Consider the following 72,089-nt stretch of genomic DNA (forward strand, 5'->3'; position numbering starts at 1 on the left):
TCTCTACCCATTCGGAGCATCTTTCAAAAAAATTAGCATACTGCAACTAAATCATTCATATGGAAGGAGAACTCTTGAATCAAAAGAAGAGAGTATTTTTAGTTAGATAACATTATGAATGCAAGAAGGGAGTGGAGTTTGCTCTCTGTATATAAACAGAAAGCAAATCCCACTCCCTAATAGCACTGATAATGTTACCTAGTTGGGTAATGATACATTTGCAAGAAAATAACAAAACTCAACCATAAGCTACAAATATTCTCTTTTTTTTTTATTCAAGTGTTTGGTAAGGCATTAAGAAACTACACATTCAGTACTTGTCACATTCAGTACTTTGGGTGTTATGAGCTTTTTAGTTGGACTCTCTGTCCTTTTATCCAAATAGCTTCTTCAGATACATCAGAACTATTAAGCTGTTTGTTGTGATCTTTTTCAGAGACATGGGCCATCCAACACTTTGTATCACCTTGTCAGAGATGTCAAAAAGGTAAGAGTCCGAAGGTGGACAGTAATATGAAGGTAATATTGTAGCTGCTTCTTGTCATTAGAGACAGCCTCTGTTTTGCATGGGCTACCAACAAGAGCTTTCTTCCACCTTCTGCCATTGCAGTTGTGCAGTCTGTGTTCGTAATGATTCTCAGCCTTGTGTACAATACAGCTAACTAGTGGCTGCTAGTGGTTACTTTAGACGCTTTAGGTATACTGCTTCTGCTAGCGGACTGTAGGTGTTTTTCATGTGATGTGGATTTATGCAATAGATTTTTTTTTAATAGCCATCAGTGTTATGAATGCTGATTTCCATATTGTGGCCCAGTGTTGGACATTGCAATATATATTACTGCTGTGCTGGATCTTGAATCATTGCATTATTTTCAGCTTCGTTAAGTGCTATTTTTTTATATAGCCCCTTATCTTTTTGAAGTAGCAAGTTTAAAAAGAAAACAGTTTAGATATAACTCAGTTTATGTGACTTGAAGCTACTTAAAGGAACTGGTGGAAAGAGATTGTGCTTTTTATAGCAATATGTCTTGGATCCTATTCAATCATATTCCATCTCTTGCATGATTACCAAGAGAGTGAAGAAGAGAGTGAAAGAAACTTGTTGACCCTACAGGCTTTGGTTACAATTCTTACAGCTTCTTCATGCCTTTATATTGGGCACTGATTTTCTTCATGGAGATACAATGATATAAATTAAGCCCCAACTTTAAAGTCTCACGTCTATCTGTCCATAAGAATAATTGTGGAGAGAACCAGAGTATAACATTAGCTAAATAAATCCTCATCCCCCAAATTTTCTTTTCGTTGGCAAAACTATAAATTGATTATTTATAAATGGGGAGGAGGGTGGAAATAGGTACTAAAACAGGTGAACTTAATATCTATTGCCTAGTGGATGCCTTTGTATTGATCACAATCTTATAATCCTCTGGGGCTTGAAACCCATGCATAAAATACAAAAATCATCAGCTATAAATTTACATATTTGTAGATTTCAGTTTTAAGGCAATTTCACCTTAAAACATAAATGTCCAGAGAATGAGAAAAATATATATATTTAAAATAGGTTGCCCTTTAAACTCTTGTAAAACAAAAACACAGAGACATAGTATCCAACGAAATGTTTAAAGAATTTTAAATCATAAGTAACTCAGAAGTTTGAGGGAAAAATTGAAATCTTTCAAAACTTTCAATATACTTGGAAGCAGGGGAAAAACTTTTTGAGAACTTATTTTACATTTGTTACTTCATTTATGAAATACTAATCTTGCAGAACCAGGCCAAAATGTGTAACATTTTTTTCAATTACAGAGCCAAATGTCTATTGGGACAATTACAAAACTTTTTACAACAAAAATGTTATGAATATGCAGCACAGTACTGCCTAATTCAAAATCAGGGATTAAGTTAATTTAACTTGTTTGCTTCCCTGTTCTCTTTTTCTTGTTGATGACGATGACGATGATGATGTATGTTTGTGTGTGTGTGTAAGGGCAACAGATTCCAAATTGAGGCCAACAGAATTTTACACACACACATACACGACACACACACACACACAAATATACATACATACATACATACATACATACATACATATTGTTGGTCTCAATTTGAAATCTGTTACATTAGACAGCAATTGTTCTTCACTTCATAAATAATGAAGAAGTAACATGTTATGATATTAGATTATTCCTGTAGACCTATAGCTGAGTGTGATAATATTTCTTTCTCTTCAGTTTCTGAATCTAGCAACAAATCTGACATCAATTTAAATGAAATGACATTCTAGAAAATAACCTCTTAATGCAACATATCATTATGTTGTCAGCACAATGTTTCACTGCCCATGACAGAGACAGATGAATGTCTAAAGCAACTTATCTCAATCTGATGATTTTTTATTTCTAGTACCTTAACAACAGTTTATTGTAACCCTTTAAGATCAAATAAATATTTGTTAAAATGAAGCACTTTGTAAGTATTACCCAGAGAACTAAATTATATTCATTTTATTCTTCTGAAGGGCAGTTTAATATCAAGACTGAAAAATAATTTTAGTATGTACATTCCTGGCACCTTTATGACACTTGAAAATTAAACAGCTAAACGGGGAGGAGGAGCTGACTTCGCAACAACACAACATGTGATCTTGGAGCTCTAAGATCGCAGTCAATACTTTTGCCACTGGATGGTCCTTTTAGACCTAAACCGTCCTGAAGAGATGGTGATAGGGAAGAGTCCTGCTGATCTCAGGGACACCACAAAGTCCCTGATTGATCCAGGAGAATCTCTTTTTGCCGGCAACAGAAGTGCAGCCATTGAAGCTGCTGAAGTTGGGACAGCTCCGGAACAGGAGGAAAACGGAAAGAAAAAATGTGTTCATCTGGTGAGGAAATCTTATTATTATAAAAGAAGCTACCCCCAAAAAATTAAAGCTAAATTAAATTTGAAAACAGAAGTGAACAGGCGGCGAAATTAAGCTACATTAGACAGTGTGTTATCCTTTTTTATTTTCTTTCACGGATGGAACTTTTGCAAATGTCTCCTTTTTTTAAATTGAACGGATTAGTTTTTCTTTTACTACTTTTTATATTCTTTTTTTTAATACCTATGGATTAAAATCTTTTTCCTTATTTTTATAATGCTGGATTGGATGTTGTTGATGTTTTTTTTTGCTCCATTTAAGAATTTTGTTTTTTTTTAAGCCTGGAATATAAAGAAGATATAAAAGGAATACAAAGAGGGCTGTAATAACACAGAGAAAGGAAGTAACACTGCCACTTGGAGGCTGGAGGCTTGGAAAGCTTGGAAATATTGTCTATTCTTTTTTCTCTTTGATCATTTGATTTTGCATTTCACGGTTCCTCAGCTTGTTTACAGAGAGTGATAGTGAGAAGAGCATGGGTTGTTTATACAGGTGTTTTTCAGGAGCTTCATTGGCAGCTGGAATGGAGTGAAAACAAAGCCTTGTCTTGAAAGATTATAAATGAACTTGCTTTAAATTGAATAAAAAGTTTTGAATGCCAGAGTGACAGTGTTTTCAAGTTGGAAGAATAACGCAACATGAAAAAGAAACCTCAACATTGCAAAAGATTATGTTTGAAATTCAAAAATTATTAGAAGTAGCAGAGAGAATTGAGAAGAGATTGGAGAACATAGATCCTAGAACAGCAAAATTTGATGGAAAAATTGAGGATGTTCATCAAATGAAGAAAGTGGAGATCAGAGTTCTAAAAACCGAAGGGAAAAATAAACAAAAAGATAAGAAAATTGTTGATACTGATAGTGAACTGAGCACGGTTGGAAATGGAAAGAGTGAAATATGAAAAGAGGAGATAGATGGACTGGAGCTCTACCCCAGATCTCAAAGTATAGAAGAAGAAAAGAGAGAAGAATTGATGGAACTAAGGAGAGAAATTTTGTCAGAAGCACTAGTGATAACCAAAGATAAACTGATCGAAGAAGCAGATAGAAGGTTTCGAGCTTATACAAGATATACAATAAGCAATAAGTTGCGAAGAGAAGTCCATACAAAACTTACTAAGGAAATAACCAGAATACTAATGCCACAAATGGCAGGAGACATAAGACTGCACTATTACTGGAAAGACACAGGTTGATGTAATGAAAGCTTATAATAAAAAATTAAGTCAAATTTAGTTAAATTTAGAGCATTATATATAAAATGAAATGATAATGGATACAGTTAAATAATTGATTGATAATGATAATATACATATACAATATACATATACATATGCATATGCATATGCATATGCATATACATATACATATACATTTATACATATATACATATATACATATATACATATATATATGTATATATGTATATATATATACATATAATAAGAGGAGATTTGATATAAATTGCAAATGGTGACTACGAAAGGAGGTTTAGAAACTGTTATTAAATATAACCAATTTCTAATTATAATATGTTATAAAGATGTAATGTAATTAAGTCAAATTTAGTTAAATTTAGAGCATTATGTATAAAATGAAGTGATAATGGATACAGTTAAATAATTGATTGATAAGGATAATAATGCATAGATATATATTGGTTTAATAAGAGGAAATTTGATATAAATTGCAAATGGTGTCTATGAAAGGAGGTTTAGAAACTCTGTTATTAAATATAACGAATTTTTATATAGAACATGTTATAAAGATGTAATGTTACTGGATGATATTGGGAAGAGCTAATGGAATGCCATTATGTGGTTTTGCTTTAAATTTGGAATATTTTATATAAAAGGCGTAAAACAATTATAGTCAAATGAAGGTTGAGGTATGATGATAGTAATATATATAAATATACTTCATTTAAAATATATGATTTGATATGAATTGTAGGTGATGACTGTGGAAGGGGATGCACAGAAGTTTTTGTAACCAATCGACACACTTTCTACAATTTGTAATGGAAGATGGTTTTGTGGGGGGAGTTGCATGTTGTGTCATTTTGTGTTTATTCAAAAATTTAAAAAAATCTTTTAAAAAAAGAAAATTAAACAGCTAAATATAAATGTGCTCTCAGAATGTGAGCACATTTAAAGTTGCATATGAAAAATTCCAAAAAAAGCTCTTGTGTATGTAGCAGTTATATATTTAAGCAACAAAATCCAGTTTTTTCAATACTATAATAGTGCAGTGTGAGCAGAACCTAATATTGGAGATAGTGATTGCCCCAATTATGTTAAGGAAAATTGTTTCTTTCTAATTGTAAAGGATGCAAAGAGAACACCATTCAAGTAACCATAAAAATAATTTTGTTTGCATGCAAGGAAAGGAAAGTTAGCAAAAATGGCAAAATTTTGCACTTTTCCTTATATTAAAAGACTTTAAAAGTGATAACAATGAAAGATCATGGATAACTCTTGAATTCCAGTTTTAAACAAATGCATGCTCTAATGAGTTATGGAAAAGAATGGACAATATGGCCCTTTCACCTCTTTTATTTGGTTAATAAAGGCCATTTCTCTTATATTTGAATATCAAGGTCATTAGTCAGAAAAGTTTGACCTATAATGACTACATTTTTTGCCAAATTTGATGTTTAATAATTACTCAAATAACAAAAGGAAAATGACACACTTTGGGAACTTTGATGGCTAAAGAGTGCCCTCTAATGTTCATATAATAAACATTTCTACCCTTTTTTTGCCTCTCTCTTACTAGGTATACATTTAGTAAGATACCTTTCTGAGTAATTCATGACCAGTAAGCTGTATCTATGCATTATGATGATACTCAAAATTAAGCATCTGTAGAAAAGGTGTCACTTTCTGTATTTCTAACAATTTATTCTTTAGTCCTAAGCATGTCAATTTAAAAGGAGAGAGCCATTTGATTATAAATTGCTTTTCAAACAAGCAGTACAGTTCTTAAATAATGAAATGTTATTACAATCAACATAATCAGGCTATACTTTGAAAGCTTTTAGAAGAAGGAATTATTCTTGGCTTTGTCTAGAAGAAACAAAACTACGACTTACAATCTGAGTCATAAAAAGTATCATAGAAATATTTCACTTTTATTGGGTATTCAGACATTATTCGAATAGATTTGGATGCCTTCTAATCTAGAAAAAAATCAGAATAAAGATTCTCAGTTTTAGCAGATTGATACCTGAGTAGAATAAAATTTAGTAAAAATATCAATAGATTGTATAATTATTTAAAATATTTGGAATCAAAAACTTTGTTTTATGTTCATATTATTTTAGTTGGCAATAGACGAGATTATATAAATTTGATCTGCTCAAAAGTCTTTAGAACCACTAAGATTAATAGCTCATAATATAAATCCTAGACAGGTAATATAGGCATGATTACAGTAATAATCTCAAAATGGCATTTTGTGTTTATTTACTAGGCATATAAAGTGCGGGCTACATCAACTATACTATCATTCTTAAAGCAATATATTTATTTAGATAGGACAAATAAGCAAGTGCAAGATTTTGTATATACAGCAATAGGCCTATGCTTTCTATACATGGGGGTGGGTGGGTTGTAAACTGTTTTTGCATTGCAGTAATAACATAGAAACATGTCCTTTTTGATATTAGGAGAATTGAAAGTCAGTGGAGCAAGATCTGAGAAATGGCTTATGAGGTAAATTCATTATTTGGCCCACTCAGTGCTAAGTAATGAGGTAACAGATGAATTTTGGCACTAAATGATAGATGGTGTATGAAAATAAGTAAATATAACTAAAATCAACTTTTATTTAAATGAGAACACATTGGAATCTCCTCCAAAAATTGAGGACAAATTCACTGTCATATAGATTTGTCTCTAAAAAGTGAAAATACATTCTTCTGCACACACTTTTCCTAGATATCAGATATTATTTCACTATCATTACAGACAAATGTATTTCCTTTTTGGAAGATGCAGGACCACATAGCAAAAAAATCAGTAACCAAAACTTCAAGTGAAAGAATTTTCATTTGTGCAGGCGGGTAGCTATAAGAATTTTTCACTTTTTAACTGTCAGCCATATGTATGAAGGTACAGTTTTGGGGTTTTAGGGAATAAAAGTGATAGTATTAATTAAAGAATCACAAGAAGGAGACTTCTGCTAAATATTTAATATTCAGTGTTTAATATTTATTTAATATCAATTAATTAATATTAATAACTATTTAATATTCAGCAAAAGAGCAAAACTTGTGATTAAAGCATTCAGCATCTGTTTATGATAAAGTTGCCTTCCTGTTCCAGGACAAAGTTTGGAAAAGACATTCTTAGAAGTGTGATAGAAAATGCCCAACCACAAGACATTTGCCAGAGCATAAATATATTCCTCAGAATATCAGACTGTTGTATGGGTTATTTGGGACACCACCAGGTTCCAGCAAATACATAGAGTTTCTGTAAAATGCTTTGCCTTCATGCTTTCCTTGTTCTGCAGTAGTGTATCCTGTTTTTCTTCTCAGAATAGCCTAAATGCTGTTCTGAAACTTATTATCTTCTGTTGCAACTATCTTTTAACACATTTTCTTACTTAACTTATGTCTTTTTTCCAAGCGCGAATATCCAGGTTTCGGTTGGATCTATTTTAAGGTGAATTAATTAATAAGCATAATAATGTTTTCTTATGTTTCATTTAAAACTCTCATAATTATAGAAAAAAATGTGTGCAATAGACTTAATAATCAGTTGTATCTTCCCCCCCTCCCTTGTTTTGTGTCTCTTTTATTCTATTGGAAAAAAATAGGGAAACCTACCACCAGACTATAGGATAAGTCTAATTGATATTGGCCTGGTGATTGAGTACCTGATGGGAGGAGCTTATCGCTGTAATTATACTCGAAAACGCTTCAGAACACTCTATCACAACTTATTTGGCCCCAAGAGAGTAAGGATTGTTATTATTAAGTTTTTTAAACCTATTTCATAAAAAGTAAATTTAAGAAGTTGGTTTGACAGGTGATCAGGTCAAAGGTGACTTAGTTACATAACATTACTAGGCCTTTGGATACATCTTGAACTTTGAAAAACTGTTACAGGCACTTCTGTATAATGATTCTGGGCTGAGCCAGTTACTTCAGTACAAGAAAATGGTGTGTTCTGAACTCATTCTGTAAACAAATTCCTTCCTTTGAATAAACTTACTCAAAGGTCATTCCTTTCCTAAATTCTAAACCTTTAGATTCTAAAGTCATCATCCACTCCCCTGCTCTCACATACACCTAAATTATTTACTTCTGTTACATACGCTGTTTCATTCTAAACCCATAGTACATACCAAAAACACAGTCTGTGACAAAAATATATTTATTTCCTGTCCTCTCTTTATTTGTGTGTTGATTGATATATCTCCTTTCACTCAGGAACACAAGTATACATGTGTTTTTCTCCATAACAACAATCCTGTGAAGTAGGCTGATCTGAGATTCAAATTCAGTTCTTCCGTGCTCCACCTCTCATGTCAAGAAATCCCTCAGCTTGTTCCTTGTCCCTGCTTCCTCTATTCTTTTCATAAATTAGCCTCAGAGGAGTGCAAAAATAACCTTGAGACAATATGCACCAATCACTGTGAAAACATCACTTTAGGCATAGGAGAAATAAATTCCCAGGAATGGGAGGAGGAAGTGAGAAATAAACTCAAAGATGATCTGCCTTGAGTTTTTTGGGTGTAATAGGGAGGGAAAATTTAGTAGGCTTTAAGTTTCTCCTTTATCTCCTATAAAGCAGAGTTACAGTAGTTCCTATGCTGTCTGTTTCCTGCCCTGGACTCCCTCAAAGGATTGATATAGCTCTTAGGCTAATTAGTCCCAGATTTCTGCCAGCTTTCCCACTCCATCCTCAAGTCTGTTTCGTCCTGGATAAAAACAATGGGATATTATCATTCTTTCCTTTCATTTTCCAGTGCATTTCTCACAGTAAATAATTATGAACTACTGAATTCTGGCCCTAGCCCAACATATATCTATTTCATAAACATCTAAGAAAATAAAATGGCAATTGAAAGAAATCATTCTCCGCTCTAAAATATGTCCAATCACCTCTTTTTAAAATTAAAGTAATTGAAACACATAACATTATGACACTTTACAAATGCGGAGATATTAATCAATAATATCATCCCACCCCACTACAGCAGGGCTGTCAAATTCACGGCCCACGGGCCAGATGCGTCACACACTGACCACGCCCATGCCCTGTTTAGCAAAGGGGGAGAAAGTCGTGATCCGTCATGTGATGCCGCCGTGACAATGCGAGTTTGACACCCCTGTCCTACTGCAACTGGGCTTGTACCTGACTGCCTCTTTTCAGTTACAGGTGCATCCAACAAACTTTAATTATAGCTGCAAAATGCTGAAGAGATGCAAGGGGCTAAGCATTAGATGCAAGATATTGCTCAGCCTGAGACAAAGTGGAAAAGGATGTTACTGACATTTTATCCAATTCCTAACATATAGAAAACTTAGAATATCCTTTCAGGATTTTCTGGGGAGTTGAGGGAACAACATCTGATTTTTTTTCTCCAAAAGTTTAAAATGCTTAAATAAATCTGGGTGCCGGGGAGGGGGGACTTAAGAATCCACATTATTAAAGGAAAGTTTACTTTTCTTTAAAGAACTTTGGAATTTTTGTGCAATAATACAGATCTTTCAGAAACAATAGGGATATGAAAAACAGTTAAATAGTAGAAAGTGATTGCACTAACATCAAGAAGGTTGCAAAGTATGTATGCTGAATCCAAAAATGATGAATGAACAGGATAGGTTTTATTAGTCCCTGTGCTTTTTGAAAAGTTATATATAGAATTATTCTTTTCTTTTTTTATCCACAGCCCAAGGCCTTAAAACTTCTGGGAATGGAGGTAGGTGGCAGGTCACTCATTTTAATGACATTTTAGAAACTTTTACAGCAGAACAAAATATATTCAGGACTGTGAATTCATGTGAACACATGACTTACATGATTTTTAAAAATCCAGTAACAACTACCATGTATTCAAGAACATTTGCAATTTAAGATTTCAAATGGAGCTTCTTTTCCCACCATAGAGGAGGGAAGCAGAACAAGAAGAAAAGGAAGGAAGAAATGATGGAAAAGAAATCAAACATCCCACTGAACATGCCTAGAGGATCAGGCATACCTAAAATGTATCTTTAGATCCTGGCAGGAAAATAATACATGTTTTCAAGATAGTTCATGAAGAAAGTCCATTTTAATCTCTCACACTGTCCACATATTCATATGTATAACTATGGAAAAGAGGCAGGGAAGTTTATTTAAAGACTTCTAATAAAATTTCACAGTTTTAATGAATAATGCATTAAAATATCTGTATTTGGAAACAACCATAAACGTTAGAAGTATTAGGTAAGAGTCAGTATAGAAAATTATAATATTATTACAAGCTTTCTTGTGGGGGGAAACACCTCTTCAAAAATGATCAGAAAACTAATTCTGAAATAAATATTATTAATATTTCTATATTTAGATGAAAATGCATGAGGATGTTGAAAGTGATTTTCCCAGGAGAATTAAATCAGCACAGGGCATACCAGACAAGTATTTTTGGAATGCTTAATTGGTGATTGTTAAGTACTGTATATCTCTAAATTATTGCTGTTAAATAAATTAAGGGTAATTTATACAGTTTTGAAAGCTATTGCAAGGAGGGAAAGAGAAAGAGAGACAGAGAGAGAGATCTTTCTGAATAATTAGATCCAGGTAAGCTCCTGTGCAACTATAGAAAAGAAAGAAGTTCAATGTCTTTTTAAGAATGGTGTTATAGTCCTAAAGTTACCTTTAGACTAACAATATCTTTCTATGCTCATCAGGATGATGTTCCACTACGGAGGGGAAGAAAGACCACTAAGAAACGAGAAGAGGAAGTGGATATAGACCTAGATGACCCTGAGATTAACCATTTCCCTTTCCCCTTCCATGAACTGATGGTATGGGCTGTGCTGATGAAGCGCCAAAAGATGGCTCTTTTCTTCTGGCAACATGGAGAGGAAGCCATGGCTAAGGCTCTGGTAGCCTGTAAACTTTGCAAAGCAATGGCCCATGAAGCATCTGAAAATGATATGGTGGATGACATATCTCAGGAACTTAATCACAACTCCAGGTTGAGCTATTCATGAATGTTACATTGATGTCCTTTGTTTTGTATGGCACAGAATCTAGATAGAACAATACCACTTCTTTTTATTACTGAGCTGATTAAACTAGAAGTCTCATAATGCTTTCCAAATCCTAGGAGAAAAACCAGGCAGTGTAAACTGTGTTGGCATGAGGGCTCCCTCTTGGAATGTTTGCAAATACTCTCACAGATGACTGAGAGGTTTGCAAGAGAAATAAACATTTCACTCTAAGCCAAGGGCTCAATGGGCTGGCCTTGCAGAACAGAACAATGCTTCTAAACCAAACCATTTCAAACAGCCATTGAGAGTATTGGCTTATAAGACTTCACTGTTAGAATTGAGGGTTAGCCATGCAAAAGGGAAAACAGCTATAACAAAGATAGTTGTTAGGAACCATGGGAAATCAATTTTCCAGATCCATAAAAATCCAGGGTTTTATTGGTCAAAAACAGTACTTTACAGTCTGCTCAGAAAACGATGCAGCCGCTGGAACTCCAATCTAAAGCCCAAGTAGCTTTATCTGGCAGTTTCTATTACATGTCAGTCCTTTAAAGAGCTACCCTATAAAAAGTATACTGCAATAGCAGGGGTGTCAAATTCACAGTGTAACAGTGGCGTCACATGATGTATTGGGATATTTCCCCTTCGTTAAACCGGGCGTAACTAGGGTGTGATGCATTCCAGGCCACAGGCCAGGAGTTTGACAGATGTGTGCAATAGTTTAACCTTCAGATAAGTGCCTGCTGGTAACATTTATGAACTGATTAACTATGGCATGTTAAATGCCTTTATGAGTATTCTTAATACAGAAATGTACAAATCTGAGTAATAAAATTCTTCTTGCTGAAGAAGCTTCTTGGATGAGCTGAAGAAGCTTCTTGGATGAGAAGCCAAATGCATTCAAAGAAAAACCAGAAAGTCCACTTTCCTCTTGAAAAAGCATCTTTTGGAAACTCAGTCTGTTTAGCCAAATCCAGACCCTCATTATGTCCACAATTACCAGAGCATCAGACAGAAATTGAATAGAAAAAGAGGGTGCTAAAGTTTAATTCATAGAACTACATAGAATAACAGAGTTGGAAGGGACCTTGGAAGTCATCTAGTACCACCCCCTGTTCAAATAGAAAAGTCTATACCATTTTAGACAAATAGTTCCCCAGTCGCTTCTTAAAAGCCTCCAGTGATGGGGCACTCACAACTTCTAAATGCAAGCCATTCACTGGTTGATTGTTCTCACCATTAGGAAATTTCTCCTTAGTTCTAGGTTGCTTGTCTCCTTGATTAGTTTCTATCCATTGGTTTTTGTCTTGCCTTCTGGTGCTTTGGAAAATAGTTACTAACCCCTTATTTTTATGGCAGCACCTCAAATACTGCAACACTACCATCATATCTCCCTTAGTCCTTTTTTCACTAGACTTAGATATACTCAGTTCCTGCAACTATTCTTCATATATTCCAGACTTTCCTTTAATCATAAAGACTATAGTCCAGGAGTGTCAAACTCAAGGCCTATGGGCTGGATGCAGACTGCGGGGTGCTTAGATCTTGCCTGCAGGGCCATCCTAGAAATATCAGAGGACCAGCCCACGGTTCCTCTGCTGGCCAAAATGGGCCATGGGGGGAATACATGAAGGCCCCCACGACACATTTTCAGCCAGCAGAGTGCTGCAGGAAGCTGTAGAGACCAAAAATGGGCTGTAGGAAGAAATCCAGTTTGATACCCCTGCTATAGTCAGTCAAGACTTCCTGTAGTCATAAAGTTTGGTTAAATTATACTATACTTTTATTATTGAAAATCTGATTCTCTCACAGAGTTCTATACAAATGAGATCAGAGCAACCAGATTAGCAATAAGGAAAGAATAGCAGACAAGTGGAAGCTAAGGTTTCCTAGCAAAATTGAAACGAAGTGATTTAATATGGGGTCTGATCTGAAGCACAATATCTGCAAGTGCTCTCAGGATCTTAGCCAAACATGCCAGGCTGTGATGCATTCCCTGCATAAGTAGCTGTTAACAATTGTTTAGATGCCACAAACAGTAACAGATTCACAAGCTTTAAAAAAAATGCCTTTTCTTGCAGAGATTTTGGCCAGCTGGCAGTGGAGCTGCTGGACCAATCCTACAAGCAGGATGAACAGCTGGCTATGAAACTGCTGACATATGAGTTGAAGAACTGGAGCAATGCCACTTGCCTGCAACTTGCAGTGGCAGCCAAGCATCGAGATTTCATTGCACACACCTGTAGCCAAATGCTACTCACAGATATGTGGATGGGGAGGCTTCGGATGCGCAAAAACTCAAGTCTAAAGGTCAGGATTATTTTAAGAGTGAAACTTATGGAAAAGTTTATATGTTAAATCAGCATATAAATATAAAGAATTGACTGTTTCTAAAAATGGAGAACAGCCATATCTCTTTGCATTTCAGAAAGGTGGATGGCCAACTCATTTTAAATCTTTAAGGACCAAAACTTTATAGAGTATTAAATCAATTAGTGATTTCATTCTTACCATTGCCTACAAAATAGTTGCACAATGTTAAAACTAATATGCACAAATGTCTCATTCCTAGATGCATAAAGTGCATGTGTAATAATAAACAAAAAGAGAAACTGGCAATAACCATAATTGTGATGATTGTGATGATTGTTATCATTATTATTGATTTAGGTAATTCTAGGAATTCTACTTCCTCCTTCAATTCTCAGCTTGGAGTTCAAAAACAAAGATGATATGCCTTACATGTCTCAGGCTCAAGAGATCCAATTGCAAGAAAAAGAGCCGGAAGAGCCAGAAAAAACAGTAAAAGAAAAAGAAGAGGAAGATATGGAACTCACAGTAAGGAGAAAACACTGCTGGAAGTGATCTGCATAATTATTATTTCTTTGATCGTTGTCATCTGTGTCAAGGCACACAGTGTAATTCAATATACATTCCTTTAAGCATCCATTTTTAAACAAACTATGCCCAAGTATTCACAATAACCAGGGATAATTCCTAATTTGAATGTACAGTATATTTATTAGGAGAAAACATATTGAGATGAATAACCATCCTTCCCAAATTGCACTAGTAATTTTGTATTTTATACATTGAGGTTTTATCATACAGTTATTTATAATACTTTTTTGAAGAACATATCTTAAGTTACCTTGTATACAACTATAGGAGGTTCCCAATCATCCAATTTTTATTTTAAAAAATGTTAAGAGAATTAACAAACTAAGAAAGATGGTTGTTAGTTGATATTAAGTTCAAATTCCAATAATATTTTAATGAATAAAACTCATTCTATACAATGCCTATTAAACCTGCTGGAATACAACAACAGCATCAACAGCAATCTCTCTGCAAGTTGTTTAAACAAAATAAAACAAAAACTAACCAAAAATATTTCCACTGAAAGCTATAATGCTTAGCATACAGTTCCTTATTATTTATGTTCATTATATTTTGTATCTATTTTCCATTTATCATTAGGAAAATATACTCCAGAAATGTGCCTAAAACAATATGCTCAATATTTAACACTGTCCATCCCCTAGACCCCTCCACCCCCTCTTTAAAAAATGTAGGAATATTGAACACTTTACCAACATGCTTGTGTATGATGCAAGGAAGTTTTCTAAAATACTGTGTGGGGGTAGATGCAATATACTAAGGCAAAACACTTCATTTTAGGGTGATTCCAGTTGTAAAATTATTAATAAAATATATTTGAAAGCTTGAAATTAGGCAAAGCAAAGATAATGGCTTCACAAATAGGTGAAAGGCTAATTTTTATAGAAAAGCTTTAAGCTATTTGGGGTTTTGGTTAAAACATTGTAAAATAGGACGTTTGGAAATCATTTCACATTTGAACTACAGAAAGTAGTTTGCTTTTAAAAATCTATTTCTCTAAAGATTAATGTAAAAAAATGTAGGTTGGCCTTTTCTGATACCACTGATACCAATCTTTGGCCTAAGTTTTCATTCATTTTATTTTTGTTATTTTATTTGCTTTTCTTGAAATCATTATAAACATGCATTAGATAGCACGTTTATTATGACAAACACTGACAGTTCTAGCAATTTGTTGTACATAAAACAGAAAATCGAAGCCCCAAATATAATTAAGGTGACCAGACATCCCGCTTTGGGCGGGACAGTCACGATTTTTAATAATTTGTCCCATGTCCCGCAGCGTGTTCAAAAAGTCCCGATTTTCCAAAAGAAAGAAAATCAATTTTAAAAAGGACGTTGTTAAAAAAAAAGTTTTTATTTCTCTGAAGTGCCGTTCCCGATGTGGCCTTTAGAGGGCAGTGGCTTCCCTCTCTTCGCTTGGCTCGCTCGCAGGGCCCGACGAGGGGCTAGGCTCCCTCCCCTCCTGTGCGTGCGCGCACCAACGCGCGCTGTTTTTCTGCAGGGAGAGTGACAGCTTTCTGGCGGTGGCAGCGCGGTGAGGAGGGCCAAGCGGCTCAGCCGTCAGAAGGTTGTGGTTTTTTTTGCCCGCTTCTCTTGGGCACCGCTCTTCCTGCAGCCATTTCTCCCTCTTTCTCCTTTTTGTCCTTTCGCCTCCTTCCCCCCCCAAAAAAGAACGAGAGGTGGAGGGAATAGTGGGATCCTTGCTGCTTTCTGAGCTTGGTGCAGCAAGGATCCCACTATCCCCCCACCTCCTCTTTCTCCTTTTTGTCCTTTCTCCTCCTTCCCCCCAAAAAGAGAATGAGAGGGAGAAAGAGGAGGTGGGGGAGATAGTGGGATCCTTGCTGCTTTCTGAGCTTGGTGCAGCAAGGAACCCACTATCCCACCCCACCTCCTCTTTCAGAAAGAGGAGGTGTGGGGGGAGTGGGATCCTTGCTGCTTTCTGAGCTTGGTGCAGCAAGGATCCCACTATCCCCCACCCCACCTCCCCTTTCAGAAAGAGGAGGTGTGGGGGAGAGTGGGATCCTTGCTGCTTTCTGAGCTTGGTGCAGGAAGGATCCCACTATCCTACTATTTTATTTTTCTTTATGTACACTGAGAGCATATTCACCAAAGACAAATTCCTTGTGTGTCCAATCACACTTGGCTAATAAACTACTCTATTCTATTCTACTCTACTCTACTCTACTCTACTCTACTCTACTCTACTCTACTCTACTCTACTCTACTCTACTCTACTTTACTCATTTCTATTTCAATTCTAACAAGGAATTTAGCTTGTCTCTCTTGAAAATGTAAGCTAGCATAAGGCATTATAATGCAAGCTAGCCTTAGCTTTCAAACACTTCATTTAGTGACCAAAGTTACAATGGCATTGAAAAAAGTGACTGATGACCATTTTTCACACTTAGCGACCATTTTCACACTTAGCGACCATTGCAGCATCCTCATGGTCACGTGATCAAAATTTTGATGTTTGGCAACATTTGTATTTATGATGGTTTCAGTGTCCTGGGGTCATGTAATTGCCTTTTGTGACCTTTTGACAAAATATAAAATTTTTAATCAAGCCGCCCCCCCCCCCCCCGGTCAATGGTGTCCCTCTTTACCAATCTGAAAATCTGATCACCTTAAATATAATCCAAATAATAAGTTCACTGCTGGCATAAGATTTTATAAGCATTTATTTGTATTGTTACATCTACTGACTTTCTTTCAGTCCCCTATTCAGTTTAGAGAATCTATTAAAAACTGGATTGCTTGTTAAAAATGAGGCTATTTTCTTCAGGCCACCAGCAAGAACTATCCCCAGGATCTTATACGCAGGCAGGCAGATGGCTCTGCCTACAAGAACCACAATTCAGGGAAGGAGACGACCATAGGCACAAGATCAACCTACAGGACCCCTATTCAGGCAAGATCCCGGACCCTGGAAAAAGAGGAAAAGGTCATAAGCCAGCATAAGATTGACAGGTTGCTTTCCTATGATATGAACCTATTCTGCTTTAATAGTAGCTAATTCTTGCTGGCTTCTGATCAATAGATGATGTGCTGATTCAAATCCAAAAAGCACAGATTGTTTAATGGGTCTACATCATAGTGAATAGCAATTGGTCTCTTGTCATGCGCCAGACCTATGATTTCCTCCAGTACCGTGTTTTGTTTGAGCAAAATTCCGGCATGCAAAATACCAAAACAGATGTAGCATGGTTTTCCTTTCCCTCCTCTTATTGTGACTTCAATCCTTTACCTGTATTTCCCCATGTCTAATATTAAATTAGTGAACCTATAGTATAATGTATATGGAAGGATCATGAGTGTAATCAGACTTTCTTCAATCAACTGCAGAGTGGTTGTTTTGAAGGAGTCTGATATGGTGGTTTTCTTTTTCAGAGTCTTTAAAATGTGTCATTGTGTTAAATGAACAAAAAGTTCACATGGTTGGGTTAAATGCTGTTGACAGGAAAAAAGGAGAGATTGAAAGACTGCCCGGGTGAGCGGTCATGAATATTAAACAAGTATGCCTGGAAAAGAAGCAGGATACAATAGTTTGAAAAATAGGAATGAGGCAGCAATGTGTAGTAAGACATGGAGAATATCAAATATTGTATTATATCCAACCAACTCTGAGTGGAGTAACTCAAGGCCCAGGGGCCAGATCCTGCCCACGGGGTGCTTAGATCGGGTCCATGGGGCCGCTCTGAAAACAGCAAAGGACCGTCTGTGGTGCATCTGCCAGCAAAAAGAGAGCTCAAGAGGGCCACCCACAACCCTCCTGAGCTCTGTTTTCACTGACACAGGGTTGCAGGATGCTGTCACAGCTGAAAACAAAGCTCAGGAGCCCGTTTTCGCTGGCAGAGGATTCAGGCCACCACATGCGCCCCCGACCTGAGTGACGTTGAGCTAGCCATGCCAACCCTGGCCACGCCCACCCTGACTCTCCAAAGTCAAACACAACCCTGATGTGGCCCTCAATGAAATCGAGTTTGACACTCCTGGATTAGAATCACTATACCACACATTTGAAGAAAAGCATGTGGTAACTAGACAAGATGGATCATTCCCTTTTTAAAGAAAAACCATAATGTTCTCCTCATTGAAACTGAAGGGTAAAGGGAAATTTTAAAAAAACCTAGTAGCTATAACATGATAACATCAAAATGTCTGAAGGCTATTCTTACATTACTCATGTTTATGTTTTTGTTTTTATAACTTCATTTTTAATTTTTTTTTACTTTGCTTTTTTATTTAAAAAATATCAGAAATCAGAAATCCAAACTTTATGCTGACAAAAAGCTACAATGACCCTTTTTATAAATATAATTATACATTATAATACTTTTTCATGCTTATCTTAGCATAATATATATCATTTAATGATATTTGCACTTTTTGGACAATCAGGTTTTAAACTATTGATTGATATCCATATTTCTTTCATGTAATTGACAAAAGGATCATTTTATTGCAGACAATTTTTCATTGAAGATTTTCTTTATTTGTTGTATGTAAAATAATCGAACAAAATCTTGAAATTTAAGTATGTCTGGAAGGTTCACAAGAATATCCTTTTAAATTTCAGATAAGGTGACTTCACATAGCTTGCAGTCTTGGATTTATAACAGTAATAATTAGCTATTCATTGTTAATATTTTAATTATTTGACATAAATAATACTTAATCAACTTATGTATTACTATGCTATGTTATAAATTCATGCAAAGAAAAACAAACCAATAATACAATTTAAAATACAAATTCCATAATTAGATACTAAAATTAATTTACAACACCTTTAAAGATACATTCTGCCAACATTCCTGAAAACAGAGTGGGTTCCAATCTTAATGTCACCCCTTTTCTATGTGCAAAACTGTCATGGCCTTTAAAAAGTCTCTTCCATCTTTATAGGAGAAATTAACTTTGGGGGAGGGGGGGTTGAGTGAATTAGCAAAATGTTTTCCAATAAATAAATACTTAAAGATTAAGATTAGAAAACTATCATATTTCCTTTTAGCAAATATATTTAGTTTCAAGCCAATCCATGAGCATTTTCTCCTTCCAACAGATCAAACATTATCTTCCTAGATTGCCTCAATCCAGCTTGATAAATCTACCATTGACTATAATTTATTATTAATCATAAGTATTTGTTATAATTATATTTCTTTAATTTTACATCCTAAGTCACTAAATCAATGAAGGATACCAATAATACTATTTTGTGATCTCTTGAAAGAAAGCCAATTTCTTTTGTTTCATCACATTATTCTCTTTGTTTGTTAAAGAAAATACTTCGGAATTTCCTGTGAAACATTAATGAATGGCACTCCGTTTTATCAAAAAATTAGGACAAAATTCAATATCATCTAATTAGTTAAAGCTATCATACCCGGTGTATAAAAATAAGGATCACCACTAAATGATAGGAATTTGAGTTAGACTAAGCTTCTACAAAAAAATTCTTCTAGTCTTTCTTCCATCCCTTTTAACATGCGCTAAATCTGTTTCAGGCTATTCTCCCATGCATGGCTATTGTATCTGGGTTGCAAAAGTACAGATAGGCGGTAGGTAGCAATAAAGAGATTTTGAAAACTCTTAGTTCTTTGCTGTCACTAAAAGGTTCTCCAAATTCTGGGAGATCAGATATAGTTGCCTTACTCCACATTTTTGGGGGATATATGAAAAGGGGGAGATAGGATTGGTTTGATTGGCACATACAGTGGTGGGATTCAAATCATTTAACAATCAGTTCTCTGCCCTAATGATTTCTTCCAACACCAGTTCACCAAATTGCTCAGGACGTTAACAACCGGTTCTCCTGAAGTGGTGCAAACTGGCTGAATCCCACCACTTTGCTTACTGTTCCTATAGCTAACAACATTGGATCCAAATGTGAAGTAGGAAATAAGTATCTTTCACAATAACTCAGATCCTATTATGTTGCTATTCCAACATTACAATTGTCAGCCCTATGGTCCTTCCACTCACTGTTGTATGTTTCATTTTACCTGATTCAAACACACTAATCAAGAGAATGACAAATCACACAAATAGAAGCAAATCTTTTTGTGTATTCCAAGAGATTTGTGAATTGCGGTTAGATTTTGTTTGTTGATGTGGTTCTGGTTTACCATTTGAAAATGCAGTCAGTATTTCAATATATTATAATGCTGAATATCAAATTATATTTATTTCTATTCGGCTTCCTCTCATGCATTTATCCAATGTTTTCTTATTTTATAGGCAATGTTGGGACGTACCAATGGAGAGTCATCAGTAAGAAAAAAGGAAGAGGAGGAAGTTCAGAATAGACATAGATTGATCCCCCTTGGACGTAAAATCTATGAGTTCTACAATGCACCAATTGTTAAATTTTGGTTCTATACTGTAAGGAACAATTATAATTTTATTTTAGTAACACTAATTTATAAAGACTTCATTCTTCTGTATATACTTTTACTAAGTTTATAAAAATCCACTGAATTGGGTTTAAATTGTTAAAGTTAAACGTTTGTATTAACAATCTTTCAGCATTAACTGATTTGCTTCTTAGAATCATTTAAAGAGACTAGGCAATGATGTATTTGCTTCACTTGCAGTCAAGGAATTGTATACTCTTAAAATAAATTCATAAAATCTAAGTATAGGATTCAATATATGGAAAGTCTTATATTCCTAAAGAATTCTTTAACTAAAATTAGTCTTCTTGTAGGAGAATTTTTTTATTTCTAGAAATAATGTGATTTCAGTAACATATCAGCTAAACATTTAGCTCATATATGCAGGTAAACTGGGTTTTTCTCTTTGCAGATGTTTTACGTTGGGTACCTGATGCTGTTTAATTATATAGTTTTGGTGAAAATGGAACGTTGGCCTTCCATGCAAGAGTGGATAGTTATCTCATACATATTTACAATGGGAATAGAAAAGATGAGAGAGGTAATACTATTCTAAAGACAGTTGTTCCTTGTGCTTTTTCCCAAACATAAATCTTACTGTAAACAAAATAGGATACGGTCATCATCAGAAAATGTGGGTTTTTTCTGACTTTGGCTGGTTTTCTGTATGTGCTGTGAAGAACCGAGATACTTAAAAATAATGGAAATTACACCAGGAAGGGAAAACAGAAAAAAAATGCCACATTGTTTCTGTTTGCATGAAGTTCCAATGGAATAAAAGACCCTTGGAATTGACACTTAGAGTCCAATCCAGTGTCCACAGTACTTTCTCTTTCCTTTTAAGCAAACTATAACCTTTAAGAATTTATGATATCTATGGGCACCTATAGTTATTGTGACAAAATTGTATATACAAATTAATTTTATTTAACTGACAGCTGATTGCTAATTTAGTTTCTATTTTTGTAAAACCACCGTAAATCATAAGATTTAATGCAGCGGTGGGATTCAGTTTACCTTCCCTACCAGTTTACAAATGTGAGCGCACCTCCTTCTGCATATAGCAATAGCAATAGCAGTTAGACTTATATACCGCTTCATAGGGCTTTCAGCCCTCTCTAAGCGGTTTACAGAGTCAGCATATTGCCCCCAACAACAATCCGGGTCCTCATTTTACCCACCTCAGAAGGATGGAAGGCTGAGTCAACCCTGAGCCGGTGAGATTAGAACCGCTGAACTGCAAATAGCAGTCAGCTGAAGTAGCCTGCAGTACTACACCCTAACCACTGCGCCACCTCGGCTATGCGCAGTGCTCACGCATTATGTCTAGAGGGGTGGGCGTAGACTCCTACAGCTGCTGTTACCAGTTCGCCGGAACCGGAGAGAACCGGCTGAATACCACCTCTGATTTGATAGTATATCAATGAGTAAAATTTAACAGTGAACTTTAATGCGTTTATGTGTAAAGCAATATTTTCCCCCTGCATATAATTTGTATTTTTCCCAATAGGGAAAAGTATATTTATTCCAGAAAATGCCTCAGAGTGGCATTTATTACATCCAACACTTTCAGAAAACACCAGATTGGGAAAAGCCATAACAAAAGCAATGTTAGGGCACGCCTAGCTTGAGGAACTTACCAATGTTTGTATCTTTCAGTCACACTTTTTAATTATGACACTCACCTTGTACTTCAAAAAAGAAAGTCACTATTACTTCAGGAACACTATCTGATAGAGATAGCTTGCAGGGACATAAATAGACAAAGCATTCTTGTCTTCATGCAATGGTGATTGTATGCTATGTTTGTTTTCATAAAGCATTCAGAAATCTTGATTCTAGCTGAAAATTGTCTGGCTTATAAGGAGACACAATGCAAAAAGATCCTGAAATATTTTGTTTCTACTGTAATGATACTGTACATGGTATCCAGGATACATACAGACAGAGCGAGAGTATATGTATATGTCAGAGTCTGCACTGATGGTACAAATAGACCTCAAGTACAGATCATGTAAGTGGAATCACAAGAGGTGCAAGAAAGAGAGTTTTGTCTGTATTCTAAAACTCTATTACAAAACCAAGGAGGCTATTTCACATTGCCTTACTTAGCTGGCTCTTAATGTCGATATTCCATAAGGCTTGCGGTAGCCCTGTGAATAGATTGTGAAATTATAATCCAGGACATAGTTGTCAAATCATTCATCATATTATTTTTGACTCAAAAGATATTCCTATTCCATTTCTAGATATTAATGTCAGAACCTGGGAAACTACTGCAGAAGGTAAAGGTGTGGCTTCAAGAATACTGGAATGTTACCGATCTTATTGCCATCCTCTTATTCTCGGTGGGAATGGTGCTTCGCCTGCAGGATCAGCCGTTCAGGAGTGATGGTCGCGTCATATATTGTGTCAACATTATTTACTGGTATATCCGATTGTTAGACATCTTCGGGGTGAACAAATATTTGGGGCCGTATGTAATGATGATTGGGAAAATGGTAAGAAAAAGTTACCCATCCTTCATTTTTGTTCTGTATGTTATAAGCGAAAACAGTAGAAGGTGGCACTATGTTTGTACAATCTTTAGCCTAAATCTTTTAAGTACTTTTCTGTGCAATGCAGCTTCCTTTTGTTATAGTATAGTATTCAGTTTGAGAAAAGATATATTTTGATTGCAAGGCTTGTGAATTTTTTTCTTGTCCTTGTCAAAGTTATTTGGATCATTGATTCAAACAGTATTCTATGGAAGTTCTAGGAATTTGGACCGCAAGTCTAAAATTGTAAGCAGCATTATACTCGTTATTTTTATAGAAAACACATACAGATACATTCAAATGTCACTCAGACTATGAATATCTGGGAATGGGATAGAAATAGCCCTAATCTATTTTGCATCTAGGCTAGGATAGTGTGATTCATCATAGTCTGTACTGAGGTTACAAGGGAAGTTTGGGAAAGATTGCTAAGCTATGTGATACAGATTTCACATTTCACTAAGATGATATGGAACTCACAGATGGAAGTGGGATAAAAATTAATTAAGATCATTCAATCTTGCTATTTAGCCCTTGCTATTTAAAAGATGGCGTATTTTAAATGGCAGCAAATATCTTAACACCCTTATTCATTATTTTGGAATCTCTTTATCACAGAGCCTTTATTGCATATCTAGTATTGAATTATGCAGGGATAATACATTTCAGTAGGTTTGATAAGAATAAGGGGTTGAGATGTGAGAAAAAGCAATAAATATAAAACTGGGCTACTTAATTTAATATAAATCTGGATTATTTAAAGTGGTAGATTAGAAGCCAGACTAAGAGATGTAATTATTATTATTATTATTATTATTATTATTATTATTATTATTAATAATAATAATAATAATAATAGAACTTGAGAATGAAGAAATGATAAAGGCAGTAAAACCAGAAGAAGGCTACAAGTACTTGGGGATTTTAGAGGCCTCTGACTTAATGCATAATAAAGTCAAGGAATTAACTTCAGCCAAGTACATTCGACGAATTTGCAAGATATTAAAGTCCAAATTGAATGGAGGAAACATCATAAAAGCCATAAATACCTGGGCTATATCTGTGATTCGATACTCTACAGGAATAATTGACTGGACCCAGATGAAGTTGGACAATTTGGACAGAAAAACAAGGAAGCTTATGACAATGAATCATGCTTTGCCCCCTAAAAGTGATGTTGACCGATTATATCTACCAAGAGCAGAGGGTGGTCGAGGACTCCTACAAGTAAAACAGACTGTGGAAGAAGAAAAACACAGCTTGAATGGTTACATCCAGAAAAGTGAAGAACCAATGTTTAAGGAAGTAAATAAAGGAGGCCTTTTAAAGACAACTAAGTCAAAAGCTGAATATAAGAAAGAAGTAATTGAGAACGAGCTGAAAATTAGAAAAACAAAGCTATGCATAGCCAATACTTGAAAAGTATTGAAGGCAAAGCTGACCAAAAGCTAACTTGGAACTGGTTAAGATCAGGAGTACTGAAAAAAGAAACAGAGAGCTTTATTTTGGCAGCTCAAGAACAAGCCTTAGCCACAAACTACATGAAAGCAAAAATTCAACATGTTACCACCAACAGCAAATGTCACCTCTGTAATGAGAAAGACGAGACAGTCAACCACTTGATCAGTGGGTGCAGCAAAATTTCACAAACTGACTACCTACAACGCCATGACCGCGTTGCTAAGATCATTCACTGGAAATTGTGCCAAAAGTTTGGATTTGAGTACAGCAAAAACCACTGGGACCATCAGGTTGAGAAGGTTTTAGAGAATGAGAAAGTCAAGAACTTGTGGGAGTTCAGAATCCAGACTAACAGGCACTTGGCCCACAACAACCTGACATAACAATAGTTGAAAAGAAAAAAGTATGGTTCATTGACATTGCAATACCTGGAGATGCATGAATTGAAGATAAACAGCAAGAAAAAATCACAAAGTACCGGGACTTGCAAATTGAAGTTGAGCGACTGTGGAAAAAGAAATTGTGTGTTGTCCCGATTATAATTGGAGCCCTTGGAGCAATACCCAAAGGGCTACCTGGCTATTTGGAAATTTTAAATTTATCAGACTTGAACATTCTGATTCTACAAAAAACCACCCTACTTGGAACAGCTTATATCCTTCGACGTTACCTTAACAGTTCCTAGGTCCTTGGTTAAGACTCGAGCTGTTGAGTTACCAACCAGCCCCAAAGGCTTTGAATCTCACCAAAGATTAACCACATAACAACAACAACAACAACAACAAAGCAATACTTGGAAACAACAGATTAGAAGAGAAAAAATAAGGAGGAGGTCACAAAATGCATAGGCCTGAAAATGGAAGTAGAATGACTGTTAGAAAAAAAAAGATAAGACTAATAGTAAAAGGCACCTTGAATGCAATTTCAAAACATCTGAAGCACCATTTGAACACAATTAGCAGGTAGATTTATTTCAACATCTACCAAAGCAGCTTAGTTAACTGACTCATTTGATAGTGCTAATTGTAGCCTAGGCCATAGGCCAAAATACAAATGTTTGCACAGTCTTACACCAAGTGCACAGGAAAAAAACATTTGTTTTTGCATGCATATCAAAAAAGAGCAATCCATATGCATCTATGTTATTGTCATGCATACCTAATTTATGATTTTCTTTGCAAAGAAAACATTAAAGCATTCTTGAGATGGAGTGAGATGAGTTCCTCAGCAATATTTCAAAGTTATATCACATCATATTCTCAATGTGGAAACGTGGAATTTTACTGGGAGTGACAGAAATATAAAGTTTGCAGGCTAGAGTAAACCTGTTCCAGTAATGAGACTTCAAAGTAAAATTGAGGGCTGATTCACACATTCAGGTGAAGCAATTAATTCCTCACAAAACAGATAATGATTCATAATAAAATGTATGATCAGCTTCCACTCAAACATATTATGGGGTGCAGAGGTCGGTTGCTGCCAGTTCAGCCTGGATCAGGCAAATCGGTAGTAGTGCACATGCACATGCACAGCAGTGTCTCGCATGTGGAAGCGCACCCAAACCTGTAGTAAGAAAATTGGCAACCCACCACTGAGGGGGTGAGGTGATGCAATAAAAAAGTTCTAAAAAGCATTACTTGATTTGGCACTTGTTGAAAGTTAGGAGCACTTCAGTAATAATAGGAGTGATGTCTGTCTAATCCAAGAACAAAGAAACAAGTAGTTGCCATGCTTTGCTATAAGTTGGGCTAATTGTCTCTGTACTGAAACTGAAAGTCACGCAATGTTTACCGCTACATGTGTGTATGTGCATACATAGATGGTAGATAGGTAGATAGGTCAGATTTTATTGACTTACTTGGAAACAAGCAAAAGCAGAAACAATCAGTAATAGTCCCAAACAATTAATTTGTATTTATTTTGCAACCTGTATTACTGCCTTTGAACTACATATGGAAAGAAAATTTCCATACCATTTTAAAATGAAATATCTCTGCATGAAAACCTGGGATTTATATGGTACATGATCAAAAGATCTTCAACATAACAGAACATAATATTGTAATAGCCAAAGATCCAGCACAAGTCCTTGAAGAAGATTACCAAGACTAGACAAGCAGCTTAAATAGCATGTTAATATGCAGATGCTTAAATCATTTGATGATTTATGCTTTATATACAAGTTGATCAACTCTCCAGAATAAAGTGGCCTTCTTTCTCTCTGTCTCTGTAATTTTTTTCTTTTCTTTCAGATGATAGATATGATGTATTTTGTCATTATTATGTTGGTGGTTCTGATGAGTTTTGGTGTTGCAAGGCAAGCAATTCTCTTCCCCAATGAAGAGCCATCATGGAAACTGGCAAAAAATATTTTTTACATGCCCTATTGGATGATCTATGGGGAAGTGTTTGCAGACCAGATAGACCGTAAGCACGTTTATGATTCTCATACACCAAAGTCAGGTATCAAACTTTGATCAGGTGATGTCTTACATGATTATTGTTAACGCTCTCAATAAATGGCTCAAGATAGAGGACTCAAACATTAAAGGAAAGTATGATATATTTAAACTGTTAATCTCAGAAGGTGAAATCAACATTTCTATGCCACCCAGGCTGCTTTTTTCTCACCTTTAATACATATAAATCATATTCAAAGAACACATCTACGTTGGTTTTCTACCATTTAATTAATAATTGCCTTTCCCTGAGAATCACTGGTATGCCAAGAGATCCCAAGCACTTCACAATGAGGTCCATAGTTGAGGAGTCTTAACCAGATTAAGTTTGTAGTGCAGATTATATCAGTTGCCATCCATTAGTTTAAATGTGGAATGTAGGAACCATGTTTGCTGATAGACCATTCAATTATAGAAGCTTCTGCACCAGTTTTAGATTTTTACTCAGCATTGAAGTTACAGTGGCATTACACTAATTTGTGCCATATTTTTGACCTGTTTTTACCATCATGTTTTGGTATATTAGTAAAATAATAGTTAATTTAAAATCTATTGTAAGTGTTGTCTATGTCTTGAATAAGAACTGCATACCACTTTGTACTTTATTTAGAATTGATGGGGTATCATGTTAAGAGACTAGGCTGCAAACTGTGAATTACCCGAATAAAAATTCATCAAATTCTCAGTTTCCCTAATTGTAACACAGGTCTGCAAAAAAAATTTTTTTCGAGAGCTGTTTTGGTTATTTCACATAATCTTTATGTTTTTTGGTGTGCTGAATCCGAAAATGACCTCCATTTTGTCATAGGACATCACATTTCCTGACAATTTAGGTAACTATGTTAAATAAGGCAATACCTCAAAATAAATGGAAATAGACTTATAAAATTAAAGCTTTATTACAATATTTTCATGAAAATCCTTTTTTGAACTGAAATGAGCTCACCTACACACACTAAACTCGATTCTTCTTCCTTGTGAGGCTCCTCTTGGTGAGTAGCATCTGGAATGCCTCTCTGAAGCATCCAGCAGTAGTCTGCCGTCATTGTAATGCCCCATTTTCCCTGGTATCTCCAGGGAAATTTCTCTTTAATGTCTTGGTGGAATCGTTCACCTTGTTCCTCACTCACAGCTCCCAAATTTTCAGGAAAGTAGTCAAGGTGGGACTGGAGGAAATGCACTTTCAAACTCATCAGGCAACCTAAAGCTTGAAATGCTTTCAGCATTTTTCTGATGATCTTTTTGTAGTGAGGATCTTTGTTCTTACCTAAAAATTTCTGTACAACTTCTTTAAATGCAATCCAACCTTCTTTTTGAGGTTCCGTCATGGTATTGACAAACTCTTGATCAACTATAAGCCTTCTAGTGTCTGGTCCGGCGAACACACCTTCCTTCAATTTTGCCTCCGACAGGCATGGAAACTTGGTGACCAAGTATTTGAAGCATTCTCCATCTCTTGGAAGTGATTTTATGAATTGCTTCATCAATCCCAATTTTATGTGGAGAGGTGGTAGAAGAACTTTATGGGAAGGTACCAAAGTTTCTCGGAGAACATTTTTTTCACTGATTGTTAGCACCCTCGGCTACCAACTCTTCTTCATCCAGTGATTTTGTCGGTCTCGACTGTTCCATAGACACAGAAAACAAGGGTATTTGGTATATCCAGCAGCATGCACAAGACCTTCAAGTCCCCACACACTTGCCAACCATAATCTTCATATTTAAGTTTACGAAGAACCAATTCCAAGTTCTCGTAGGTTTCCTTCAAGTGTACAGAATGACCTACAGGTATGGAAGCGTAAAAACCATTGTGGAGTAAAACTGCTTTGAGACTTCTTTTTGAAGAATCTATAAAAAGACGCCATTGCTCTGAATCATATTGGATTTTAAATTGACCCATCAGACCTTCGACATCGATACAATAAACCAACTTGTCTTCCTGGGTGAAGTAAGGAACGAACTCCTTTTCACGATGTCTGCACCATGAAGATGACACTCCTGGCAACAATAAATTCCTGCTTTTCAGCCTTGATCCGAGTAACTCAGCGGCATCTTTGGGAAGATTCAAGTCTCTTACCAAATCATTCATCTCCTCCTGAGAAAACAATTTTGGTCTTGTATCATCTTCAAAGTCAGAACTTGATTTGTCATCTGGTTCAGGTATAACTTCACCTTCATCAGAGCTAGGTATCTCTTCCAAGGTAGCAGGGGGCTTTCGTACTGGTATATCTGTGCCATGGGGGATGGGACGAATTGCTGAATGAAGATTGGGGTATGAAATGGAATGCTTCCATTTGGAATTAAACCCTTTCACATTGCATGAACAAAAGTAACAGTCATCACTATGGTTCTTTTGCTCTCGCCATACCATAGGAATTCCATAACGGAAAGATTTTTTCTTAACCTTGAACCAGTTTTGGAGGTCCTCAACATACCGTTTGCACACTTTATGAGGCTCCCAAACTTTATCTTGATCTCCAATTTTTAGTTCAAAGTATGCAAAGTACTTTAGAAGCATAGACTTAAAACTTGCTTAGCTTAAGTATATATTGCTGACCATCAGATTTTTAGTGCTATTTTTTTTTACATAACTCAGACAAACCCTTTAAGGTTTTTTTGGCATTTTATATCTTAAATGTACTTATGTGGATTAATTAATAGTAATTTGGACTTTAAAGTTGGTTAAAAACCCATAATATAAAAAAATACCATTTTTTTTTTAAAAAATGATAAATTTAAAGACAATTTTGCATGTTGTGGCAAATCATGACATCTAGGAGTTTTTTCAATATTTTATTGGTTTTCAGCACACCAAAATACATGGAAATTAGATGAAAATAATCAAACAGCTTTTTAGTCGCAGACCTGTGATTTAGGGATATTAAGCTGATTTATATTACAAGGCTGTTCCAAGAATTTCACCTACATACTATCTGGGAGGAACCTGAGAGCGTTACACAGATATGTATGAAACTTCATTTTTTGTGTTCCAAACCCAGAATCCGTTTCCGCATATATTGTTGTAAAAATTCATTTGCCTGGCCCTTTGCAAACCTCATTGTTCCTTTTTAATGCATTTCCTGATGGCTGTCTGTGTAATGTGCCAGACCAGATCATGCTCATATGAAATTTTGGAGCTGTAGGAAAGAGTAAGACAATTTTGTACAGACAGGCATGTAAGAAGAATATAGTTAGCTCACTTCTCTTCTGCCTGAGAGGACAAGGATGGTATTTAAAGATCCACATTCACTCTGAGCATAGTTAGAAACTTTTTCAGCTGTTCCCATAGATCTATTGTGATGTCAGATGCTTCTTTCAGGAATGAGTGTGCATCTACTCATGCAAAATTCAGTTACATAAAATATAGAAAGAGAGAAGCAGATTGTTTTCCCCAATTATTCAGATTTGAGCAAGGTTTGTATTTTTTAATGCTGCATTTTTATTTAACCTCTTCATTTTATATGCCCACTAGAAGGAAGCATTTGCTGAAATATCTTTATATATACCCTTTTCTTTCTACTATTGATAAAAGAAACCCATATCATTCTCCAAAGGGAAAGAAAGAGCAAGCAATTATATCTTTCCTCTTGCAAATTACCCTTCCTCTTTGTTCTGAGCCATAAAGCAGAATTCAAATGAACAAAAGTCCTTCATGACTTTAACTTTCTGCTTGGCTACATGTTTCCTTTTTTGTTCTGTATTTGGGGTTTAGGAAAGCCAAGAAGTGGGGGAGAGGTAGAATACCAGACTGTGGAATTTCTTTTCAAAAATGTCTGTTCCTCTACAAGTGGCCATTTATTGCTGTTGTACTAAAAAAAAAAATCTACTGGCATAGTGCAACATGTTCCACAGCAACTTGGCTGAGGAAAACATGCTTTTTCTTGCCGTGTGCTGATTCTAGTTTAGAACCCTGGAAATGGAGAATGGAAATGACAAAAGCAGAGCATGCTGTAGTTCTCTTTGAACAGAGGAGCATATGTTTAGATGATATAGAAAACTATATACTACATCTGTTTTAAATATACACCAATGACTGAGCTTCTAATGAAGCTGCAGAAGTGATTATTTCAGCCTGAAGTGCTTCATAGTGTACTATCAAAAGTCAGATTGTGAAAAACCATGTATCACCCTCCTCTGGAGGATTTGATGATAGTTAATTGAGAATTAATGAATCTCTATGTTGTTTTAACCTCAGCATCCAAACAGAGAAGGCAGAATTTGTCAGCTCTTGTGTAATGCAAACAGCCTATTCAAAATCCCTATGATTTTGGCTAATTGTTTGGCAAAATAGCCAGAGGATAATGTTTGTTTCTAAGTTAAATTTCTATACAGAATGCAAATCCAAAATGCATAAAGAACTAACATAATCTGACTGCATTTAAAAGATAAAGTTATGTAAAAGTCAGAAAATGTCCCAAGATACGAAAAAATTGAGATCTGGGGAGAAAAAAAATGAATAGATGCTAACTGTTAATCTAGGACTTGTAAGTCCATCTTTCTGCTTCTGTATATTTTATGTTCAACCTATTTATTATTGATGTGTCATGGAACAACATGTATCTTTGCACACAGAAAGAGAGGATATTAAACCACATACTGTTATTTATCCATTCAGGGTACTATTTTCTCACTTTTTGGGGAAAAATATGCAACTGTTAGTCTCCACAGTAGCCTAAGCTAAATCAGCCACAACTTACTATGCAAATTATTATCTTTCTGAATTATCAATCCATCTATCTTAGAGTTCAGTACCATTTATTTAAAAGTGTATGCTATATATATATACATACATAGATTCAGGCTTTTTTTCTTTTCCTTTGCATTGGTATTTCTTGTTACTAGTTATAAATTCTGGGTTCCTTTTAAAAACCCACATATCTCTCACTATTTGTTTGATCTTAATTTCATAAAATATTTCACTGAATTTGAGAAATATACCAAGTATTCTGTAAGACTCTAAGATAGGTTTGGCTTTTGGTTTCATTCTTTTGTACTGGTATGTGAAGCATGAAATCTGGCTGTCCAGGTTTACAGTCAATGTCTCATCAACTGGAAGCCTCTCCATTCAATGAATGTATTCTATATTCCTCATCACTTTTTTTAAAACAAAGCATTTAATGATTTCTGGGCCAATGCATGTTTTTTGTAATTGGGTTCTGGTGATGGGGTATCAATAAATAAATGTTTAAATTATTTTGGAATGGGAAAAACAATACGTGTGGTAGCTGGATTGTACTGTTAAGTTTTGAGATTCACTTATAGACATGGTAATTCCTTAAAGTTCGAAGAATTTTACTATTGAGACTCATGGAATCTGGTTTTTAGACTTCTCACTGATGACTTGGAAGAGAGCACAGCTTAGTGATCCCTTCATGTCTATAATTAAAAGGTTTTTAAGTAACAAAGCAAAGTGGCAGTGCGGAAGAGAATCTTGAATGGTATTTTGAAAAATTGTTACCCATTAGGGAATAATAGGCAATTTAGATACCCTCTCATCTTGCCCAGACCATTTAAGATATGCATAGGATGGGAAAACTACCTGAAATCATGATGGGCTGCTATCCTGTATTGTTCAGATTGCTTGCTGTTCCATCCAACAATGATTGATTGAGTGTGATTTTGAGTCAGGTTTGATTTATAACAACTTTAGTTTTCTTGGCAATATTTTCAGAAGTGGTTTGCCATTGCCTTATTTTTAGGGCTGACAAAGAATGACTCTGCCAAAGTCACCCAGCAGGCTACATGCTAAAAACAGGACTAAAATTCCAGCTTTCCATTTATTAGCCCAAACTGTCTCTTATTCAGAGACACATAAACTAAAATTCATTCATATTTGCTAAGAATCTACTCTACTAAATTCAGCAATTCATTGGAAAGGCAACGGGTCTTCAATATATGTTCATCTTATCACAATGGGTTTTTAATGGTTATCTGATGTTTATCTCTATCCTGGTAGATAAACAAATCTTTATTAGTTAAATATTTATTACAGCTGTGATTTTTTAAATTTGATCACAACATGAGAAAACATTTTTGGCCTAAATTATTTCTTATGTCTGGCAAGACTATTAGTACCATATGCAAGTGGTATGAAAACAACAGCAAATTAATTTATTCCCACCACCATGGTGGAAAACCTTACTGGTGTGGAGCCATATTTATGAATATGTTTAGCAATATCAGTAGCACTTAGACTTACAGTATATGTCGCTTCACAGTGCTTTACATCCCTCTCTAAGCCTTTTACAGAGTCAGCATATTGCCCCCAACAATCTGAGTCCTCATTTTCCCCCCTCAGAAGGATGGGAGGCTGAATTAACCTTGATTCGAACTGCCAAATTGCAGGCAGCCAACAGTCAGCAGAAGTAGCCTACAGTACTGCACTCTAACCACTGCACCACCAAGGCTCATTTTTTAGAGAAATATACTACAATATATTTAATATACAGATTCATAAACTGTTTTCCCCTCCTAAATGCATTAAAATAAACAGGAGAACAACTGGAATACACAGGAACTTTTTCCATTCCTATCTTTATGCATGAGTTTAAATCTCTTCTTCTTTACCATCTACTAAACCTCTCATCTGAGTAGAAGAGAAGACTTTCTCACCACTTAACAAACACTTCAGACATTGTTTCTTAGATAAAACACCTTTGCTCACCACTTGGCTTTCTTATTAGGACAGCAATAACAACTTTTTTTAAAAAATCCATTATTTAATTTAAGACATTGGTGTCCCATACGGCACTGTTGCAGGATTCTGGAAGTAGTGTTATTTAATTTCTCAATTAAAACATACATAGTTTATCTAGAATACATTTATGCTGCTGAATGGCAGATCACATACTCTGGACCAGCAACAGTCCCTCTCCACAGATCTGCACATAGGTTACATTAAAAAATGTTTAAGATGTCCTTTGTCTTCTTCTTCTTAGAATTGGAGAAACAATATTTTATGTAAATGTGCATTTGAGGCACTTAGGCTTAATTCCCCCACAAATGTAGGTTGGAAGATTTGACTTTCCTGAACTGACTAGACCAGGGGTCCCAACCATGGGGCCTGCTACGGTGCTGCCGAAGCAGCGGGCAAGCACACAAAGATTCATTTGCACATGCATAAGATTTCAGTTGTGTGTGCAAAATCATTCCCTGAAGCTGCTGCTGCTGCGGGTCCACAAAACCAAAAAGTTTGTGGACCCCTGGCCTAGACATGAGGGATTGTCTTTATGAGGAATCAAGAAACTACACAAACAATCTGGAAGGGAAAATAAGTGCAATGCAGAATGATAAAGAACAGAGCTTAACACTATATGAAGTACCTAATCCAGGACAAAGGATAACTTTTTGAAATGTCCAGATGGAATCTACTTACATTTTGTTTTTATGATGTTTTCTCTACACAGAAAGCACAAAGCGATAATATTCATGACTTTAAGAAAATTGAATATATCTCGAGGATAGCCATTGAAGCAAAGCCACAGAAGATAAATTATGTATGATTTACTCACACATTTGAAGAAGTAGAATGACAAAAAATTACCCAAATGAGAATTTGATCTAGTGAAAATGAACGTCTAAGATGAATAAATGACACCAAGCAGCCTGCTAGCTTAAGTAACACTATTCCCCACTGAACATCAGAGTTCAATGGGTGAATCCTTAAATCAGAAGAAAAGTATTGCTTCAGTCAGCATTGGACAGAGTTTTACTAACCCCAAGGGTGGGCTGATGCTACTTCCAATTTTGAACATTATTGTCCATAAGGTTATTTTATTTCTCCAGCTAACTGCTCATATCAAGATTGTCTGTCCTTTCTTCTTTTCTAAGCCAATTCATGTTCAAATGTTTAACATAGTCTAAACGAACAAGGAATTCCTGGCAAAGGATACTTTGGAAATGTGAAAACTGCTACTCTCTTTCAAGAAAGGAGGAGGATTCTAAGAATACTTTCCTTAAATGGCTCTGGGGAAGATTCAGTGAGCCTTCTAGTCTTTGGGCAAGTTGCTTCCCAAACGATTTAAACTTCAAGGAAAGCAGCTATTTTAACTGTGTTTAGGAAATGGCTGCCCTTAGTGACTTTTATCTTGGCATTTGTTCAGTTATTAGCACTAGCAATAGTAACAGTTGTAGCTTTATCATTTGCTTACAATATGTCATAGTAAATCAATATAGTGATGGGTTTATAAAAACATCTCTCATCCAGAATCCTCCCTTACAAACTTGAGAGAAGCACATTTAGATCATTTCTTTGCCTTGGTAGAATAGAGAGAAAGGGACATTTCCTACCTTTAATGTTCCATTCCTAAAAGAGAAGAGAGAATATTTTATTCATCTCAGCCTTTTCTTATAGTACTTCAGATTCTCTCATTATTTCTGAATTTGGTAGCTTTATTTACAATTCCCTGAGTTGTTCTCCTTTAGCTACTTTGGTTATAACAAGGTCAGAGGTGGTATTCAACCACTTCACACCAGTTTGTCCAAACCAGTGGCAGAAATTTTGCCCAGTTTGGAAATCCGGTAGTGATGGTTGGCTTGCCATGCCCCCAAACTGGTCCCCCTGTCACTAGTTGCTCACTCCGCCCATCTGGTCACCACTTGCTTGTGCTGCCTCTTTGCATACCGGCTCTTGCAAGGCAATGGACTTGCAAAGCAATGGGATGCGCATGTGCGAAGAAAATGGTGGTAACAGCAGCCACTTTTTCACCAACCAGATGACTTTTCAGACGCCTGCTGCCAGCCGCTGGCCTCTTTGAAAGCCAATATGCAAAGAGGCAGTGGCTGGGAGGCTTCTTTGCCAGCCAGCCACTTCCCAGCAGTGGCAGTAGATGGGGGCCACCGAAAACTCCAGTCAGCTTGCCTTCCAGACTGGATCAGCCACCATGGGAGGTAAGCAACCAAAGAGGCAGTGGTGGGGGAGGAAGTGGGGAAATGGGGGTGACTAGCAAAGGGAGGGTGGGGGTAAATAGGGAATAATCCTAAAAAAATTCCTATCTTTTCCTGTGGGCATGGCTAGGTGGGGGGAGGGAAATGTGACTGAGTGGGCGTGAGTAATGTCATGTTGGCCACACCCACTGGGTCACATGCCCCCCCACCTAGCCATGCTCACCGAACCGGTAGTGAAAATTTTTGAATCCCACCACTGAGCAACGTTATCTGTATTGTCTTAGACGGGCACATTTCTGGTTTTACCAGTTCTAGCCAAGAAAGTTAGAAATTTCCAATACAGGAATTAATTGTGCAAGCTAACCATGCCTCCATTCTAAAAGATATCCGTATTCATTGATCTTCCTAGTTTTCCAAAATAAACCCATTTCCTGTCAATCCTCACTAACTATTATAGGTTATTTTAGAGATACAAAATAGAATTAAGTACATCATAGATTTTCTCATGATCTCAAAGACTGGATTACTCCAAGGATCAATGAGGCTGAAGGTTACAGTGTTAGATTAAGCCCCCCCCTCCAAAAATACCCTTGGATTTAGTTCCCTATAATTTAGCAGTTCAATTTTTAAAGACTGTGTTAGTCACTTTATAGACTCAATGAACCATGTTAGGAATAAAAAATAGGAAAATGGGGAAGAGGACAGAAGAATTACACAAAAATAGATGAATATCAAAATAAATATGCAAAGCTCGTATAAAAGTGTATTTTTGTCAATGCATGGGCAAGAACCAAAGTCTGTTTAATGTGAAGGCTCAATTATTAGAATGAAAAGTACAGACGAATAACAAAACATGATTTATTTCAAAATCAAGATTATTATTTAATTCCTGCCTTCTGGAACATCTTACCCTCTAAAGAGAGATTGGCTGCCACATTCCTGATGTTTTGTAAAAGCCTCAAGACTTGGCTCTACCATATGGCTTGTGTGGAGCCAATGAGGGAGGCTTCATACTGGAGGTGGCTGATTAATTAAATTCAATCCCACTTCCACCTCCCCTTGTGCCCAGCTCCCCTTTTTGCTATCTTGTATCCATGATTTTATCTCCTATGTTTTTTACAGCATATGATTTTAATGTTTTTCTATGTTGTACAACCTCCTAGAGTTGTTGGATACAAGATGGCAACAAGTACATTTTATAAATAAATAAATAAATAATAAATTGACAGAGCATTCTGAATTGCTTTCGTCTAATAGAGATATCTCTTGAAAAGGTCTAACTATTGTCAAATGTTGTTAATGTTTTGAAAAGATAATAATAATGACTGTTGCTTGAACAAAAGAAAAACATAAACATACATTGCAGGTTTTGTAATTTATAAATATAAAATAAAATCTTCCTAATAATTAAATTTTATTATCTGTTATTCACCAGATCGTGTAAATAGTTTCATAGTTTATTTAATTTATAATTATTTAATGTATAATGAAACTAACCTTTGAAACTCAAAAGGAAAGCTAAAATAGGGTGTTAATTTAATCTCATGCAAATCAAATATTGGTGAATTAAATCCTTTGTTAGAACTACATAGTGGAAATAATTGCACAGTGTATATTTCCATTCCTTTTTCAGGACGGAATTAATTTACTAATATCAGATGTAATTTTTAGAGAGATGTTTTATAAATAAATTTATCCATAATTAGGCACTAGTTGCATGTTGTAATTTGTCATGCATTTGCTCATAAAGATGATTCAATATCTATTCAGTTTTAAGGTATTCATTTCACACATTAATAAAATATCATATTTTATGAGTGCTGAGATTCAAACAAATTGCTCATTAAAATATATGTGTGCCCATACACTATCCAAATGTAGCTCCTTTTGAAAGTCTGCTCCTAGAGAAATAATCCATCCATATAATGGTATAATTTAATCTATGATTCAAATCAAACAACTAGCTTGATAATATACCAACCTATAATATATAGGTTGGCACAGCGAATTCACCTGATTCTTTTGCTGATGCCCATTGGGTCACTTATTACCCATTGAAACAACTTAATTAACATGACATAAAAAGACGAACGATGTGGGCGGGAAAGAGAAATTATCTGACACAAAATAAGTAAATAATATTTTATTGACTTTTCAAAACCAATTATCATGAACAAGCATAGCTGATTTTTTCATATTCTGATGAAAACAAGCAATTTGAACTTTGCTTCTTTTTCCCCTTACACCTATAAGAAAAATTCATTTTTTAAAAAACATCTTATATTAAGGATTGTACAAAGTTAATACAAAGCGATATAGACAAAAAAACAGAAAAGGAGAAAGAAAAGAAATGCAAAATGCAAAAAGTTAAAGAAAATAAAGAAATAAAATGGAAATAGAAAAAGATATATTAAGAAATGATTCACTCCTCTCAGTAACAAATAAAAGCAACTTTAATGTTTGCTCACCTCTTATAAAATTATAAAAATAATCCAATTCTTACTATAAACCTTCTTTTCATTCACAAATTTAAATATCATTGTCTTTTCTTTCCAAGTACTGGCAAAAAGTCCATAAAGAGTTCCAGCAATACATTTTATTTTACCCCTGATCAAACAAACAACTTTTTATTCCTGGTTGATTGATTGGTTTTGCTCTAACCATCTCAATCTTTATATCATCATACAGTTGCTATTGTGGGGTTGAATCTGCATTTAAACTTTCTTCCTCCCATCTCAAAATTTTTAGAAATCCATTTTTGTAAACCCATTAAAAATCTTTGTCCTTGGGATTTTTCATCTCTTTACATAATTTGTATTTCCATTTTAATTCTGTTTCATAATCCACAATTCCTCTATTTTCCAACATTTCTATAACAGCTGGAATTTGTTTCACCTCTTCACCTGTTAGTCTGTAAATTCTTCCATTTTACTCTTTCATTTTACTCTTTTTATATTTCCTCTTTAGAACCTTTTTCAAGAAATGCATTAGCTGTAATTATTACTATCAGTTTAACTTTATCTCCCAATTCTTCAAAGAACCTTTGAAATGTATCTAGTGTCATACCTGTATCTGTCAATGTATGAGCTTCACTACTTTTCTTTCAAATCATTCAAATAATAAAATATGGATTCTTAAAAATAAAGAATAAAAAAGAGGCTTATTTCTTTCTTTTTTCCCAACTTGGAACTTTAATCTCAAATTTCTATAGAATCTCAACAATAATTTCTAACCTGATAAACTAAACAATTTAGATTCCATCAAAATATCCTTTTATTATCATGTTATTTCACAAATCTTAGCAAAAGTTCCAATATTCCAAATTCTTCTGGTTCCTTTATTTAAAACTTTCTTAAATTACATTATTTATCTTTTTGTCCTTTATTTTATATTTTTAAGTTCTTTTAGTGGATGAAGTTTTACTCATTAGGTAGTGTGGGGTCGTTGCTGCTATCTGTTCAGTTCAATTCAGCTCAACATTGAGCTACAAATATTCTCTTCGCTCATCACAAGATAGTTTTTTAAAAAACATTTTGCTTAGAAGTTCTCCTTAAACTTTGAAAACATATTTAGATCGTTGAACCACCCCATGTTCAAAAGTAAGGTAGAGAGATCTAGTGTCCTTAAAGGCTCCACCAGGATTGAGAGTTTGATGGTTTTCCTTACTTCCTACTGCTCAGACTTGTGTGTTGACTGCTCTTCCAGGGTCTACTGGACTGCTCTTCCAGGGTCTACTGGAGCATAAGTGGGCAAACTCTGAGCCTCTCCTTACCTGGAGATATTCTGTTAGATAAGTTCATCACTGATTCTTTGGTCTTTGCCAATGCATCATTTCCACTTCTCCAGAGATGTCTTAATTCACCAATGCCTCACTCAGAAATTTCACCAATGGAACTGTCTTCTCCTTTTCTTCTATTTGCACCAGGCAGATTTGCCCATCTAGGATCAAAAGCAATCTGAGCTTCAGTATCTTTATTAATGGGGGGGGGGGTGTATTTTGTGAGCCAATATTTTTCTCATGCATTCTGTGATATGAAATGAACCTGCACCTGCTAAACATTCTTTCACTTCTTGAACAGATTAATTTACTGGATGTTTTCTTGTTGTACAAATTTCTCCTTATTCACTGCTATATTGGGAATGTGTGAGAAAATAACCAGGGGTAGGAGAGGAAAAGCATTCCTTGCAACAGTGACACTTCCTAAAAGTAGCAAACTGATCTACAGTATTGGTGAGGAAATGTAGTTGCTGTTTGGATGAACAAAAATAGCCAGTCATCCCAAATTAAAACTTCAGCTAATTAATAAGAGGCAAGCTTTCTAAACTATATCAGCACTAGAAAACTATGCATTTTGTCCTCTGTTCTTTTCAAACAGCTGATAACACAAAATAAAGAAAAATGTCTGCTCTATTGCCTATAAATCTTACCTGCCTGTCCACATTTAATTCTAGAATACTATTAAATATTCTAAAGTGGACTAAAATGAGGCAGAAACAAAAATCCTATTGTGATTCTACATATATTAGTCATATATACTATATTCATCAAATGTTCCTTTTTTAAATGTACTCTTGTTTGATTCTACTGATATATCCTAGTTACCAAAAAGCAAATGGAGGTATAAATCACATTTCACACAGATGTTTTTATCAGTTCTTAGCACATTTAAGAGAATTAAATTTCAAAGCACATAGTAAATACCTAGAAATTGGCAGAAATGCCAAACTTTTACATTTTTGTCACAAGACTGGTTTTAAAGCGTCTACCAACAGTAATTATTTGCAATAGCAAACAATGTAAGTATTCAGTGACAGAGTTTAGAGTACATTGATCATGGGTATCTTTTGCAGAGGGTAGATGTCCAGACATTTCTAAGAGTTTGAAATACAGTATGTTCTGCAATCATTTCTTCTTACAATTTATTTTCTTTCACTTCCTCTCACCTGTTTTTCCTCAGCTCCTTGCGGTCAAAACGAAACTAGAGAAGATGGTAAAATAATTCAGCTTCCTCCCTGCAAACCAGGAGCATGGATCGTTCCTGCCATAATGGCTTGCTATCTTTTGGTTGCAAACATCCTTCTGGTGAACTTACTGATTGCAGTTTTTAAGTGAGTTGATAAAATATTATATATTTCTCCTCCATCCACAGCAGCAATGCCAAACTTTAGTATTTGGCACAAGACTGACTTAAAGCATTTACCAACATAAATTATTTGCAATAGTAAAAGATGTAAGTATTCCATGACAGAGCTTTAGAGTACATAATCATGGATATCTTTTGCAGAGGGTATATGTCCAGAGAATTTGAAATACAGATGTACTACAGGTACTACAATGGCCAAAACCTGGAAAACCAATCAAACAATTCATTCAGCACCAGAAGTGGGTTCCAGCTTCTACTGTTGGTTCGCTCATGGATGTGCATGCGCAGTAGGTTAAAAAAAAACCAAGATGCTGAACCAGTCCGAACCGGTGGGAACCCACCTCTGTTTAGCACCCTTGTAACTTTGAATAACTAGCCACTGAACAAGTTGTCATTAACTGCAGACTCTCCCAAATGTGCTTTTTCAAGAACTAACTGGACTTTCTGGCTTTTCTTTGAAGACATTTCACTTCTTGTCTAAGAAGCTTCTTGGATGCTTCTGGAAGAAATTTCCAGAAAGTCCAGTTGCCTCTTCAAAAAGCACCTTTGAAACGACCATGACCTGGATGAATGAGGATCTCCATAGACATTAACCACGGACTACTATTCCTGTGATTGCATGACTATTTCTATAGGCACTATGTATGCCTTGACAAAGATGTAGCTGTTTTAAAGAGTTGCAGACAGAGGCTACATTTATGCATTCTGAAGAAACTTTGTCCAGTTCTACAGCACAAAAACACCCAGTTATACAAATAAACATATAGTATAAAAGTTGTGATTGTGTTATAGGTAAATTCACTGTGTTTCATATTCAATCAGCTTTAAATTCATAAACTGATTAAAAATAGATGGAACTATATTTTACTTCTGAATAAGAAAAGCCTGTATTTTAGGGTAAAATTTAATCTTCCCAGCTAGAGATGATGAGGAAAACAAATAAAGATTTCCAATTTATATTATTTTTAAATATATACCTCAAGATAGCTTTAAGTTGACAAAGTCAAAAAGTGCTCAAAAGAGGCAATTAACCCTTGTTCCTCAGTCCATTTTTCTTTTCAGTTATTTTGGATGCATCAAGCAGTGGAGAGCAGATTGAATTTTTAAAAAAGAACCTCTATTGAACACTTCTTCCAATATACATGCCTCAATCAACTAATATCAGGAGGTGTTTCCTGTTCTATTTCCTATCCTAGACTATTTTCTACCTGAAGGAGTTGGCATATTGAAGATATCCTTTAAAGATAAAACTTTCAGGCTGATACAAAGTTAGCAATTTTGAGGTAGAGGTGCAAGGCGAGTATTAGCAGCCAAAATAGTTTGGTAATTACAGAATAAGCAGGGCTCTCCAGTAGTGCCAAGAGTTTCAATGCAGTAAGCCTGCAAAAGACACCTGGTTTATTTGACAAAGACATGAGTTAAAATACTGAGTTGTACTCTCCAGTTATCTATCTCAGTAATGAGGGACAGTTTTCTACTGGATGCCATCAAACAAGATAGTCACCTCACAATTTTTCCCCAAGTCCAGATTTAACTCAGCATTTCAGTGGCTTTATTTGAACTTGAGGTCCTCTGGCTGTATTAATGAAGTGGGAAAGAATGGAGGTTGTGGTGGTGTTGCATCCATGCTGCTGAAATAACCTAAGATGATGCCCAGTGCTAATCAAAGGAAAATCTTGGAAACTTGGTTCTTATAGCAGTTACATTTAAATGCCTAAGTAAATAGATATTTCTTTTAGAAGTAGACTACCTCCTAATATTTTTATGCAGAAATCAAAAATGTTGTATATGAGTAAAATAAACAGTATAGCAATGTAAACATAACAGATACAGTTATGAATAGTCCATCGAAAAGAGTGCTGGAATTGACCGCAGATGCTAATTGTACATACACTCTAAAATTTACTGTTTTTCAATGTATAGAACAGATCCCAAAGTTGCATATGCAAATTTCAGCTGTTTGATCAAAAGCCTGTTCCTTTTTCTATTCCTATTTCAGCAACACATTTTTCGAAGTTAAGTCTATATCAAACCAGGTATGGAAGTTTCAGAGATATCAGCTTATTATGACCTTCCATGAAAGACCAGTCTTACCCCCTCCACTAATCATCTTCAGTCACATGACCATGATATTTCAGCACATATGCTGTAGATGGCGGAAACACGACAGCGATCCAGATGAAGCAGACTATGGGCTCAGTAAGTGTCATAGGATTTGTGCAGAATTACTTGGACAAAGCCATTATGCTTCATGAGGGCATTGGCATCACTTAGATACAGGACCACCTATAAGCAAACACTTTCGGATAAGGCAGGGGTATCAAACTCAAGGCCTGGGGGCTGGATCCAGCCCAGGGGGGCCACCTTGGAAACATTGAAGGACTGGCCCACGGTACCTCTGCCAGTGAAAATGGAGCTCAGAAGGGCCACCTGCACCTCTCCCAAGCTCCATTTTCGCTGGCAGAGGATTGCAGGAAGCTGTGGTAGGTGAAAACAGAGCTCGGGAGCCCATTTTCGCTGGCAGAGTGCTCAGGCCACCACAGGTGCCCCTGACACGAGTGATGTTGAGCTGGCCACACCCACCCTGGCCAAGCCCACCCCAGCTCCCAAACACAACCCTGATGCAGCACTCAATGAAATCGAGTTTGACACCCCTGAACTAAGGAATACACAACCAAGAGGTATGCGTTGTTTTGTAGTACAGCAGCTTGTGGGATACTGTACATTTGGAACTATTCCTTAGTCATAGCCTGCAAAGTGAGTTTTGGAAATCTAAAGCTGAAAGCAAATCTGTTGGAAGCTGCATCCATCATCATAGAATTACCTTTGAAGGTAAGCAACATTCTGCAAAGGACAGAAAAAGAGTAAGGCATAGTAAGCAGAAGAAATTAAAAGCAAGAGATAAAAGAAAGAAAGATACTTAATTAAGTCTCATTTCCATCATCATTCACTACACTTTTCCATATCTTTATATCCTTGCAAAGTATGGCTGCAGCATCCATTAATAAATTATTACATTGTCTTTTGTTATTTAAAATTCTTACCCTTTGTCCATTTGAGAAATCATCAATTCCATCCAGTCTCCTCAGTTTTCTTCTTCTCAGTACTTTTCTTTTATATCATCATTTTGCAATTTATTCATTCTCTCTATGTGACCAAATTGTTTGGATTCTTGACTAACAATAGATCTTCACCTGCATTGAAAGTATGCAAACACTCATGACCCCAACCAATACATTTCTAATGTAACTACTACCTTTTCCCTATGTATTTATCCATAAATACATTAAACAATGTAATGAGCATCATGTGTACTTCATTCTCTCTATGTGACCAAATTGTGTACTTGTTTTGTATTGGATTAGGCCTATTTGGTTTATCATAAGCTTTGTATATGAACAAATATACAATAAACTTCTCACATTTCCAGTTTTCTTAATGTTCTGTACACCTCTTGACCAATATAAAACCATGCTATGCTAAATCAATTTTGTTCATTGTCTTCTTATATTCTCTCAATCAGGTTCTGTCACTTTTTCAAGTGTCCTTAACAAATTAATTCTCAAATCATTTTTGCATTCACTTTTGCTACATTTTCCCATGTATTTCCTATGAGAATAAAAACATATCAAGTATGAGGCATAGGAGCTTTTTTCGCACATTCACATTTACACTGCATATCTACTTAATAAGCAAATTACATCCATATATTTAGCATTTCTGCTGTTATATGTGTGCAGTGCTATCATTTTTCACACCATTTGTGATTTTCTTTTCATCAGTTATTTCTTAAAACAGTTGTTTCAGTTTTAATTAATATTGCTGTACAAATCTCTCAAATAGCATTCCCTCAGTCCAGTTTTACCTCAAAAGATTTCATCACTTTTGATTATATTTAATTTCATAGTTTGATAGACAAACCATGTATCCAGACCTAACTCACCTATTATCAGCTTTGTGGTTTTTCACCATATCCTATGTATATAAAGCATGTGCATCGATGGCAAAGTCAGAGTAAAACAGGTTGCAATTCCCAGTCCAAATATAATTTCCCAAAAAATTCAAGACACAGAATCAATAATATTACCTTGGCATGAGCATCTAACTGGTCTCTAGATATTACAAAAGAGGTGATTTTCTTTAGGCTCATGCTCAGACTTTGAAATTTCTTATTTTCCTAATTTGGCCTGCCTTCAGGTTTTGTTTTGTTTTTGTTTTCTGTCCTTTGTCATTATGCACAATCATTTCTATTTTCGCACATGTTTTCTAATTTGATGAAAATACTCTTTTAAAAAATTTTCAGACATTGTATCTTTATCTTATCTGTTTATTTCTTTTCTTTACTATGTTTTACTTCATTGTATATTACTGTTTCATCACATTAATGCCAACACTAGTACAGTGGCTAAGGAATTGGGCTAGATATAGGTAAATCAGGTTAGGTCCATGCTCAGCTGTGGAAGTTTCGTGGGTATAGAGGGAACAGGGAATGGCCTTAACAGACAAAAGAAAGAGCTGATATCAAGACTCCAGTCAGATAAGTGGGCCTCGAGCCTAGGCCAATAAACTAACTTGAGAAAAATGTCTCAGAGAAACTACTCACTAGTTTACACAAGGGGGAGCACATTGCAAGATTTTGTTAGTGTTACAATAAAGGTAGTTCTGACTTACATGACATTGATTTCTTACTCTGGACTACCCTGCAGGGTTGATTCTGGGTGACTTTGGGCCAGTCATTGTCTATCATCCCATCTTTTCTCACAGAATAGTTGGAGGTGAAAACGAATTCAAACATATAGAACTAATTCTTATAATGGAAAAACATCATACAAATTGGGCTCTGGAAAGATATGAAGAGCAATGAATACCAGTAACTCCACTTGCAGTTATTTTGCTTGTCTACTAGCAATCAGAAGCCCTGCCAGTACCTACAGAGACGTACTGCTCCCAATGTCCTTAATGCTAGGATTATATAGACGTTTTCCTATCTTTATCAATGCTGTGTCTGAGATTGTAGAGGGTCAAAGAAGAAGAAATAATGGAGTCAAATATCACAGCTCAGGGTATCTAGATAAGTCTTACATAAATTGAAAAATGCCTGGCAGGTGGGAGTTAGGGTACAAAGTTGGGAGAGCAGAAGTAGAGCTACAAATCTGAGACTCATCAAAATGGTCTACATATGAAGTTACATATAGTGGGGATTTCAGTTGTAAAAAAATTAAAATAGGCAGTGCTCTATACTTACAACTAATTAGTTATTGACTGTTGTTTATTGCCTTGTATGTCTCCTATAGAACTTTTTATAACAGATGATGAACTGAAGAAGGTTCATGATTTTGAAGAACAGTGCATAGAAGAATATTTCAGAGAGAAAGATGATAGATTTAATTCTTCCAATGATGAGAGAATCCGTGTAACTTCTGAAAGGTGCACAGCATTTTGTTTGGCTTTGTAGATATTGTATGTTTTGAAAATTGTAATCATAGAATTTTTCATTTTGTTGTTTTAAAACAAAAAAGTGGTTTAAAAGTTTCACAATATTTTATTGGCTGCAAACTAATAGTAATCAAAAGATGTTAAAACTATTTTGGAATTGTCATAAAGTGGTGTTTATACAAAAAACCCTTCCACAAAAATTAAGCATATTTCCAAGTAAAAATCCTTGGTTTAGATTACTTGGTTAAGTCTGGCTAAAATAGAGACCTCAATCATCAGTAGAACATAAAGTCTAAAACATACCTAGAATACAAAAATATAGGTTTAGTTGCTATGTGTCAAGTCTTTCTTTATCCTATTATCAAATTGGGGAAGGTGAGAACAAAGCATGAAATACATGGGAGGAAAGGGCTGTTTCTGACTCCAGTGCAAGTGACACCCAAATCTCCTCCCGATATGCATGGCAGAATCCTGTTGGGGGGGGGGTAGGGGAGAGAGCTCATCTGATTGGGCCTTTGGTCTTATCCAGGTCAGGTATTTCCTATGCATATCCCACTTTTTTTTCTCTTTCTTCTCTTCTTGGTGAATTAGAAATCATCCCTGAATCTCAGACTCATTTTTTGGGTAGAACATTGGGTTGTGTGAAGTCTGCTTTTATAAATAATATAACTGAGGGTTGAGGATATCATGACACCCTAAATTTATTTCTTCAGGGATCACTTGTTGCCATCATATTCATTTGACAAGAATTAGGCACTTTTCCAACTTCCTGGCAGTTTTCAAAATCTGTATAGCTGTGCAATTTTAGTGGTTTGATAAATCAGTTACTACTTTCTATAGGTTTTGTAATTACTAAGGAGTTCGCCACATAAAACCCATAGAATGGAAATATTTCTATGCCACAAATCAATATTTTTGTCTTTGTGCATGTGAGCCTGCATAACATACAGTAGATCTGTAAATCTCATGTTTACACATTTTAAATCTATAAAAATTTATATAGAACAGCTCTAAAAGCCTGTATTTTAAGATGTGTCGTTTTTTTTTTAAAAGGACATCAATGCATCTCACAACTTTAATCAGAAGCAAAATGCAAATTCTTGTTTAAATATGTGTTGATAAAATCATTGAGGGGACAAGCAGTAAATGGATTTATCGTTCCAGTTACCCAGTAACCTATTTTAATTGTTTATTTTTTAAAAGAGGATTATTTTTTTTAGTGTGCATATCAGTATATTAATAGCATACTATTTACATTATTATCAGTTTTCCTGATTAAGTAAATTGGTTTAGAAATAACTAAGCTAACCTGCTTGCCCTACTGAATGTTATCAAAACATTTTTTTCCCTCTCTTCTTCCTGCAGAGTAGAGAATATGGCAATGCGATTAGAGGAAGTGAACGAACGAGAGCATTGCATGAAGGCCTCGCTTCAGACTGTAGATATACGGCTTGCTCAGCTGGAAGATATGATTGGGCGAATGGCCACAGCACTGGACAAAATCTCTGGCGTGGACAGAGGAGAGACCAGTAAGATACGGTCTCGAACATCTTCTGACTGTACTGATGCAGCTTACATTGTGAGGCAAAGTAGCTTCAACAGCCAGGAAGGAAACACGTACAAACTTCAAGAGAGTATTGATCCCACGGGAGAAGAATCAATATCCCCCACCTCTCCAACGTTAACACCTCGACTGCGAAGTCACTCCTTCTATGCGATGAATATGAAGGAGAAGGGTGGGCTTGAGAAATTTGAAAGTATTTTGAAAGAAAGGTCTCTGAGCCTTCATCGTGCCACTAGCTCTCACTCAGTCTCAAAAGAACCAAAAGTTTCATTAGTGCCTGTAAGCACTTTGTCTATTGCTCCAGATTCTCGGAGGCCTTCCTCTTGCATTGATATATATGTGTCTGCCATGGACGAGCTGCAGTCGGGAATAGAGCCCCTGGACAGTTCAATGAACATCCTTGGGACCGGAGACCCCACTCTTCAAGCTCAGATAACTTCCAGTGTTCTCTCGAGTAGTGCTTACGTCAGTGGTACCTCTGGTGATAGAATCTCAGGCAGAAGTATTGAGTATGAAGAGCCTTCTTCACTGGAAACAAGGGTGCTTTCTTCAGATTATTCCCAAATCACAGACAGCCAAAACCCCTGGGAATTGGATCCCCCTCTATATCATACCTTAGAGCGTTCTAAAAGTAGTCGATACCTGGCTACAAGCCCCTTTATTTTAGAAGAGGCACCTATAGTAAAATCTCAAAGTTTTATGTTCTCTCCTTCCCGGAGTTATTTCAGCAGTCTCGGAGTACCGGTCAAAACAGCAGAGTACACTAGCATTACCGACTGCATTGATACAAGGTGTGTCAGTGCTCCTCAAACCATTGCAGAAAGGTCAAGCTTTCCTGGGACCCATGGAGATAAGATGGATGACTTGGGATGCTGCCATCCAGAGAGAGAAGCCGAACTAAGTCACCCAAGTTCTGACAATGAGGACACTGAAGCCAAAGACAAAAAAGCAGTTTCCTTGTCACCTCAAGATAGCAATACATCTAGGACCTTGTCTAACAATATTCTGCTTCCTAAAATAGAGCGGGCCAATAGTTATTCTGCAGATGAATCCAACTTACTCTACGTGCACACACGGAAAAGCTACTCCATCAGTGACAAACTTGATAGGCAACGCAATGCGGCCAGCCTTCGAAATACATTTCAGAGGAGCAAGTCATCCAAGCCAGAAAGTACAGGAGACACCTTGTCAATGAGAAGACTCTCTAGAACAGATGCATTCCGGAGCTTTGAGAGCAAATATTGCTAGAGATGACATCTGCTCTTTGGTCCTTCTCTTGAGCAGAATGAAGTAACCTCAGATTATGATGCGTCAGCAAAAAGCTGGCTTCTACCACCAGTCGAATTAGCCCTCTTTAATCTCAGTGCCAGCCACCGAGATTCTGCCTCTTGACCCAGATGGCATTTGCACTTAATAAGGGGTGGGATGGGTGGGAGGGAAGATTTTAAAGACATTATTTTTTAAAAAAAGCTTTATGACATCGTGCATAAATGGGTAAATAGTTTAAGAAATCTGCCTTTCCAAATAGAAATAGTTTTTTTTTTAAAGAAACAAAATAACATGCATCTAAAGTGGATGTTTTAATTATGATTCTGTTGTTGTTTACATCAGTACATTTGTGATAATTTAGGAAGCAGTATCTTTGAATTGCATTATAGAAGACAAACCTATCAATTCCCACTTTTCACTCTCATGGTTCACACGTCTTTTTTTGTACTGACAACTTGTAGTGCCACAAATGTTATATTTTCAAGAAGGGAAGTAAAAAGATGCCTTTTATATAGCAGCATGAGGGAAAGGGGGAAATTTATGTAATACATTATCATGTGGTTCCTGTATTAAACAGGCTTTTTCGCACAGCTGACCAAGCTCAGGAAGATTGTAATTAAGTGGAATAGTAAATACTTATTTTTGTAATTACATCTATTAGTTTAGAAAGAAGTCCATGGAGCCTCCTTAAAATGTTACACGAGAGGATGAAAACAGTCCAGAGGCAACATTGTATTCTTACTATTCTGTACAACATTTCTATCTCCCCCCCCCCCAAGTGTTTGGATTTCATTGGGCATATTTGCATTTCATTGCTCTTCTAATTGTTCTACCATTTATTTCTGGAGGTATTGAATGATGATATTATCTGAAAATATTAAAGGATTGAGAGGTTAGTTAGCGTAAGTGAAATTAAGACTTCGGATTGTTTCAAAAGCCATTCTTTTAAGTATGCTTCCATTGTCTAGAAGGGCAAAGGGAAGAGATTTTATACCATGTAAGAGTGGAATGCGGAAGTTTCATTGTCCTCAGGTCTACTCCTCAATAATGTTTGCAATAACCCTCTTGGGTGCAAGAATTAAGCATGGCTCCTAGAGGATAATAGGCAGATGGCATAGTTATGGAGTTTCAATTTATGTATCACACTCACATCAGTGATATTTTAGAAAACATTTTAAGAATTAATTTGAGTTGGCTGTCTAAATTCCTTTTTTCAATTTTAAGCATTCAGAATAAATCTATGTGTGAAAGCAGTCTTCCAAAACAGGATAGAGCAAGGATACTCTCCTTTGTTTTGAGTCACGGCTCCTGTTAATCCCAAAAAGTTTGGCAGGGATCAAGGAATGTGGATGTTCTCCGAACTTTGGAAGGTACCACAATAAACACAGAACTCTGAGAGTTTCCAAAGTCCTAATTTATCTGATAGCAGCTGGGGGCAAAATACAGCCACAGATCTTATTGAAAGCAGCTGTGCATTGATTTTAGTTATAAAATATAATGCACATTGCCCCACTCAAGTGACTTTCATGCTATTCTCCATCTTCATTATCTCAGCTATTATTCTAAGGCCCAACTTTAATTAAATTGTTGTAAATAATTGCACAATGCACATTTTTATTAGAGCTTGTGTGTGTGTGTTAGATAAAACTTTTCTACAACAAAGAAATATGGTGTGCAAGTAGATGTTTTAGTCATTAGCCATTCTTTTTCAAACATGTTTCCTAGCTCATATGGGATTTCAGATCCATGCACAAAATGGTGTCTAAGAAGGGTTTCTTTTTACTTTTACTACTAATGCCTTTTTTCATACTACCACAATCATTCCAGATTTTGCAAGATATGAAATAATCTTGTATAATTTTGAATAGGGTCTCTAAAAGTAATTCATCAATATTTCAATGACCTCAGATGAAATAGACCTATTTTAAATAAGTCAAAATGTATTATCATTCTTGCTTATTTCTGCTTTGGACATAAGCCCAGACTAGATCAACGTTATTCTCTTAAACTACTGAATTATTCAATTTCATTTGCGCTGACTGTGTGAAAGAACTCCTAAGTGGATTTATAAAAACAATTCAAATCATCCTTTGAATTTTACTGTTTGCCTTCAATGACAATGTCTTGACCTACGGTAATGATAATGTATGGGCCCTAGCTTGATAACAAATTGACAAGCAGAACTCCTAGTATCCCTAGTGTGACAAAAGCCAAATTCTGGCAGGAGTGCCAGCATTTATACTTTTTTAACGCAAAAAAAATAGCCGTTTCTACCAAAGCACAATCTACATGCTTCCTGGGAATGGAACCTATTTTGAAATACTTGCAGACTTGTAAACAAATGCAAAGGCATATATTGTGGCTTTTGTTAAGAAAAGTGTATTTGAATGTGCATTTTTCATAAATTACCATGGGTGTTTTGCTGTTAAAAATCACAGAAAAAGAAACATTGTTTAGTACTATGGTTTTTTTTACTATTTAAATATTCCTTAATGTCTATGGAGATTCTTGGTCATCCAGGTCCTGGTTATCCCAAAGGTGCTTTTCCCAAAAGGCAGTTGCCGCTTGGAAAAAAGCATCTTTGGGATAAAATATTCCTTGCCCACAGGAACAGAAGGCAGGAATCCGCAGAATCATTGGAATTACAGAGAATAATTCTTAGGAAGTATACCTATTTTAAAATCATATCTCATTGAACTTACAGTTTATACATATGATAAAAAATGTACTCTTTGTATAATTTATAAAGCATACTTTAGCATTCCATTTTAATCACCAGGACTGATCGTGGATATTATGTCATTTACCCTCTTATCTTCTGCATTGAAAAAGTATATACAGGATCAGTTAATAGTTCAGAATATATTTTCTGTTAAGATATTCATAAATTGAGATGCTGTATGGAACTTAGAATACAGCATTAGTAAACTAGAGGTTGCGTTCTACAGGAAAAATTATTATGGAATTATTTCCATAAGCTATCAAACAGCAATAATTGAACACTAAAATGCTCATTTCTGCATAGTTGATGCTGCTAACTCAAGAATAAGTAAGCAAATGAAGCATTTTCCTGCTAAAATAAGCAACTTTTCTAGAGTATGGAAACAGATGTACCCTTATTTTCATTTTTTTTTAAAGATTGTATTTATAACAAGATAAATGCATTACATTGAACACTGAAACTAGTGATGTGAATGTTCCCATTTTCTCTAAAACCATGATGGCTCTTTTGATACTCACTTGAATACTTCCTGTGTTTCAGAATGTGCTCTGGATATCTGTTTTTAGAATCCTGTATGGTATGCTGTATTAGCCTCTAAAGTAAAAACATCAAACCATGCAAACTTTTAATTCATAATCTGAAATGTTATCTATAAAATTACTAATTGCACAGCCATGGAAAAGGAAAGACAAAATTTCAAGATGAATTCAATTCAACATAGTGTACTTACTTTTATACCATCATAATAATATCTAGATAAATGCTAACCAAGAATTCAGAATAAGAAGAGGGCTACATTTACAAACTGAACAAGAGACACCAGAATATTCCAATGTTATTTTTTACATAATGGGATATTAGATCAACTTTTGGATCTAGCACTATATCAGGGAGGACAACCTTTAGTGAGTCAAAGGCCACTTTCAACATGGCACAGGTGGGCTTTGAAAGCCACAACATATACAGGGCCAGATCTGGGTTTAGGGAGTGGCATTTTGGGATTTCCCTTCATTATCTTTTTAAAATGTTTTCTATTGTGTTGTCCTTAATTTAGGCCTCGCACAACAGTTTATGTATGTTTCCTGCCTGAAACTCTGCTGTCAGTTTGTAGCAATCATGTACAAAAAAACAACAACAACTACGTGAGGCCCTGAAGTCAAAGTCTTTCCACCCCTGCAGTATAAAGTCATATCTTTATACAGCAGTACAGTACTATGTCCGATAACAGGAAAGAAAGTCCACTGAACAATATAGGTCTGCTACCTAGCTTTCCAAGTATTAGCCGTTATTGGCCAAGGAATCAGAGTCTGTCGTCGTTGCTGTTAGGCTTCCGTTTATTTATTTATCGGCCGAGCTCCACTATCAATTCTGGCATAGCTTTTCTAGCCTGAATCTTCCAGATGCGTTGGGACTTTCTGACTGGGATTCCTGAGGGTTAGAATCCCAAAACATCTGAAGGGTCCTAGGTTAGAGAAGGCTAGCCTTTGAGCTGGCATATATCCCTAATGAGCCACCAATAGCTGTGATACGTGCATTATGAGAATGTGAAAGAATAAACCTAGGGAGTTATGCAAAAGGCAAAAAGAACAACCTCTTTCAAGTAATATTTAAAACTCTGTTGAGTTAGCTGTTTGTTTACATATGCTGTGCAATTGAGGAAGCAGTGTACAGTATTTTTAAAATACTTTCTTCTAGTGATCCATTCTGTTATTTCCGGTTCAAGTGACGCTGTTCTATAGTTGGATATATCACCTGTCCTAGGTAGTGAATTATAGCACATAATTCTTTCACAATAATAACGTGATAATGATTGAAATAATTTCTTCTTCCTTAAATTACAGTCTTATTTTGTGCCTATGAAAATGCATGCATTGTTCCATTAATTCCTTTGGACTATTATGGGGTTCAACATTTCAATATTGCCTGCCTGTAACAATGAATCGAGTTAAAATGAAATAACAATTTTGGACTTTTACATTCTCTCCCAATATGTTCATTTTTATGAAACTGATTTTAATAGCACTTTAGTATTATATAAAATGACTTATAGAACAGTAGGGTCTTAAACCTACAGCATTTATGATTGAAATAATTATATATTTTGGAAACAAGGTACTTCATTGTTTGTTTTAGCATATGCCTGTTATCAAGTAGCAACAAGCAGCAAATTTATTGAAATTGTAACAATTGCCAGTAATAAAATAAAACCCATAAATCCATAACTGAAAATCATTGATATGAATCTTTCATATAACTTTTAAGTTTTGAGGAAGATAAATGTTTGCATATAAAGTAGGTTCTCAGGGTTTAGGTGGCTTTGGATACACAAAAGCTGCAGGACAAGAGGCAAATGAATATTTTAGATTATGATAGATGTAGAAATGAAATATGTGCCACTTTGTAAGGCAGTGCTTACGTTGCCAAATGAGAATTGTATTGCACAGAGCTTTACTGACCAGTCCTAAAATATATGCGTCACAGAAAAACCAACTTAGAATAAGATTGCAGGAAAAAGGAATTGGCTGCCAATGAAATGTTTAAAATGATGCCAAGGAGGAGGGTCCTCAAATCAGCTGTTTTTGGGAGACCTCACTAAATGTTAGGAGACAGAAATATTTTCCAGAAGAAGTTGGACTGAAGATAAATTCCAGAACTTCTCTTTAAATAGTAGTTTAGCAGTGCGACGGAAGGAAAAATGGATAAAACTTTTATTAGAAATTAACCCAGTGGTGGGATTCAGCAAGTTCAGGCTCACCAGTTGATAAATTGCTGTCTGGCCCAACCCTTCCTGCCTTGCCTCTTCCAGGACCCCGTTTTGGCTCCCAGGTAAGTGCAGGAAGGCCCAAAACGGGGCACGGGGCTGTGGCACAGCCCCCCACAGCCCATTTTTGCTCCCATGAGGCTGCAGGAAGGCCCAAAATGGGGTGCAGGGGGTGCACTTTTTGCTCCCAGGGGGGTGCAGGAGCAATCCACATCCTACATTTCAGGTGAGGCATGCACAAGACAATATGTTGTGTAGTGAGTACTAACTTATCCCGTCACAGACCTCTGCCTTAGGAATTAGTATACCAAATGATTTGTTTCTAAATGTGTTTGGGTCCTAGCTTTATCTTACTAGCATTCTGAAAATCAATCTCTGTCCAACGTGAGAGTTACTTTTCATGATATTATGAAAACAAAAATGCAGACTGCTGTGCTTTCACAAAAAAAGGGCACGCTTCCAACCCTCTGCATAGAAAAAGACCGTTGCTTCCATAAATTGCCCACATACAGGTACTTCAACCTGTAGGGAAACTTGCAGGATCTTGTGGGACTCTTAGCCTTCTTTCTAGTAAGTGCTAATAATCAGACTTCTTAGATCCTTGTTATTTACCTTAATTGCTTCCAGTCCAAACTGTAAAGAGGGAAGGCTGCTCGGAGGAGCTGCCCAACATTTCTTTAAGCTGTGAACCTGAAGCAGGTCATTGTCTTTAATGCCTTGATCTACAGTTCCATGGACAGTTCTATAGATGTGCATCAGTAGAGCTACAAATTCCTTCTGGATTTGAACTTCCTTTGTGTTGCCTTGGCTAACAACAAGGCAGTTTGAGGTTTCAATCCATCCTGCACCTACATGGGTGAAAATTCCACAAAGGATTTCTCAGAGAATAAGCATAGACTCCGTTGCAAATTAGCACAGGTAACCAATGGGATAATGCATTATAGTATTTCTCAACCACAACAACTTTAAGATGTTGGTTTTGGGCGCCCAGAATTCCCCAGAGTGTTGAATGGAGAATTCTGGGAGTTCAGCTCCACCCATCTTTAATCTACTATAGGGTTGAGAAACACTTATCTGCTATATTTGACTATCTTGGACCTGAATATCCCAGAGCTATTAATTTTCTGTTAAATTATTAATTAAATCAATCTATTAAGTTCATATATTCTTACCTTGGGGGTATCACGTTGGAAAGAATTCTTATTCTTTTACCAGTGCATCTCCCACATATTTCTACCGGTAGTCCTCGACTTACGACCACAATGAGCTGAACGTTTCTGTTGCTGAGACATTTGTTAAGTGAGTTTTGCCCCATTTTGCAAACCTTTCCTGCTACAGTTGTTAAGTGATCACTGCAGTTGTTAAGTTAGTAATACGGTTGTTAAATGAATCTGGCTTCCCCATTTGACTTTCCTTGACGGAAGGTTACAAAAGGGAATCACATGACCCCGGGACATTGTAACCATCATAAATACGACTGCAATTTGATCGTGTGACCCTGACTATGCTGCAATGGTCACTAGTGTGAAAAGCAGTCATAAGTCATTTTTTTCACTGCCGCTCTAACTTCAAATGGTCACTAAATGAACTGTTGTAAATCGAGGACTACCTGTACTCAAAAACGAAGAGCTTTTGGAGCTGAGTGATACTCACTGCCAAGTAAGCATGCCTAGATTACAATCTACATATTGGTACAAGGCAGTGGTGGGTTTCAAAAATTTTTAGAACCTCTTCTGTAGGTGTGGCCTGCTTTGTGGGAGTGGCTTGTTGGCCATGTGACTGGGTGGGAGTGGCTTGACAGCCATGTGACTGAGTGGAAGTGGCTTGGCAGTAATGTGACTGGGTAGGCGTGGCCAACTTGCAAAATGTGGTGAAACATACTTAACAACGCTCTTGCTTAGCAACCAAAATGTTGGCTCAGAAACTCTGGCATTTAAGTCTGCAAGTCTTAAAGCTGTCAAGTTACCCCTAACCCTTTAGAAAAAAACCTGCCAGGGGTGTTCAAACATGACAGCTTTAAGACTTGTGGACTTCAACTTCCAGAATTCCTCCTCTCGCTCTTCATCTTGAGGATGGGCAGGGGGAGGGAGCTGGAACCGGTTCTAAGCGGCACTGTAGATTTATGGAATCTCTTCTATAGAAGAGGTTAGAACTGGCAGGAGCCCACCCCTGGTACAAGGGATAGAAACTACTTGGAAAAGGAATACATTTTATTTTATTTTAAATATAAACAATAATAGTAAAAGAGTGGGATATGTGTGTGAGAGAGAGAATGATTATGAGGTAATAAAGGGATATATGTCTTTGACATCTACAACTATCTTGAATGAAGCAAGTTTTTCTGCTAATTGAAAGGGTTTTTCAATTTACCCTAAAAGTTAAAGAAGATGTATTAGCAAGATTTTTTTTTATTTTCAGCTCTATTACACTCATTTAAAGAAAAACAACTAAAATGTAATTTCAAATCATTTCCTAGGGAAAAAATGTTTAACAGGAAAATATATATCTAAAGAAATTGTCCTTTTAAAGTTCTACTGGATTCACAATGCACTTTTAGGCTGTATATTAGATATATAATAAAAAGAAGAACTTGACAGTTGCTGCAGTAGAACTTTTGAAATTTCTGTAACAAATGTTTTGCAATAAAAATGGATGTAGTCGAAAATATTTCTTCAGTTTCTTGGTACTTCTGTTTATGGTCATTCCCTCTTTGTTAATCCAATACTCAGCTAATTGCTGTGTCTAACCTATTCCACAAATATACATGCTCTACATTTACACTCTGCTGTTACTGGCATCTTTTCAGCTTTCCCAAAAATGGTTGCTTCAATTTTATTCACAGAGCAGTTTTGAGCTTTGATATAAAAGTTAATGCTTGCCCTAATAGGATGCTTAAAAAAATTGAAATTGTTAAGTGAGAGTGCGATATCAGACTTTGCTTGCATTTAATCCTGGGAAATTACTACCTATAATATGAATAATATGACTATGAAGGCTGTGCTTTTCTCACTGCATATAATTCAACTTCACAGTGTGTGTTCAATTGCAGACAAAGAAAATTATCCTATGGACAACAGTCAGCTCACAAATCTATCCAAATAAATAAATAAAGAATATCTTGCCATCTTTTCTTAGAAAAAGGACATCGAAGACTGAATGGTTCAAAAACCACAGAAAAGGCTGCCAGATCTAACTGTAAAAAACTAGGTTACCAACAGATGGCAGCAAAGAAATACAGAGATTATCAACTCCAACAAAGAAGCAATCACTATAAAAATTCTCATGCTAGAGAGAGTTTTTTTAAAGGGCCAATTATATGAGTCAGTTAAATAAATACAAGCAAGGGGCAGATTGACATCTTTACACATTGCTTTGCTCTATTTAGTGGAAGCTAGAAATGTAATTTAAGAACAGGAAGGCTAAACCAAATCTGCCATATATACCAATGCCACAAATGATTTACTCAGTTGAGATATATAAATGGCAATTTAATGGGGGGGAAGCAATAGTGTCAACTATCATCCCTTCTGCACAATATTGAAATGCATTTAGTTAAAAGTTCTGAGTTACTGTGAAAGTGATATACGTTTAGAAAGTGCTCAATCTAAAAAGTTGGTTTAAAAAAAATAGAAGGCACATTGGCCTGTTTCCAAAGTTCAAACCAAAAATACAACACAACAATAAGAAGAGAAGCAACACACCAAGCATGTTTGGAGGCCTAGGCTGAATGGCCAAATTATCCAGCTTATACGATACCAGAGAGAAATTGCAGCACTACGATGCTATACATTTGAGACAGTAGTCAGATTCTCATCAACACACAGTGTTATTGTTAAGTGTATTCGTTCATTGTCAGAAGAAATAGCAATATAGTGAAAAGAATGTTTGTTCAATTGTCTGACTCTAAATAACAATCAATCCCAATGTAATGTATTCAGTGCAATAGTTTATTCCCTTTTTCTTATTTACAGAACAAAAGCACTGGACTCCAGAATTATGATTTGTGAAAAAAGACCAAGAATAAATTTTCTTGGTTTTCATGTAAAAAAAAAAAAATATGTTATACTTATCGAAAACAGTAGCCTTATCTGCCCACAGTCAATATAAGTAATGTTATTGATTGAGGATTGATGTTATCATTTCCAAATGAAAATAGTCATATCGGCAAATCTGGGCAACCCAGAGTTACCTTCTTCAGATGAAGGTGCTGGTCTCAAATCAAAGTAACATGGCTCTGCTTGAATGTATTTCAGAACAGTACATTCTAGGGGTGAGCTGCTATGGGTTCGTCCTGGTTTGGGAGAACTATAGCTAACCTTATGGCCGGTTCAGAGAACCTCCAAATCCCACCCATGGCTGGCCCCTCCAATCTCTCCCCTCCCAGGAGTCTCCACGCAACCCATTTTAGATGTAAGGTAAGTGCAGGGTCTGCGTGGAGTCTAGCGGAGAGGGGGGAAAACGGGCCTCCCAGAAGTTACGGAAGGCCAGAAACAGGCTCATTTTCATCCTCCGAAGCTCGGGGGAGGCAGTTTTTGGCTCAAGAAAAGCCGCCAGAACCTGGGGAAGACAAAACAGCTGCCGCCCTTCCTGCTGTAGTGCAGGAGGCCAACTAGGCCACGCCCACCATGGCCACGCCCAGCCAGCAACCAAGCAGAGAACCCATTGCTGAAATTTTTGAAACCCACCCCTGGTGCACTCCAAACCACCAATCTTAATAAATTCTTCAATATATGACATTTTGGGACATCGGAAGCTCTCCAACGTCTCTCTAATCTTAATAAAACACTACATGTGTCAGGATTCAGCTAGGCATCATCCAGGGCCACCACAGAAAACTGATTCCAAGGATCGCTTGAAAACTTTGTGTAAGTTTTGTGTAAACACAAAAGTTAGAAGCGCTGTAAAAGTAATTTGCAATGGTTCTAACACAACAATTGATTATTTATTTATATGCTACCCATCTTTCTGTCCAAGGTGACTTTGGGCAACATAAACTTGTTTGCCACCCAACTCCCAATGCCATTTAAGAATTCGGGCACAGGTTAGGTAACTCTTGTCAACCTTCCAAATAGGTTAGGTCACAATTTACCATGAGCCAGCAGATATGAACGGTGGGTATCATGGGAGGAATCATCTAAACGGGACATCAAGCTTCCTATCCTGCCTCAACATAGTTTAATGTTGGAAAATTCTGCTTATTAGAAATCATCCTAGTCAGGCTGTGCAGCATTGTTGTTGTTTTTAAGGTCAAAGGCACCACTTTCAATGTTCCTACTGGGGAGCATGCTCATAAATGGATTAATTAATCATGTGCTGAGATTTGAAAAAACTGTGTTTGATTTCCTTTACATTTAATTTAAATTAAAAGCAGGATATGATTTCAACCCAATCATGTCTTTCAAAAGTTTCCCCCATGTTTAAAAAAAAGACCATTTAGAAGACCCTGAGACTGAATCCAGAAGGAATGCAGAAAAATCTTGGGGATTCAGGGGCCCATCTTGGCTTAATAGCTTGCCTCCTTAGATCTGTCTGCAAGCAGAAATACAGTTTATTATGGACTCACTTTGCTTGGATTCCTCTTCTTCAATCTTTTTTCTGTGCCTGTGTTGTAATTGAATTCTGACCACAGGGTGTCAGTATTTCCTCTGTGAAACTCAGCAGCAGTTGACCTGACTTTCTTCCAAATAGAAGGTTATCTGACACATGCACGCATATACACCCACACCCACTTTTACTTAAAACGAACTTAGGTAATTCTTTCCCAACACTCAAGTGGGAGAGCATCTTTTAATTTCCCTGAACGTATCCTACGCAGACGGAGATATCAATGAGCAGTCTTTCACATTTATATGACTGTTTCTCCATGCAGATGCTTTAAAAATAGAACCAACAATACCTTTCAATAAAAAGTAAATATTGGAAGAAATAGGCTGAGTGTACGATTGCGGTATTTTTGCATTCTCATTCATTTTTCCATATTCCTTTCAGCCAAAGAGGTTGCTGCTTTCCAGGAGCTTGTTTTCAACTACCCTACCAGGTCTCTGATAAAGTTAAAGGTAAAGGTTCCCCTCGCACATATGTGCTAGTTGTTCCCGACTCTACAGGGTAGTGCTCATCTCGGTTTCAAAGCCGAAGAGCCAGTGCTGTCCGAAGATGTCTACGGTCATGCGACCGGTATGACTAAACACCAAAGGTGCACAGGACGCTGTTACCTTCCCACCAAAGGTGGTTCCTATTTTTTCTACTTGCATTTTTACATCAGAGATGGTATTCTGCCGGTAGCGGTAGCGGTGGGAGGCTCCTCCCACCTGCCCAGATGTCATCACGGGCACTCTGTGCATGCAGAGAAGTACCTTGTGCAAACTCCCAGTTCCGAACCGGTAGCGAAGATAAGAGAAGACCATTACTGTTTTACATGCTTTTGAACTGCTAGGTTGGCAGAAGCTGGGACAAGTAATGGGAACTCACTCCGTTACACAGCACTAGGGATTTGAACTGCCGAACTGCCAACCTTTCAATCAACAAGTCTTAGCCACTGAGCCACCACGTCCCCTTTAGGTCTCTAATACTAAATTATTTCCTTTATCAATTCCTTGAACTAAAGATGTCTCTGCCATCTAGACTGCCACAACTTTTCACTTACAGTTTATCAAGTAGGCCTCAGCCCAAGTTGCTGCTGCTGATCTCTAGAGATCCAGTCCTTTGGTCCAGGCAGGCTGGAACCAATCTGTAGCCCTTGGAGTATCAACATGGACTCACCAGAACAGCCCATTTGAAAAAAGCTAACTTGTTCATGTTTCTGAGACATCCAATTCCTCAGGGGAAAAGTACTACTATTACTACTACTACTACTACTACTAATAATAATAATAATAATAATAATAATAATAATAATAATAATAATAATTCCTTGATGGTAATGATATGCTGCTGATTTTCTCCTATTTTTCCACAGCAAAGAAAGTTTCTGAACAAACTACCCCATTCAGGTAAGAGCTAGACATGGGACTGCTTGGCTACAATCAAATGTTCCTTCTTCATTCCTTGGGTTTCATTCATCCAAATAAATTAGAAGCATCCAAGTCATAACTCAGTCTGTGCCTCTACACAACAAAAGCAATCTGTCACCTCTGGGTCTAAGACTGCCTGTTGCCCATCCACCCACCCCCCAATTCTGCTTTGGGACCTTGTGACCCAGTGTAGATGAAACCCAGTTATGTAATTTCCCATAGTGTTGAAGAAGGTGACACTATATAACCAAAAAATAGCTTAATTGTTCTGACCTAGGCTTCCCCAAAAAGCACGATCCCTTTTATTAAAGGAATGTGATTTCCTCTCATTTACATTCAGGAAGGCCTGGCAAACATTCTTTCAAAGGAATATTTATGACTACAGACCTTATCTATCTTGGAAAGCTGCCATATAAATATTTTCCAAATGAGGTGCTGTGCAAGGAAAGACTGGGCACAAGTCTCTGAGAGTCACAGACAGATCTTCACACTCCTGAAATGAATCTAATAACCAAACGAACAAATTGTTCCCTGCAAAAGCCCACTCCCCTTTTGCTCCTTTTATTTCTTGTGGGAGGGGCCAATCACCTTCCACCTGTGACTTTACTCCCAAGTCTGAGTTGTTCTTTTCTTCTGGCAGCTCTGTGCATGCGCACACTGGGAACAAGCTCTAGCTCTGTAGGCAACTGATCACTGCCAGACGGCCTCGGCCCCATCTCTGCCTCTGACACAGAGCCCTCGTCCAAGCCTTCCCCAGCCTCCAGGACGGGCCCATGCTCCTCCCCAACCTGCTCACTGTCCGATGCTGCTGCCAGCTTCACTGGCCACTGGTGGGCCACAACATTAATTTTTTTTTAAGAATGAAGAATGAAGGAAAATGTCAAACTCTTAGGGGAGGGGCCAAACGTCCGATTCCTAGCCATTATGTAACAAAACTTTGTTTCACTACCATGACTTCAAACCCAACAATATAGCTCCTGGCCATTAGAAGCCAAGCAAAAAGCAAAACACCACAACTTGGCACTAATGCACAAGCAAATAAAGTTCCCTTGTAAATGGCTGTCTACAAAGCAATGATACAGAACAGAGGTGGGAAAGTTCAAGTAGGAACTGATCCAAGTAGGACCACAGCCACCTGCAATTTATACATCCAATAGGTAGACCAACTGGCTCCTCTAAGGATGTAGCCTTCTAATGTTCCAGTTATGAATAACAATAGTAAACCCTCCATTTTTGACACTGGCACAAAGGAAACATATTTTAGAATATCCTCCCTTCACCACTCCCATCCAAAGTGGGAAGGAAGGCCTGAAATTACCTTTAACGGTTACAAATGTCATCATGATTTAATCACAGCCCATGGTGGAAGGGCTGCAAGTTTATCAGAGATGGTATTCACTACCAGTTCAGTAGCGGGAATGCATGCAGAAGGTCCTTGATGGCGTCAGGCTGGGTGGGCAGAGCCTCGCGCCGCCGCCACTACCGGTTTGTCCAAGCCAGCAACATACCACCTCTGAACTTTATGGGTAAAGGCATGCTTTGCATACAAATGCTCCCCAATTCAATCCCACCAGTAGGTAAGATTCTAGTCCACCCCTTGCATGAAACCCTTGTTTGATTCAGCCATTGCACTTGCCACAATTTGCTTGCACAATAATTTTCTAGGAAAAGGTCTCAGTAGCCTAGTTCACACACAAAAACGTAAACTGTGATTCACAAGACAAATAGCACAGTTTATACTTTACAAAGCCGAAAACAAATAAACTCCTTTATGACAATACAAAGTATAAATTGAGCTGGGCTACAAAATGGACCAATGATCTACTTTAGTGAGGGTGGGGGGAGCTGCTTCTACCGGTATATTCCTGGGATTTCAACTACCAGCTCTCCCATCACTGAAATTGGGGAGTGAGGGGTGGAGAAACCCACATCCATGAAGATGGTAGGCCTCCCCCCCGCCCGCCAAACAGACTCTAAAACCTCAAGGCCAAATCATTGAATGCCCTTGATACAATTTCCACCTGATTGTTGGCCTGAAAATGAAAGAAAAAGCATGCTCGGCTGCTGATGGGCTTAGTGATGTTTATAAATAAAAAATAGCCACTTCAGTTTCCCAAAATCCACCAGCAGAGATCAGGAAAGCACACACACACACAGACACACACACACACACACAAATTGCCAGTTGAAATTTAAAAAAAAAAAGTAGCCACTGAATTAGTAGGGATTCAGACAGCAATCATGGAAGCGTTGACGTAGTAGGGCTTATCTGTGCCCCATTTACTATTTTCCCAGCGAAAAAGCTGTTTTACAGCCATTAGTAAATCCCTCCTAGATACAAACATTAGCTGCCTTCATGGATGACCCACCTGCCTTCAGCGTTCTTGGACTGCTGCCCCACCAGCCACAGAGACAAGCAGCAGTTCCTAACTCAGGGACAGAAATTGAATTGTAACCCACAAAGATGTACTAGACGTTGGGTAAAAAGATGGGGGGGAGAGAGATGTTTGATAGTGTATAAAATATAGTCCAGGGGGAAAAAATCTGGAAACATAATTAATCTAGGCTGTGAAATGTTTGGATGAAATGAAAAAGTACAAATCAGCTTAGAATAAACATGGAGTTGGAATAAACGCAGGCTTGTTTACCAGTCATGGCATGTGACTGATTGCTAAGCAAGGCTCAAGAAACAGAGGTCAAATATGCATGAATTGTATTTCTAGATCATAGAGATATCTGCATTCCTTCTGTGAACAAACCACCTGTTCCTGTGCCCAAATGTGTAGAACCTATAACAAATGAATGATAGAAACTCATTGTGCTTAGTTATCAGGGGGGAAAGGAAGAAGGGAGAGAGGAAGGGAGGGAGGAGGTGGAGAACTGGCCTACAAGAAAGACCAAATTAAGAACTGAATAGAGGCATGGGAATACAAATCATTACATGGCCAATATATTAAAAAAATAGCAGAGAAAACAGATAATAACAAGACCTGACAATGGCTAAGCGCAGAAAAGTTGAAGAAAGAGATGGAGGGGCTGATTCTGGCTGCACAAGACCAAACCTTAAGAATAAATGCATACAAAGCCAGAATTGAGAAGACAGCAAATGCCACCTATGTAAAGTAGCTGAAGAAACAGTGTACCATCAGGTTAGCTGCTGCAAGAATATCACACATTGACTGCAAGCAATGGCATGACAAAGTAGCAACAATGGTATGTTAGAAGATCTCCAAGAAATATAATTTGCCTGCAGGCAAGAACTGGTGGGACCATAAAATACAGAAAATAATAGAAAACAAAAAAGTCATATTGCTCTGGGATTTTAGAATTCAAACAGACAGGCCCATGCCACATAACACTCCAGACTTAACAACTATCAATGAGACTGACAAAAAATCTGGATAGTGGGTGTGGCAGTACCTGGAGATAGAAGAATAGAAAAGAAAGAACTGGAGAAGATCACAAAATACAAAAGCCTGCACACAGAAATAGGAAGGCTGTGGCAGAAGCAAGCAAAGGTAGTACCAATAGTAATAGGTGCCTTGGGTACAATCCCAAAACAACAGAAGCAGCATTTGAATCCTGTTGGCATTGACAAATTCACTCTCAGTCAATTGCAAAAGGCAACTTTAATTGGAACAGCTTCCATCCTGCAATAATATCTGTAACATCATCAAACATACACATCTGAACTTATTGAACTTATTGTCATGGCTTCATCTATTCCTGTATTCTATTAGAGTCTATGTAAAAAAAATTGCCAAATATTCGAACAGGCTTTAGAAAAAGCCAAGGAATACAAGACATTATTCATGGTAGACATTGGATAATTGAGAAAGCCAAAGAATACCTTTAAAAAAAGTCAAGACAGCACTTCATTGATTAGAGAAAGGCCTTTGATTATGTCAATCAAGGAAAGCTGATTTTATCAGATGCAGAGTGGCTAGACTGATGTCGGATTTAATCTGGGGTAGGGTGGGAGGACAAGGGGGGAAGAAAAAGGAAGAAAGATAATTTGATTATCCAAATGCAGGTTACCTGTGACACTGATTACAAGTACTTTATCTTATCAATTAACAATTGTAATGTGTTGAAAACCCAGTGTGTTTGTTCACTTTGTTGAGACCTTCTGAGATTACCTGAAATCTTTTGATATGTGTGATTTTGTTTCTTGCTGTTGGTGCTCTTGATCCCCCATCACTTTGAGGTCTGCTAAAGAATGTCTTGGAAGGATCATCTGACCTTGCTTTGAGTCCTAAGGTCAAACTAGTGTCAACTAGCTCTGTTGTGCAAAATTTGTCTCATACGCCCTATGTAGAATCCAAAAGGTTATTCCTGGCAGATGATGGTCTCTATTATATGAAGGAAGGGCATGTGAGGAAACTTCTAATTTTCCTGTGATCTTTGGTAGTGCTGATGGTATAGATGTAGAGACCCAGTAGAAATTAGCCATAATTGACACAATTGTCCTGTTGTTGCTTGTGAGAATCTGCTACAGGTTGAGTGTCTCTATGCATGCAGCCTACCAGCCAGTTGCTAAAAAAAAGTAAAGTATCCTTTTCCAGTATAAACTGTGGCTTATTACAGTTGTGTGGCTTCAGCTATGTGTTGTAATTACTCATAAACATCATTAATGCGTTACTGTTTACTGGAGACTTGAGGTCTACAGGTCATCCTCAACTTATAGTCTACAATTGAGCCCATGCTGGCTCAGGAATTCTGGGAGTTGAAGTCCACAGATCAAGTTGCCACGGTTGCCCATCCCTGGTCAAGATGGCGGCCAGAAGCATACATAAACAAAGACCAGGCCTTCAATCACATTGTTGTGGTTTGTTGCCACAACCACCAACATGCCACTGTGGCTATCCCTGTCTTGAGAATAACCAGCTGAGAGACCCTGCTCAGGATAAAGCCATAGTAAAGAACAGGAGGGAAAGGGTTAACCTGACAACCAAAAAAAGTTTAATTTTTTTTGCTTTAGAAATTTGCTACTCTGTTAACTTTTACATCGCCTTAACGAGAATATGAGCTATTAACAATTATAGGAATATTGGCTTACTATCACCACAGCAACCATCAAAAGTATATGTTTGATAGAACTTACCTTGTAATGAAGGACAAGATCCCCACCCCATGGCTTAAATTGATGGGAAAGTGACAAGAGTGTCCTCAATGGTAAAGTGGGACTGCAATATTTCCAAGTCCATTGATAGCATCAATTATTTTCTCTTGCTAGATGACATCAGTGGGAAATTACATTACGGATAGAAAAAACCATTAGGGAACCAAACAAATAAAAAACAGCTAAATTCTTCAATATAAAGCATCTCTAGATGTTTCATAATCCAGTCACCCCTTAAAAGTGCATACAGCCTCTTGGCAGGCTATTAAGCCAATTTTTGACTGTACGGATGCTAAAAACCTGCTCGGCTTCCTTTCAAAATATGGTTCAGAACACTTTTAATCCAAATAATAAACTTAATCAGAAAGCATGTAATCCCCAAAGTTATTTTGGAATTTTGTATCCTGTGCATTTGCATTAGCTGAGCTAGTGACTTTGATGGGTAAAAAAAAAAAAGTTATATTGACCAAGGATGCAGATAAAAATAAATGTCAAGTGAACATTCTGCCCATGGATTTCTCAGTACCTTGAAAAGAACTAGAGAAGAATTTTCCTGTAGAAGTATTTTATTTCACTGAAATCACACCAATATATGTATACACATACACCCCTATGTGATCAAAGGAAACCATTTCAATGTATCAATGAACTTGATCAAAATACACACGCACACAGATGCATACATAGATATATACATATATACATCAGGGGTGGGTTCCTGCCAGTTCTAACCTCGTCTATAGAAGAGGTTCCACAAATCTACAGTGTCGTTTAGACCCGGTTCCAGCTCCCTTCCACTGCCCATCCCCACATCCTCAAGATGAAGAGTGAGAGGAGGAATTCTGGGAGTTGAAATCCACAAGTCTTAAAGCTGTCAAGTTTGAACACCCCTGGGGTTTTTTCTAAAGGGGTTAGGGGTGCAAGGGTCTTGTAACTTGACAGCTTTAAGACTTGCACACTTCAAAGCCAGAGTTCCTGAACCAACATGACTGGAGGAGGAATTCTGTGAGTTGACATCCACAAGTCTTAAAGCTGTCAAGTTTGAACACCCTTTAGGGGGGGTTCTAAAAAGTTAGGGGTGCAAGGGTCTTGTAACTTGACAGCTTTAAGACTTGCGTGCTTCAAATGCCAGAGTTTCTGAGCCAACATTTTTGTTGCTAAGCAAGAGCGTTGTTAAGTGAGTTTCACCACATTTTACAAGTTGACCATGCCCACCCAGTCACATGGCTGTCAAGCCACTCCCACCCAATCACATGGCCAGCAAGCCACTCCTACCCAGTCACATGGCTGGCAAGCCACTCCCACAAAGCAGGCCACACCTACAGAAGAGGTTCTAAAAAATTTTGAAACCCACCACTGATATACATACACAAATGGATAACAATGAATTACAAATGAAACCCAGGAAAACAGCTGCCAGATATGGCCTGCAAAATTGTGGATGGCCACTAGATAGCAGTCAAAAGGTACAAAAACTTCCTTTTGCAACCATCTGGTGATCACCTGTAATTTTGCAGCCCAAATTAATATCTGCAACTATGAAGGAGCTGACCTGAAGTAAATTAAATTGATGTAGTAAATAGAATTTTTCCCCAGCCCTCCACCCCAAAAATATAAAAGAAGCATATACAAGTACCCTAAGATAATGCTGCATATTTCTGCAAGAAATATAAGGCTAAGCCCATTATAAGGAAGCAGGCATTCTTAGGACTTCTAGTAAGTTATCTTGAATTGCCCAGCATTTGCCCCATAGGTATATACAATGGCCACCAACGATTGTGTAGACCAGTGGTTCCCAAACTTGGCAACTTTAAGACTTGTGGACTTCAACTCCCAGAATTCTCCAGTTGCCAAGTTTGGGAACCACTGGCGTAGACCTTTCAAAAGTTCATTCAGTTCAGTCCTTGATGTAAGGGAATGGTCTGTGCAATTCACAAGACTTACTTAGAAGGGCATCCTATTCATTTCAATGACGATACTCCCGGTAAATAGGTATAGGATTGCTGCTTGTACAACTAATTTAGTCTCGTGCCAACTCACTGGATTTTATGTCCATCACAACTTCTGTCAAATTATTTGTTTCCTGAATCATTCATGTATAAAATTAAATTTCATTTTAATTTATATATTCTCAATTCCTGGCCCTGTCTTCCAGGAGCAGATATGGTTGCTATAGTATTAGACTTCAGCAGAGAAACTAGGGATCGAAGTCTTGCTTGCCAGGTGGGGTCATAAACTGGCCATTGAGTGTCAGCCTGACACCCCCCCCCCTCCCCAGAGAACAACTGAGAGATTAATATACAGCCTCAAACTCTTGGAACAACTGAAAATACGAATGCAATACATAATAATAAGTACACAATTTCTATCCTGTCCTTTCTCAGGTTTGCTTAAAGTTTCTCCACTGCTACGTTCAAGGAACGTAGAAGGAAAATTCATTTTATGTAATTGTGAGTAACTTATGAAATGCTTGTGCTATTCATATGGGCCCATTGTGAGTAAATAGTATAGACAATGTGGAGAATTTTTCACATCTGCAATTCATAAATATGTTCAGGTGAGCTGTAGATCTAAATTATTTTTTATGTGGACAGACATTCTATATTGGCAATGCAACGATCTCAGGCAACGTGGCATCTGAAGAACTTTCAAAACTTCAAATGGCTGAAACATCCTGAGCTTTTCCAGTCTCGCTTCATTAAGGTGACAAGGTTGTAATTCCATAAGATTTCAGACAGGAAGAAAAGCATCGCACAAAAAGTTCGGGTGAAATAATTGAGTCTTACTAGATCTGATGATCTCACAAGGTTTGGATCATTTATGCACAGCACTTGTTCTGGAAAAAACAAAATACGTGACACTTTGCATCCGAAACCAGAAAATTTATTGACAGCAAAGAAGAACATAGTGTAGGAGGTTCTTAAACCTTTATCTTCCTGAGATTGCTTACTTGCCATGCAACTACTTTAAGGAGATACTGCCAGGTACAACGTACTTACCTATTCTTACTCTGAAGGATCTTTTTGGCTTTGTGTTTGAAATAGGCCTCTGAAGACATGCCTATCAAAAAGATTCTTAAACTCTGATGAACAGATTTCCAGGAAAATATTGTGTAACTAGAAAAATAAATATTCTATTGTCTAGCAGATTATGGATTTGTGTGCAATCATGTGGGGATGGAACAATACTGAGTAAGGCAGTAGTAAGTTAGGCCATACATACACATTGTCTCTCTTTCATACATGCAAAAAAAAAGTTACTGTTTAGCCTTATTGTTGAAAAGTGGATATTATTGTTTAACAGTTTGCAACAATGCTTTGCTAGAGGATTTCCAAAAGCAATTGAGTATAACAAGGATAACTCAAGTCTTCGGTTGGAGTCTTAAATCTTCCACATAGCTAAGTATCACTTATTCTACTTTTTTTTCCTTCGTACATTTTTTTCTGGTTAAAATTAACAAAAAAACAAAAAAAACTGTGGGTGTGGTGGAAAATATGACATCAAAATGAAAATTCATAATGATCTCTGAACTAACCTTTCGCTTGATTAAATCTATGCTTTTCTCCAATATGTTTCGTTGTCAATCTGGCCTTTTAAGTTTCTCAGTTCATTGCTGTTGTAATTGCTTCTGTACCTCTTGTTGGTAGTTTCATTCTCTTTCATTCCACTTTTCTCACCATTGTAGATATCTTAAGGAATCGGGGTCTTAATGTAATGTGTTCAAATTATGATAGATTGAACTTGATCATTTTTCCTTGGACTAAAAACTCTGGATTGATTTATTCTATGATGCATTTGTTGGTTTTCCAGTCCATCCTTCTCATTCTGAAAAGTCTTTTCCACCACTGTTGTTCAAATGTGTCAGTACTTTTTCCATCCCATTTCTTCAATGTTCAGTTTTTGCACTGATAGAATGCCACAAAGAAAATAATTATCTATATTATTTGATAGTCTTTAGTTGTAGAGACATCATAGCAACTTTTTCAAGGCCTTCATTGCTACACTACTGCTAATTTATGGTGCATTTCTTGACTGCTGGCCCTTTACTGTTGTTATCTGAACCCAAAGATATCTACCACATCAGTGTCTTCAGTGTCAGTTCTACGATCATTACTGTACCTATATTCATTGGATTGATATTTATTTTTCATCATAGTCCTGTTTTTTACTATGCTCTTTGTCTTTCCTTATTAGCATGTGCAGATTGTCTGCATTCTCAGCCATCAAGCAGGGTATCATCAACATAGCACAGATGATAGCTGTTTATTTGTCTACTTTAAAATCAGAGTCATCTTTTTCCAATCCAGAGTCCCTTAATACATATTCAACATAACTAAGAGGAGACTTTATAGTCTTGCAAACATTAGTGTCTAAACCAGTCTCATATTTGTATCGTCTCACAGTTCCCAAATTTAGGAGAGCTTTATCTTTAGCTCAGTTTAATGTTTTTCTCACAGCTAGGCTGGTAGGAAAACCTCATTAAATCCAATAAATCCCTTGACATGGGTGCCATAGAAAGCACAGTTCATGTGGAAGGAGGAGCTGACGTCACAAAGACACAACTTGCAATCTTGGAGCTCCAAGATCGCAGTCGATACTTTTACCGCTGGATGGTCCTTTTGGACCTAAACTCTCCCGAAGAGACGCCCTGCTGATCTCAGGGACACCGCAAAGTCCCTGACTGATCCAGGACTGATCTCTTTTTGCCAGCAACAGAAGCGCATCCATTGAATCTGCTGAAGTTGGGACAGCTCTGGAACGGGAGAAAAATGGAAAGAGAAAGTGTGTCCATCTGGTGAGGAAATCTTATTATTATAAAAGAGTCTATCCCCCCAAAAAATTAAAGCTAAATTAAATTTGAAAACAGAAGAGAACAAGTGGTGAAATTAAGCTACATTAGACAGTGTGTTATCCTTTTTTTAAATTTTCTTTTACGGATGGAACTTTTGCAAACGTTTCCTATTCTTTAATGGATTAGTTTTTCTTCTACTACTTTTTATATTCTTTTTTTATACCTATGGATTAAAATCTTTTTCCTTATTTTTATAATGCTGGATTGGATGGTTTTTTTGCTCCATTTAAGAATTTTGTTTTCTTTAAGCCTAGAATATAAAGAAAATATAAAAGGAATACAAAGAGGGCTGTAATAACAGAGGGAAAGGAAGTAACACTGCCACTTGGAGGCTGGAGGCTTGGGAGGCTTGGAAATATTGTCTTTTCTTTTTTCTCTCAACGCTCTATGGTTGTGAGTCAGCTGCCGGCAGAGGATACAATCA

General features: G+C 36.7%; 1 protein-coding gene across 1 annotated transcript; it reads left to right on the forward strand.

The window, feature by feature from the left end:
- The first annotated feature begins 20,851 nt into the window (after nucleotides 1–20,851).
- LOC106552668 (transient receptor potential cation channel subfamily M member 3) lies at nucleotides 20,852–49,308 on the forward strand. The gene is made up of 7 exons (XM_014070999.2): nucleotides 20,852–20,983; nucleotides 22,692–22,943; nucleotides 26,693–26,903; nucleotides 40,744–40,894; nucleotides 42,929–43,128; nucleotides 46,224–46,356; nucleotides 47,731–49,308. The coding sequence occupies exons 1-7, from the start codon at nucleotides 20,855–20,857 to the stop codon at nucleotides 49,175–49,177; spliced, it is 2,523 nt and encodes an 840-aa protein (XP_013926474.2). The 5' UTR covers nucleotides 20,852–20,854; the 3' UTR covers nucleotides 49,178–49,308.
- The last annotated feature ends 22,781 nt before the right edge of the window (nucleotides 49,309–72,089 follow it).

Source organism: Thamnophis sirtalis, unplaced genomic scaffold, assembly GCF_051295495.1.
Source record: "Thamnophis sirtalis isolate CommonGarterSnake01/CBP01778 unplaced genomic scaffold, rThaSir2_p1.2 scaffold_5, whole genome shotgun sequence".
Classification (NCBI taxonomy): Eukaryota; Metazoa; Chordata; class Lepidosauria; order Squamata; family Natricidae; genus Thamnophis; species Thamnophis sirtalis.

Excerpts from the sequence above, each read along its gene's own strand:
- LOC106552668 (XM_014070999.2), top strand. The coding sequence starts at position 20,855 with ATGTTTTACGTTGGGTACCTGATGCTGTTTAATTATATAGTTTTGGTG. Across the intron at positions 26,904-40,743 it reads TTCTCATACACCAAAGTCAG|CTCCTTGCGGTCAAAACGAA; the intron begins GTATCAAACTTT and ends GTTTTTCCTCAG. Across the intron at positions 46,357-47,730 it reads ATCCGTGTAACTTCTGAAAG|AGTAGAGAATATGGCAATGC; the intron begins GTGCACAGCATT and ends TTCTTCCTGCAG.